Consider the following 72,089-nt stretch of genomic DNA (forward strand, 5'->3'; position numbering starts at 1 on the left):
ACCTGGAAAAGGTCACTTAATCCTTTAAATGTGTACCCTCTCCTGTGGAAGTAGTGGTGACAGTGAATTTCAGCATGTGCTGAGCTGACCGAGAGTGTCTTGGTGACATTCATTGCATGGTCACTTGCATACAGCAAATATCCTGAAAGCCCCACTTCTGCCATCAAAGCCAAGCCATGCACCTAAATTCTGGATTGGTCCACAGTGGGACATATGAAGAAAAGAGAGTAAAGTACTACTGAAAATAAGGCCAGAACATAGAGACACAACTTTCAGACAACTATTATATATATATATTTTTTAGATGCAATGAAACACAGAGCTCAACTCACTTCCAGATAGAGCAGGTAACTTATCTTAGGTGCTTGCCAATGTCTATTTCACCATTCCCTTTGATATTTTACTGTTTAATTTTCCCATTTTATATCATACTTAATTTTATATGACATCTTAAATCCCACTGAAAGTGGAAAAGCCATAATCCCTTCCCCCCGCCCCCAACACACTCACACCAATAAAAGTGGAAATAAGAAACTACGTCAAGCCAAAAGAGCCTGACTACTATCATCCCAGGGCCTTTGACAGTGATGGATCTGGTTCTGTCCTACAGGCCACAGAGGGCCTGGGGTCAGCGATCTTCTCTGCCGACTCCCCAGCCACTCCAGTTCTGAGCTGCCCCAAGCCATCTAGTGAGTGACTGGGACTGCCAGCCATTAACATTTTTCAGTCTTTCGCAGTGTACTGTAATTTATCCTTGTCATTTAGATCCAGGCAGTGGTCTTTAGCTTATTTCTGAGATCTTATTACATTTTTTATTCATAGAGAAGTAAGATTTAGGTATTAGAGATCAATAGCAGCCTGTACATTACTAATAAGAAAGATGTTGTATGAAGACGGAGTGGTGTCTTGGATTTGCTCGACAGCCGGGTGCATTTCAGACAGGCAAGACGGCCTGCTTGTATCTCACTCCGTCTGTCCAGTTCACGTGCACTCCTCACCCCTCCTGGGAGCGTGGGCTCCGGCACTGACATATCAGTGAACACCTTGGTTTGGTACAGCCAGACGTCAAAATGGGGAAGAAGTGTGATTATTGGAAGAGGTCTCGAGAAGCAAGAGGTCTGGACTTCCATTGGTTCCTTGGATTCCTGTTTTGGTGCAGGCTGTCTCGGCTCCGTCAACGTCAACACTATTGACAGGAATGACAACACTAGTGGAGTGCCTTTCCATTTGCAAAAATCTTTTTCACATACATTCAAGGTCAGGCTTTCCTTTCTCAAACTTCTGTTGTCGTCTAGCACCAACAGCTACGACTTGATATTCATGCTGCTCTCACACCCTAAGTCATCTTAGTGCATGAAGTGCTCCAGCGTTCTGCCCAACTCAAAACAAGATTTTGCTATATCTCTCCTAGCACTGGCCAGAGAAGGCAGAGGGAAATCACTGAGGCTGAGAGCAGTCGGTGCTCCTGGAGCAGGAAGCATCCTGACTTCTCTGCTCCCAAGTTTATTGTCAAGCGGGAGAGTACCCTCTGTTATTGTGCCATAACAACCTGACTCCACAGCTGAGTTAAATTGTCTGTGACTCTCTCATTGGCCTGGGACCAGACCAGGCCAAGGGACAACTTCCTCAGTCCTCCTGTTAAATTATTCATGAGGCATTTGACAAAACTGACCACATCCGTCTGGACACCAACTTCCCTCTCTAATGGCTTCTGAAATCCATTCTCAGCACTAGGTACATAGATGTTCAATAAATTACAGTTCCTAAATGTCATCTTTTTAGTTATTATCTTCCTCCTGCACCATACCTCCAAGGAAGATTCTATTTCTCTTATTATCCTTTTCTGACTTTCCAAGTATGAACTCAGAGTCCAAAAAACAGTAAGAATCCAAAGCTTAGTGGTTGCCAAAGGCCAACCCTGAGTAAGACTTTCTGTCCCAACACAACTTACTCTAACGACTGGACCACCCTCTTCTTCTCCTGGGTGGATGTTGGAAATAAGCAGAATGGAGGAAAACACAACTCCAGGATTTCTTAACAGCAATGAGACAGCAGTTCCCATTTGAATTGCCTGCATTTTTATTTCTTTCCCAACTCTTCTCACCTCCAAAATTATTTTCTCCAAAAATTCCTCACCATTAGATGCTGAAGTCTCTGTTTTTTGATCAATCTCCAAGGATTTATGAAGCATAATCTATGTTCTCAACATTGAGCAAAATTGGAGAGAAGAAACATCAGACATGAGTCTTGCTCACAATTTTGCTTGGAGATCATATAATTTCAACGATATAAAGATGAGAAAACAGGCTTGCAGAGTAACTTGTCTAAGGTCAAACAACTAGTAATCGCAGAACGGGGGCTTGAAGGTAGGTTTTACTAACTCTAAGTCCTTAACGAAGGTAGGCAACAGTAATAACAAAATTCAAAGTAGAGACAGATAGTTGGAATCGGAGTAGTCAGGGAAGGCTTCTTGGGGGAAGAGGGATCACCAGCGGGGCCCTAAAGTTCTCTGGGTTTTGAACTGGGGGAAGGACAGGAGGAGTGTTCCAGGGGGAGGGGACACCATGAACAAATGCACAGAGACAGGAATGGGCAGTGTCCACAGGGCAAAACGAGGGGAGAAGAGTCAACAGTGGGCAAAGGTTGGACGGGGGCGTAAGAGCAGCCCACGGCCAGTGACCTTCCTTCCTCCCGAGCCCAAGCAAGTGCAGCTCTCACCTCTGCACTCGCCCAGGCTGGACAGACAAAGCCCTGGCACCCCCTCGCATCCCCCAGCCTGCCTCCCCTTCCGAATACCACCCATAAGCAGCACAAAGTCTCATCAGCATCAACAATAGTTCAAGCTAATCGCCATAATTAATGGAGAGACAAGGCTGTGACTGGGAGAACCGCGAAACGGAATAATCGAATGTGATTGGGTCTGGAGCAGCCTCTATTCAGGAAAGCTGGAGGGGACAAGTCCACTCATCCTCTGTTCCTTTCATTCCTCCTCACTGGGCTCCGCCACCCCCAGCCCCCGTCAGGCAGCACAAATACGAGCAGGGACAGTCTCATCAAATCAGATTCCATCCGCAAAGCAGGCCGCGACCTCTCCCAGAGAATTACTGTTATTAGACTTAATTATATAATAATAGTCACACAACGGCCTGGACCCCTCCTCTCCTCTGGCAACACCCCCAGGCGGGCAGTGACAACATGCTTAGAATGGAACCATATTTTCCCTCCCCCCAAACCGCTTTCCTTTCTTTCCCCCTCCCTTGACCGTTCTTGATTTCCCCAATGTTTCTTGCCCTTCCCCCCACCTCTTTTTCTGCACCATGCTTTTTTTATCTTCCCTTTCCTCTCACCCCCTCTTTCTCTCTCCACTTCTTTTAGCTTCTCTCTCCTGCCTCCCCATGCTCCTCTCCGTCTTTTGCAACATTTGATATGAAGAACAGGCTTCGGGACAGCCTCAGATACCTGAGTCTTCTGCACCAATCTCTTTTCTGCAGAACAAATGCACAGAGATGAGAATGCGCAGTGTCTGGCCACCTTCTAGCATTTGTGCTGGAGAAAAATGTGCTCGTCTGTGGGGCTTCCTTTTTGGGGGGCAGCATTTTAGCAAACGTTTTACCATTTTTATTCTAACATGATGTCCCCAAGTCTTCATGAGATCATCTTTCCTTCCTTCTTTCCTTCCTTCCCTCCTTCTTCCTTCCTTCTTTTTTTTTACTTTCAACATTTACTGAATCCCCAGAGTGTACCAGACACATGTAAGTATGGAAATGGTAGACCACGGGGCTAATGCAGGTCTGCTCCACCTCTGAACTTACTATCTTTTTGCCAAAGTGGCTTCTTTTCCCCCCAGACACATCATTCAGATACGTGGTTCTGACACCCTAGTGGGCTTTACATGTTGAAGTCTTCTTTTTCTTCTTCCTTATTTCCTAGATAAAACTTGTCAACAAGCTGGACTACAATTTATATTTTCTACATTTAAAATCCCTAATATTCCCATCACCTCCAGCCCCACTTCTGCTAACCAAGCCTGTCTCATTCGCTTCAGACCTATGGTCTCCCAACAGCTTCCTGGAGACCAGGACCAAATCCCGGCCAGAGCTAAGGGCCGAGTTCTAAGAATCTCCTATGGTGAGACTTCTTGGTGCCCAATGCAAGTAAGCTGAATAATAGCTGTTGATTTTTTTCCCCTCACTCTGCAGAAAAATCAGGAAAAATATCGCTGTAATTATACAAAGCCAAGTGGCATACTTCGAAATGCAATCTGTTCCGATTGACCACGACAACAGAGACTGTGTGGATTAGACTCTACACCCATCTTTGGACCCACACCCAGACATGGCCTGAAGACCTGAGAGTCTCATTAGGCACATGAGGGTAACAATTGGTGGAGCAGAAAGGGGTTAAATAGAAATAGAAAAAAAAAAAAAATAGAGAGAAGGGGCCAGGCTTCACTTTTATGTAAAGCTAACAACTTTGTAGAACATGGAAGAAAGGAAGGAACAGAGAGAAAGAGGAGTAAAGTCAGGCCAAAATAAAGGTTGACCCACACGGCTGTGTTGGCACTTCATTAGGATGAGTAAACGTTTGGAGTTTGGAGCTTTTGTAGCAGGAAGGATGATTTATTTCCCCTTTCATTTATATATGCAACCCAGGGGTCAGCAAGATTTTTGGAATTCATATTACATACCTTTCTAGATATTTCAGCAATAATCTTCAAACACCATACCTCCGCCGGCTTCTGTTTGTAAGAGGCAGAATGGAATTGTGAAAAGAGCACGGGATTTAGAATCGGAAGACCTGGCTTCGTGGCATTACCAGTGAATGCGGCTCGTGGATTCCTTCCGTATGAGGAGGATTGTAATAATGAAGATGAAAGTAACACATAAGATTATATTCCTGCAAATACCTAGATTTTGCCTTACAGGTCTGTTGTGAAGATTGCATAATATGGAACAAAATGCTCCGTAAACTGTTCATTACTGTACATGGTTATCATGTTGCATTCCTTACAGCGTCAGCTCTGCAGGGGCTGGGCACATACAAAGTACACAGTAAATCCATGTGGACTGGCTAATACCTGCTTCTCTCACGTGGTGTAAAAGAGAATGATTATGGATTAAATAACTGTTTCTAGTCGCATGGAGGTCACATCCCATAGAGAATGATGAAGAGGTCTCCATCCCCCAGGAGGTGAGACCCCAGGAGAGTTGGTGCAAAGGGCAGCATGAGGATTAGGACCAGGCACACCTCTGCCTGCAGCCCTCCCACGTTGACCTGTCTCATTCAGCTGAAACACGCCCCTCCACTCCGAGGGAGGCACTAGAGTTTGTGCTTTTGCACCCCCGCATGCCGGCACACGCCTCACTCTGCAGTGAATCAGGCTCCTGCACGTTGTCTGAAATGTGCACTCTGCAAGACAGGGACAGGGGCTTGTGCACCTTGGCACAGACTCCTTGTCTGGTCTAGGGTCTGCCCAAGTGTTGCACGGAATTCCATAAACGGCATCTTGGCAATGAAATTTTTGCTAAACAGGCTATGAAGAGGGTGGAAACCTGTCCTCCTTCCCTTGGAACCTAGAGCGATATGCTGTCCCCACGATGTGTGACAGAGCACAGTGCACACGTTACCTCCTCTGGGAGCCAAAGGGCTGGCATCTCCTTCCTCGGCGTCATCACTACAGTTTGTCCTCCCTTCCAGTTTAGAGCCATCACGCTGTACTGCTTGCAGACCTAGCACTCCTACTAGACCGTGGCCCTGTGGGGGTTGGGGTGGGACTTTTCCATCCCAGAAGCCACCGAGTCTGGTCCCTTGCTTCCAGATGGGTTCAGACCTCCACATGCCTCCAGGATGGGGTGTACCTTCAAGGTTCAGGGGCTACTGAAGGTTGCCTTAGAGATGCTCTTCTCTCCAAGATCTCCCAGAATTCCCTAGCAGCCTGTTTTCCATGACTGATTCCTTTGGGAAAGGCATTGCCTCTCCATTTATTCCAGAAGGCAAGCATTTGATAGCAGAAAGGTAACAGGAAACAAATAAGCAGTTCCTGAGCTCCTATTATATATCAGACACTCAGCTAGCTACTATATGAAATCTCATCAGATTCTCACAGCAAATCTGAGGAGGCTGGTGTCGTGCCCATTCTACAGATGAGATAACTGAGCCCCATGTTGGTCCCAGGGTTACTGGAATCAGGACTGAGCAGCATCAGAGCTCCTGTTCTTTGTGCCATCCCCATTGACCATCTCACATGGAGGACGCCTTAGAGGGTGGGGGGAAAGCCGAAAGCATTAGCTGCTGCCCCCTGGCCTGGGAATTAAAGGTCAGGATGCAGGAAAAGTGTGCATCTCTGTCTTCCTGAGGCTTAGAGGCCCCCCCCCCAGGGCAAGGATGAGGTGCCCAGCGCTGGCCAGAGTGCACCAGCAAAGCACTGCTGCTCCATCTGGTTGGAAATCACCCAACATCCCCCTGGAACATTCTCCTGTAAGAACCCCATTAAGCTCTAATTGTCTCCCCAAATCTAAAATTGTTGAGGTATATATATATTTTTTTTTCCCTCCACTAGAAATAAACCGAGTTCCTGATGGGAATGAAATAGAAAATGGAGAGATGTTAACTACTTTGAAATATACTATTTATTATACCATGAATTATATTTCGTTGCTGAGATTCTTCTGTCATTATGTGATTTTTGGAGAGGGTTGGGCTCTTTTTTACACGTGTTTTTCCCCCTATTCTCCAGGGAGCTTGTAGTACTTAAAACTGTGTTTATAATAGACAGTATAATCACTGTAAATTAAATGTGCCTCTGCCGAGTTGTGTTTTATGTTAATTCCATTGTGTGGTGGCAGCTGCTTGGGAAGGAAGCTATAGATTGGCAGGGGACAGGGGTTTCCAGCTTAGCCAAGTACCCACAGCCACAGGGTCTGTGCTACAAGTGGTGTGTTATCCCAGGAAGGAGCCGGTGCTTCGGAAGAGGGCAGAGAGGTCAGGGGTGGCATAAGGGGACTGTGACCTGGGCTGGGAAAGACACCATTGATTCCCAGAACAATGGGCAAGGAGAACTTTCCTAGGGACCATCAGAAAATAGGGTTGGGGAGGGATCCAGGTCTAGCCAAGTCCAGGCCATGTCTATTTGTTGGTCAGCTTGGGCTGCCATGAAACAGCAGACATTGGGTGGCTCAATGGACAGACATTTATTTCTCACCATTCTAGAGGCTGGGAAGTCCCAGATCGTGGTGCCAGCCTATTCAGCTGCTGGTGAGGGCTCCCTTCCTGGCTTGTAGAGGCCACCTTCTCATTGTGTCCCCACATGGGGATGGGGAGAAGGAGTGACAGAGAGAGACAGAGAGAGATCTGGTGTCTCTTCCTATAAGGACACTAATACTATCAGATCCGGACCCCACCCTTATGACCTCATTTAACCTTAATTACCCCCATAAAGTCTCTATCTCCAAATATAGTCACATGAGGGCTGGGGTTCAACATAGAAATTTGGTTGGAGGGGAGCACACACACGTTCTGGCCATAGCAGTTTGATTTTATTTTTTATTAAAAGTGCATATGTCTATATACATTATATCTGTTTGCCCTTGGAGGGATAGACAACAAAACATGGGCAGTTATTCTTTTCTTCTTTTTGTTCCTTGGTATAATCTAACTCATCGGCAGTGAGTGTGTTTCAGTGGTTGATTAACAAACAAAGGTGAAAATCATTTTAGCCCTTTTGCCTCAGTGGCTCCAGAGCCCGGCAGAGGCTGTGGGCAAGATGGCCGTGCTTGTGCCCAACTCCACCGACGCCTGCTTCCTAGCTGTCCTTTAGTTGTGGGGCTGTCCCTTCTTCCCTGCTCTTTTCAGACTCCGATGCCACAAAGAGACGGGGGGGGGGGGGGGGGGAGGGGGGGGGCTGCTGCCTCCAGGGCAGGACTAAGATAAGCAACAGGCTGCCGAGCAATTGATATGCAAGAACGAGCTGCCGCAGCCTTTGTATCAGAACCTCGCAAAAGCAATTCTCTGCAGTTGATACAAAAAGGTGTCAGTTCTGGTTTAAGTACTGTATTACCAGCAAAGATTTATCTGCCTGGAAGCCGGGCCTCTCGCAACCAGGGGAATAAACAGCTCCTCTTCTTATCTGTCTCACGGAGCACAATATTTCTCCGGTTGTTTCTGCCTCCAAAAGGACTTTTTCTTTGCTTTTCCTGTTTGCCTCCAGCAATTTGCAAGCACCTTTACTCAAGCCCAGTGAAAATGGGAGATGCCCCGTCATGGCCACGCCCTTCTTCACCTGATCTTTGGACAGGCTGCACAGGGAGGACAAAGATAGCAAGGTCTTGCAAACTGGGAGCACGTGGGAGCATTGGGCTCCGATGCTGAGAAACCAAATGTAGATGCAGAGGGGGAAGGAAAATCCCTTTGCCCTAAAAGGTTGATGAGAGCTTGGCTGGTTTAGGGAGAAAAAATCCTTTGGAATTGGCTGACCACTGCACCTAGCAGTATTCTTATTGGGATATCAGAGGAGGGTAAGGCCAGACCCATATTTGTCACTTTGAGGATAGTATGGAGATGTGGGGACATTTACCATTTATTGGCCACAGGACTCTCTTCCCAACTCAGTCATCCTGCTCAAAGTCACAAAACTACAAAATGCCGAGGCTGGTATTGTAGGAGCCCTGTCTGGGTTCCCGCTGCGACTTAGATGAATCACGGAGCCCCTCTGAACCTCGGTTTCTTTTCTTGAAAAATGAAGATGCTAAGAATATCGCTTCCATCTCCTGTGGGTGTTGCAAGGATCAAAGGATATAAAACACCAGAGTTTAAATGTTGCTCCTGTGTGTGTGTGTACACACATGTGTGCATGTGTGTGTGTGCTTGTAGAGTACGTCTACTCACTGAAGTTTGAACCCGGAATAAGGAGCTGTGTCTTTCATCCTCTAAGTCGTAGCAGATTTAATTGGCACGTATTCCTGGGAGGTGTGATATGCAGAGAGGCTTCAACTCTGCTCAGGTGTAGTGACAAAATCAGGTCCTCTGCTGAAAGCCTTGTGCCAGGTGAGCGGCTGAGTGCCTGCAGGATGGGGAGGAGAGACGAGTTTCAGGAGAGATAAAGTGTACTGACCTGGCAGGTGTGGGGAGGGGGACTGAAGGCAAAATTCCCTGCCTGTAGACTTGTTCGGTGCCACCTGAGTGGTTCTCAGATTTTCTGCACCGCTTTAGCCAAACACAGTGTACCCGGAAGCTGGAGCGTGTGGCATTAGCCCTTAAGTGCCCACCATGGGGGCAGCAAACTTTAAAGGCAATGTGGTCCCCACAGTTCTTTCCCATACAGGCTGCTGCGGTGTGCGGTGTGCCGTTGGTACTGATGGCCCCGGGCCCTGTCACAGCAGGCGTGGCTGGCTGGCTGGCTGGCCGGCGGACAGTGTGCAAACTGCAGATAGCCACCAAGGGTGGGGGAGGGGGACCTCCCAGGTGCCTTCAGCCTAACCCGCAGGAACTCTCCTCAATGTGGCTGAATAAACACAGGCGGGCCACTCCCCAGGGTGGCTGCTGAGCTGCCAAGTGACTTCCACCCCTGCTTCGCAGTCCATCCCACCCCTGCCAGGAGCACAGGGCCCGTGTCCCAGCAGGGGCACAGCTCGGGGCCGTAAGGACGCACAGCGACATTGCACACCCTTCTCAGAAACTTGGGCAGGGGCCAGCCCTCCATCAAGGCACAGCCTCTTCTGAAGCACCCAAAATAGTATTGTTAATGCTACTTAGATTAAAACCCACTTACTCTCGTAGGTTTCCTTACGGCTAAAATACTCCATGGTTTACCCCAATTGACCACAGCAGTTGGAAGGGTTCCCCTAAGGATTCTGACCTCAAACAATATTGGTGAGTATGAACTTCACAGGGGATAAAAATAACCTTACTAAGCCACCTTCTGGCCCGTCTTTCACTTATAATCTTCATCCCAAGCAGATCTTGTTGTCCCATACTACCTTGTTCTTCCTGAGACAGGTTTGGAGGAGCTGGGCGTCTTCCTGGGCCCCAGTATCTGAATGGCCTTTGAATCCTCGGTGAAGGCTGCTTCTCTGGGTTGGGCATGGGGAGTGGGCTGACCTGCAACAGCGGGGCCATAACTAATCAGGCACAGCTGTCTATATTCAACCCGTGTGCTCATCCTCTGTCCCCCAGACGCTTACTGGAAACCGTTATGTGCTGATGCTGTGCTCAGCACTGGGCGTATAGAAGTTAATCAGCAATCTTCCTGCCCTCAGAGAAAACACAGTCCACAGAAGAATTGTGCAGAAAGAATGCAATGGAGCCGTGACAGAAGGATGCCCAGTGTAGAGGGGAGATTCCAAGGAGGTGGCCTGAGCCACGATGCCTGCCTGTCCCCACTCCCCGCAGGCTATATCTCTGATGAAATGTTGGCAGACAACAAAAGGAAGTACCAGTTTCCAGGTCTGGAGGGATGCGTAAGAACAGCAGCACAGTTCTGTGTGTTGAGATCAGGAAATGGGCGTAACCTTGAGTGGCTGGAACAGAGAAGGAAAAAGGGAGTAGGTGGGTGTGGGTGGGGTGGGGAGGTGTGGGCACCACCAGCAGGAATGGCAACCTGAGAGGGGTTGTGGTTTAAGGAGACGGCAAGGACGAGGGTGACCACTCCTCCACTTCTTTCTCACCAACATCATAGAGCAGCCAAGTGCTTGAGGGAGATTCGGCAATCACGGTTTTTCCATTCCTCTCGCCAATGAGTGGTTCCGACAGGGCATATAATGTGATTCTATCCAATGAGACATGCGTTATCCTGGAGGTCAACCGGAATGGATTTTCCTGGCTCTTTAAAAGAGCTGTTCAAAGAGGAACAGTCCCTTTTCCTGCCTTTTGATATTGCATCTTCGCACATCATCTGGAAAGGCTGTGGTTGTCTCAGATCCCAAAGGGAAACCAGTCAAAAAAATCAAGTCGATACCCTCAGGATGGAAAAATAAACAGATGGGAAGAACCTGGTTCCTTGATGCCACTAAATACACTAAACCCAGAACTACCTTGTTCCCACATGTATTGGTGAGTAAAATAATAAAATGTCACGACTGTGAAAGCTATTTTTAGTTTAGCCTTCCATTACCTGCAGCCAAAAGCATCCTAACTGTTACACAAAGGGAGGCAAGGGGGTGATAGCTCCAGCCAGGCATGTTGAGTGTGAGAGTGCCTCGTGGTAAATAAATGGATATATACAGTGAGCAGTTTTTAGTGAAAAATGGGAGCTCCACATAGAGACCTGACATCTGTGTAGAGGTGTCATTGGAAACCCCAGGTGGTGAAAGGTGACACAGCCAACACGCTGCACCGACTGCCATGAGAGGACAGCACAACGGTGTTGAACCCTGCAGAGGGGTTGAAGGAGACCTGTTGCTTGGCCAGTGGTTGATGGCCATCAGCTCCTTAGTGCGGAGTACAGACGTTGCCTTGCAATGATTAAGGAGGTGGGGTGAGGGCTGGAGAGAAAATGACGCAGAAAAAGAATCCTAGATTTTCACAAGTCTATCAGTAAAGGAAAGGGGAGAGCTTAAATGATGGCTCCCACTGATTCTGCATCGTGGTGAGTTGTATAATTATTTCATTATGTATTACGATGTAATAATCATACAAATAAATTGCACGATAAATGTAAGGCCTTGAATCATCCCGAAACCATCCCCCCACCACTATCCCGCCAGTTCGTGGAAAAATTGTCTTCGGTGAATCCGGTCCCTGGTGCCAAAAAGGTTGGGGACCACTGCTCCAAGGGAGAGGTGGCTCCACCTCCCAAGCACTCAACAAGTTGTAAGCTGGATGCCAGCAAGTTGAAAAGCCCAGACGTGGATCGACAAAGTGAAAAAAGAAGCATTTTTATAATGATTATTTCTCTACATCATCATCATCATCATCATCACCATCATTATTATTTCTCTTTACCTCCCGGCTTTCATCTGCCGTGGAAAGTCAACACAAGGGCTACATTCTCAGGTGTCATCATCCTTGTTCTCAACAAGAAAGAGAAGGAAAAAAGCTCTCCACGTTGCCGTCTGTCAGCCCCAAAAGCACAAGGAGCCAGGGGGCTGCACCTTCCTCCACCTCGTATGTCTGCCCGGCCCGTATATTTTACATGCCTGCACAGTGCGTTTTATGAGACATATAAAAGCCAGACGGGAATTATCTCCTTCCCTTGTACGGGCTGTCTCTTTTTGGGGGAGAGATAACAGAGACCTATTTCATTTTGCTGCTTGCTACTGGATGCGCTGCCATAAATTGAGAAAAGAAGCTCTTTTTGAAAAATGCTTTCTTTGACCCCATTGTCACTGGGAAGCCGCAGTGGGAGAAATACCATTCTCTGTAGGATCTCAGTTTAGAGCAGAGCAAGTGGGGGGGAGACGTGGTTCTTTTCTGCTTTTCTGTTCTCTCTTCCCCCTCCCTCCACATTTGCTCAGGAGTGAAGGTCTCTCGCTGCCAAGAGGACATGAGGAACGTGGGAAGCGCAGTCCTGGCTTATCTGAACACCCCCACCCCGCCCTCGCCCCTGCTCCCCGCAGATGGGCTGCACACCTCCGTGGGGATGCACTCACCCCTCCCAGCCGCGTGTCAGGCACACTCCGCACGTTAGCAAATAGGCACCACCCATATTTCATTATCGGGTCGTATGCAGCCCGGTCCACGCCTGGGTGAGCCTAGAAATTAAACTGTACTTTCACCTCTAAAGAATGTTGTCCCTGCCGGTGCTGAAGGGGAGAGATTGCCAGGCCACTGGGCCGTCGAGTGACGCGTGGAGACAGCTGTGTTTTCAGGATGCAGGAGCCTCCGTTGGCCCCGGCGGGGAGGTCTGTTCACACTCCACCTTGCTGGAGCGTCGCTCACGCTCGGGGGCAGAGGGCAAAGGCACCCTCACCACGCAAAAGGTAGACCTGCAGCCCCCTGTGGCGCTGGGAATTTCTCCTTGTAAGACACATTTCTTTGCATTCCTTGCTGTCCTTGCTAGGCAACCTGCATTAAAATCCAAATACTCAGTCCGTTCTACCCTGCACCTACCTAGTGGGTTATCCATGTTGTCTCTGATCACATAGTGTGCGTGAATTTATCAAGAGCTTCCCTTTCTAATAGAAATCATTCAAAACTGTTCAATGACCTTGTATATTTGAAGGGGATGGGTGAATGCTATCCAAAAAAAAAAAAAAATACAAACAAACAAAAAATGAGGTAGAAAACACACTGAGTTAGCATCATGGTTTTGCTGGGACTGACCGTATCCAGGGAGCATCGTTCGTCTGCCTGGTGGACCATGCATTGTGGGGGGAAGGATGTGAGGGTGGGCGTGGTGGGCGAAAGGGGCTGCTGCCCGCCTGCCCTCCAGTCCCCCTGAGCCAGCCAGAACCGAGAGGACCGGGAAGGAGCAAAGGGGACAGGACCTTAGAGTTCTTTTCAAAATCTAAATGTGATTGCATCACTCATCTGCTCAGAATCTTCCAGTGGCTTTCAAATACTTAGACTCCAAACCCAAGCCCACCATGGTTTGGTTCCTGGCAACTCCCTGCACTCCTCTTCCTCCATTCTCCCCCTCCACCCCGCCCCATTCCCTGCACTTCAGCCTCATGAGCCTTTTCAATGTGACTGCAACCCTCCATGCAAGAGCCTGTCTCAGGAACCACGGCAGAGATGCATCAGAGCAAACACATCAGTGCTAATCCCCGTCTTCCATGACGGCTTCTGGGCAGGAAGAATTCACACCAGGAAGTACCAGGGCTGTCTTGAGAACACCGGGACCTGGCTGATGGATTTTAGACATCTGACAGTCTGGGAAAGGCATCAGGATCCATCCCCACCAGCATGTGTTTCTGGAACCTTCATTCATTCCATCTATCTCCAGCTGGGGGACTCTGAGGTGGGTACACGTGACAAGGGATCTGCTCTCAGCTTTGCTGGAATATTAAGACTTCAGCATATGAAGCTTTAAGAGAAAAATAGATGCGTGTGACATGTTCTAGAACAGATCATGAGAGATACAAGTGCTTAAGAAGAGAAGGGTTTCATTTTCCCTGGGAAGTCAGGAAGGGATTAAGGGAAGATTAATAACTGAAGATGATCCATTAAATATGGGTAGGATTTAAAGAGGTAAAGAAATATCTAGAATGTTCTTATGAAACCAGGTGTATTTTGCTTGATTTGCTCCATTTCACAGATGGGAGAGAGGGCACCAAGCAGAAACGCAGACCTGAAGCTGTATCATGACCTGGAAATCTGAGGATTTATCCATCTTGTTTCCTGCAGGGGGTCTGGGCCTCTGTCTTGCTTATTCCCTGGGGAGGAACCTCTCACACCGACATTTTCACATAGCAGAGGACAGGATAAGTCTCCTCTTTCTCTAGCTCTGGGTAAGAAAATTTGCAGTTGATTTGCTAACTTTCTGGGCTAGAGAAGAAGAGACAGCAGCATGAATGACCCTAAGACATGAGCTACTGTGGCCAAGACGAGGTCCTGGGGTCAGCTCTCCTCTGCCCATACATCCCAGAAAGCAGGATCTTCCATCCCTCCCGGATGGGTCATGATTGTTTGATCAGACACTCAGGGTCATCAAGGCCACCTCTTGATCTTACCCACAAAAGCCTTAGTGCCATGAGTGGATCGTGGGGGAAAATGTTTTTAATTCTTTACTTTGGGAATGCTGATGGAAAGCTTTAGAAGGCTGATACCATGGTGAGCTTGCAGGGGTGTCTCAAGGGATGCCTGTGTATACAATATTCATCCCTGCTTTTATGAATGAACACTGCTGTGTCAGGCAGTTATAAGGAAGGAAGGAATCTAGTTAATCATAGTTTTCATTTGATCAGATTTTGGTCGTGGACTCTATATTTCTCTGTATGTTAATAGACAAATACAGAGGTAGACAATGGGTACTGGTATACAGATAATAGACAGATAGATAGATGGAAGATAGATGGCTCATAGCCATATTTATGCATTCAGCATCTCAACTCTGTTTAACAGAAACCGGTCTGTGCTTTCTGAGCAATTATACATGCAGACACAAACCACTGCAGTGGATGCCGAAAAGACATCGTGTCCCACCTGAATGCAGATAAGGTCTGTAGTCTACAGAAGCCCCAGTGGTCTGTGTCCTCAGAGGACAGACAGCTACTGTTGCATCCTTGGGTGCAGAGTTCTTGGCCAAAGATCTGAGCATGCTGAGCTTCTTAGAGGCCACAGCTGCTGGAGGCCAGGATCTCATTAAACAGGCCCCGCCAACATCTTAAAAGGCAGGACTCTGTGGCCTCCCGCCTCGGGGGATGCTGTGATTCTGAGTGTTTATTGACAGAAGCCAGGTATCTCTGCTCACACCTACTCTGGCTTCCTCAGATCTCCTAGCCAGTGTCCACCAGCCGGGAGGGAAACAGCTCAGTTTCTAAGCTCTGAAAAGCCGCATGGGGTAATGAAAACCCAAGGCTTTCTTAAAGCCGGCTGGGAGTGTGGCTCTCATCCCTCCCATCCCTGGTAAAGATCATGAAGGGGAGGGAAAGGGGGAGAAAGGCAGGAAGAACAACCTGCTAAGCCAGCTGAGGAATTTGGCCAGTGGCTAGCAAAGAGAAGAGAATGCTTTAGAAGATGGGGGATTTATTCACGGACACCTGTCAGAGACTGTCATTCCCCTGGCTGAACTATAGTCTGAATTTTACTATGACATAAATCAGTTCCTCCTGGACTTAATAACTCTTCTTTATAGTTTATTTCCACTCATAAATAAACCTCATTCCATATGTATATACAAAAAAAGGCCCACTTGATTTGCAGCACTGTTCGTTGGAAAAGGTAGGTGCCAGCACCATATTGTAAGGGGACTTTCCTGTGGTCACCCCCCCAGGGAGAGCACTGGGGCGATGTCAACCTCAAAGAAGAAGGTTCCTTTCTGAAATGTGCCCAGTGGAAGCATTGGGTAAGTTTGTCTGCCAAAGATAGAGAAGATGATGGAAAGATGATGTTTCCTCTTAAGGAGCCAGGAGCGGCTTTCAGGATACGGCCAAGTGCAGTAGAGTTGGAGGCCCAGATGCAAAGGCATTTACACCTCTCCTTGCTGGGGACAATGTCGAGCGTGGGCACCATGCGCCTGGCCCCTTTTGCTGGCAGATGTATGAGGTTGCAGATTCCAAGGAGGTGGGCCAGCTACCCACAGCCAGAGCCTCGGGGGTACCCTGGAACGCTGCTACCAACTAGGGGAGTTAAACTGGGAGAGCCACTTCCCTGTCCCATCACAGGGCTCTGCACGGGGCAGTGACCCTCAGCATTCCGACTTGCAACAACACATCTTGGTTGGATTTTGGGACGCCAGCTCCCATTCTCCCCCGATGTAGCAAGATAGCAAAATCCATATGCATTACAATATTCTCAGGGTTTTGTACTTTCTCATAAAGTCCTCCATAAATATTCAAATTCCAAAAATGTAGTTGGAAAGGACGTTAGCAACCATCTTGTCCAATATCCTACCCCAGGAAGCAAACACCTCCACATCAACCCTCGCAGATGGGCACCGGGGCCTTCCTCTCTCTCTCAGCGTGAGAATCGTACAGAGATTCAGATGTCATTTCAACTGTGATGCTTCAACTTTGAAATAAATTTCAACTACGTTTGTTTAAACTATATTTTGAAATTTTATTAAGATCTGTGAACACTCTGTGAGAATTCATACTTTTAGGAGAATATATATCAATAAAGCATTCAATGACATGGAGTGTGTCTTGAAATATGCCAAGTATTGTAATTACAAAAAAAAAATCAAGCAAGTGAAAAATGTAAGACAAATTCTGTTACCCCCTGAGATAAGAGCACTGAAATTCCAAACTCTGTGTTCACACACACACACACACACACACACACCAGATAATAATAAGTGTTGGCAAGGATGTGGAGAAATTGGAAACCACATACATTAAATGTAAAATGGTTCAGCCTCTGGGGAAAAGTTTGGCGGTTCCTCAAGAAGTTAAACATAGAATTACCATATGGTTCAACATTCCACCCGTTGGGTACAACCAAAAGAATTGAAAACAGGTACTCAGACAAATACATCTACACACACCTTCATAGCAGCACTATTCAAAATAGCAATAAAGGGTGGAAATAGCCCAAATGTTCATCAACAGATGAACGGATAAACAAACAGTGGTAGAAGCATATAGTGAGACGTTTTCAGCCATAAAAAGAATGAAGGACTAATATATGCTACAACGTGGATAGACATCAGAAACATTATGCTAAGTGAGAGAAGCCAGACACAAAACATTGTATATTATATAATTCCGTTTCTATAAGATATCCAGAATAGGCAAATCCATAGAATCAGAAAGCAGATTGGTGGTTTCCAGGGTTAGGGGAGAATGAGGAGCAAATGCGTAATGGGATGTGGCTTCCTTTGCGGGTGATAAAAATGTTTTTGAGCTAAGTAGAGATGGTGGTTGTACATGGTGAATGTACAACATGTCCCTAAATTGTTCACTTGATAATGCTTAATTTTATATTTTGTAAACGTCATCTCCATTTTAAAACATTTTTTAAAAAGATCTATATTCAAGTCCCAGCTCTAAGATTAATCTTCCATGTGTCTTTGGGCAAGTTGCTTCACCTCTCTGGGCCTAAGTTTTCCCACCTACGTGTAACCCAGGTAAAGCTGACATGCCCTGTGGACAGTCTCAGCACCACGTCATATCTGCAATCACCACCAGACTGACAGCCCACGAGAACTGATCAACACGTAAGTATTAACATAATATTTCTAAATTAAAACAATCACTAGAAACTGCATCTCAGAAATTCTATCTCCTACAATCCAACAAAATGACTGTTTAAAGAAAAATATCCTCGTTTCCCACCCCCGAACACAGAAAATGACTAGCAGACAACCAAACAAGGCTAAGACAGAAAAAAGATCCACCATCTGTTTTTGTAAATAAAGTTTTATTGGAACAGAGCCACACCCATTTGCTGATGTATCCTCTGCTGCTGCTTTCATGCTATAATGGCTGAGTTAAGGAGCTACAACTGTGGCCCATAAAGCCTAAAATATTGTAATATTTGGCCATTTACATAAAGAGTTTACCAACCCGTTATAGATTAAACTAATAAGAAATTGTCAGTAAAACAAGAACTCTCGGATAATATAATAAAACAAAAAAATGACATAGAAAGTGAGATTGAAGCCCTAAAGGAAGAAAAAAAAACTTGGAACAAAAACATTATTTGTAACCAATAAATACATTTGAAAAGTTAGGAACACAACAGGCCTCTCTGGAAACCAAATGACTGCCGTAGAAAAGTAGTTTAGATAATCATTGTGAATGCAGATGACCAAAAAATTAAATTGAATTAAATTTTAAAAAGAGAGACAGAAAGATTGAATGGGCAGATGTCACTTAAACTAACAACTCTCACCCCTTAATGGGTTTTAATCTCCCTTTTTCAACTTAGCAGAATCTTTTAGGACAAGCTCTCGCCTGTGGTGACAACAAAATTATTTGAAGTTCACAGATTCTTCCCGTTTAACATCAGAGATTCTTTTTCTTCCATTAAATTCTAGTAAAATCAAATTAAATTTATTTTAAAATAGTATCTGTTACATAACTCTGTTTCCCTAAAAGTACAGTTCAGCCTACCTCTTTATCTGAATATTTGTATAGAAAGTTGTCTGGAGTGATTTTCACCTAGTTATAATGATGATTATTGCTGGGTGATTTTTACTGTCATCTCTGTATTTTCCTATATTATGTAAACCTTAAATCATTCATTTTTTAACAAATAAAGGGTAATTTTTCTTTAAAAAGAAGACTCAAGGCAAATATGCTAAGATGTTATTTTTTTGGAAAGTGGTCCTTTGTATATTTTTAAATGTCTCTTAAAGCATACTTTAAATAATGTTTTTATTGATTTGTTTTCTTTGAAATTGTCCATAATACCTAGCATAAGCATGGCACATAATCCATGTTCATTAAAAATTTTATTGATTTTTTTTTTTCCTAAAATGTCCCAGGGATTGTTCACTGTTCTCAATGACAATGAAAGTTTAAAATATTCTTGACATAAAGTTGTTTGTAATTTATTTTATACTTTATTAATCACAGAAGAAATACAATGGAATCTCTTTGTAATAACAAAAGAAAAGGCAGTTTAGATAATGTGCAGGTGCCCCGAAGCTTTGCATGTGATGACAAACTGCAATATCTAAGTCATCTCAATCCGCTTTTTCACCTCGGTCCTGCTCGGCACGGAGAGCTGCTATGCCCAGCCTGGTCCCTTAAATTCTCAAAACCTCCGATCAAACTTAGCCCTGGCAGCTCTGGTTTCTCTCATCCCTTTCTCCAACTTTTCTGGAGCTGTTGACTTCTCACTCTGTCCTAAGCAAGCACTTTACCTGTTCTAATGAACACGTCTTGGGCTTTCTAGAACTTGTGATTCTTCTTTTTACCAATTACCTGGATCCACACAGCAGAAAGACGGTCCTGTTAGTGCAGAGGAAAGAGAACTGTGAACACTCAGAAATGAGAGCTGAGGGTCTCCAAGTGTTCTTCCAGCTCTAAATTTTAGCTATGACTATGATGTCCCTGAAGGAGATGGCAATTCATGAAAATCACTAAGAAATAATACACGAGATCTATAATGAAGTGTTCAAAGAGGGTGGTTTCTCGAGTGGGCTGGATTAGTTGGGGAAAGCAGCCCAAAAGATGGTAAGACTTACTTGGATGAGGGGAGAAAGGAGGAAGGGCTTCCCCAGTGACAAATGCCATTAACAAGGTGTAGAGATGGACTTGAACTTGTCAGGTTCAGGATCCGGAAATGGAAACCACATGACTGCGGGGAGAACAGAAAAGGTGTGTTCAACAGGTAAAGCAAGAGAAAATCATGAACTCGTGCACGCAGCCCCATGTGGGACTATGATTTTAGTAAGTATGCAGAAAAATGTACCCATGGATGGCGTCCTACCCGCACTGGGCCACAGGTCGTTTTCTGGAAGGGATCATCCTCTCCCCTTCTTCTCCTGCCCGAGGGCCTCTGCCCAGCTCGTGGCCACCGTGCCAGCCCCTGGCCTCCCAACATTATCCCACAAAGATGGGGGGTGGTGCTGGAGTGGACAGGGACAGCATGGGTGTATCTGGTCCCAGAAAGGAAGCCCTGCAGAGCGGAAAGAAAAGGAGAAGAAATAAGCTCTTCTCTTTTCTCCAACCTTTTCCCTGTAGCTTGGAGCCTCCAGCTGCTGACAGAAGACTGTGGCATCACCAGACAGTGCCGTGTGGGGACACAGCCATCCGTCCTGAAGCCCGGTGGCTCTCCGGGGCTCTAGCTTGCCTGTCAAACTGCCTGCACTCAGCTTCCCTGAATGTCTCACAGGATTCAGTGTCAAGCTCAGCGTGGACAAAGTGGAGTCCATCTTCCTCCTCGTCACCTGCTCCTGCTCTTGTGTACATCTTCCCACCACTGTCCCCCAGTCATCCAACATGGTCCACCGCTTCTCCCCCACATGCCACGTCCAAGTGGCTACCACTTATGGCAATTCCACCTCCAGAACCTCTCTCGATGCTGTTCCCTCCTATTCACCCCCATTGTCATTGCCCATTTCTGCCCCGTGTCACCTCCCTGGCAGCTGCCTTCTTACTGTTCTCTCTGCCGTCACCCTCTCCCCTAAGCCCCTCACCCCTTCCTTGGTGCTGTGGCTGGGGTTGCCCTTCTGATGCCACAGCCTGATCATGTCCCATCTCAGCTTTAAAACCCTACATGGATCCCCACGGCCTGAGGCCACATGCCCAGGTTTCTTAGTCTGCTCCCTCGAGTCCTCTGAATTCTGCCTCTATCCATAGTTTGTCCTCACCCCTCACTCCTCCCCGTCATTTTCCCTGTTTAAGGACAAACGCGCCACTTCATCTATTGCCTTTGCCTTTGCTGATGGTGTTCCGTCAGCCACCCTGTGTGCCCTGTAACTCTTCCATAGCTCTTCCTACCAAGATAGTTCTTTTCCTTCCAAGCTCGGTTCAAACATCACATCCTCCTCTTTGAAGCCACACTGGATCACCCCAGCCGGAATATACCTAAAACACAGTAAACCACGATGCATTTTGGCGAGGGAATGAATGATTCAACCAATCAATGAATAAAGAGATTAATAAAAGATGGGTTGCTGGCTTGTCTTTGAGGTATCCTCTTGCATTCCAAACCATCTCTTCTCGCCCGAGCTGAGCTTCCCCAGAGCCTGCCTGTTCTGATCGATCCACAACATCTACTAAAGTATGAATGATGCGCCAGTTAAATTTAGGATTGGACTAGTTTTTGTTGCAGGCACTTTGGCTCAGGGCATGTAAGATCAACTCTAGGTTGGGCTTCAACGCTGTGCTCTGAGGCCTCATCTTGACATTCCAGGTATGAGGCAACACTAGCAAGTTCAAAGGCAGACCAAGCCGGAATGCAATATTTAGAAGGCGTCTCCTGGACCAAAATGCTTAATGCACCTGGCAACTCCCTTGGCTCTCCGTAGTGGGCAGGTGCAGGGAGATGTTCCAGCACGGAGTGAGCTTCATGAATCCCTGGGCTACTTGTTCTCTCCCACCTAACATGGCCTGCAGGCTTGGAGGGCTCGAGGGACTCGAACCTTAGGCCCCCTGCCCCAAATCCCCACATTTAAAGCTCCATGCTTCATCAGAGCACACGCTATGAAATAGCACATACCCCAAGTGACAATTATGTCATTGTCATGACTGCCTTCCTTGGAAAGGACTCTTTACCCCGGTTGCAGGAGGACTCCACCAGCCCTAGGGAAATGCATAGAAGACAAAGTGTTTGAGCTGGGGCATGAGGACTGTGACAGAGGGCAGAGGACTCCTCCGTGGGCACCCTGGGAGCAAGCTGGGGGTGGCAAGGACATCCGAGGAAGGGTGGGGCAGAGAGGAAAGGACAAAAGAATGGGAGGAGATCCGTACAGACACTGATGGGACCCCATGTCTGTAAAAACCTTCCACAGCTTGTAAAGTAATTTTTAATGTATTATCAATCTTTTGATCCCCACAATAGTGCTATGGGTTAGAGAGAGGAGTTATAATGTTTCTTCATTTCACAGATGGAGAAACTGAGGCTTGGTGAGGTTTGGAGACTCACTCGGGGTTAAAGAGTCAGAGGCTAAGCTAGGGCTTCAACCCAGTCTTCTGACCTCTGGTTGAGTGGTCTTAGTACCTCTCTTCTGTGTGTCTGAAGCGTCTTTTCAGTGATAAGCCGCCTCCCAGGAAATGTATCCTCAAATCTAGCACACAACTGGCTTTTTACCATGATCCCCAAGTAGGGGGACCCACGGGAGATCCCTGGGGACCGAAGGACCTGGGGACCCACTTCCTGGTCCACTCGCTGGCCTCTCAATTGCCAAGATCTCAAACACACTCAAGATATGATTACTTTTACTAATCCTTGTGGACATCTGGCATCCAGGTTAAAAAAGAAAAAATTATCCTCTGGTATCTCTATGCCAGCAAGCACCCCATACCTAAATCAGCACAGGGTGATCATGACCATGGCCTTGGCTGGCGCCTGCCTGCTCCCCCTGCAGCCATATTGAACTATTCAAAATGATCCTCCCCCGTTGAGCAGCAGTAACTCGGAAGGAGCAGGTCCATCACTCACAGGGGATGGGCCCAGCCTCCAGGGTCTGTATGTCTCTTGCCAGAGCCAGCATTTCTTCCCCAAGCTCTCACTCATCCTCCGCACAATTTATTTCTCCAGAGCGCCCTTCATACACATCAGCACGGCCGCCTTTCCCCGGAGAGTCAATCACAGATGCCAGGAGGAAGGGAAGTTTCCTTAGGGGAGATTTAAAGAGCAGCTCAGACTTCAGGCTGGGGGCTGAGAACAGAAAGAAAAGGGGTAGAGCTGGAGCAAGGGGAGACCGGGGTTGGACCCCAAGAAGGGACCCGGTTGCCACGGGCAGAGAAAGAAGATGAAGTTGGGCATCCAGAGGAGAGAGCTGAGAGCTCCACCAGAGATACATGGTTTTCCCAGGGTGCAGGAAAGAGCTAAGTACGAGGATGGTCTTCCAGGGGGCTGCGTAGCCCTTTCAGTAGGCGTAGCATCCTGCATCTATCTTGTGTGTGACAGGCCAGTCGTGAGAGCAAGGCAAGGCTCAGCCCATGCTCAATGCAGAGGACTATTTGGGACAGGTCTTTAATGTCTTTTCAAACACTAATATTAATTACCCTTTTCAACACTTCCCAATTTGCCTGGAAATCTGACTCGGTCTTGATAATGGTCAGCGGTAGCTCCTGTTACTCTGGCATCTCGCACTGGTTGGGTTTCTTTCCCCCCCATAAGAGGTTTAATTTATGTCCAATAAATGCAGCCACTCTAAGAGTACCAATCAATGAACAGTTTTCTAGCATCAGTGTCTCATATAAATATCACGTGGAGTGAATCAGGCACGGATTTCCCTAAAGAGAGTCTCTCCCTAGACGCCCATTATAATTAGCCTCCTGCCTTTGCTATCAATTAATCAAAACCTGGTTATTATTTTATATTTAATTTCTTCAACACATTTATTGAGGTGTAATTGACACACAATAAACTGCACAACATACTTAAGTGAACAGTCTGATGAGATTGGTATGGGGTACACCTGCGAAACAGTCACCACCGTCGAGATAATGAACATAAACATCACACCCCCAGGTTTTTCTCATGCTACTTTTTCTCCTTCTTGCTCCTCCTCACTCCACCCCTCCCACCACCCCCAAGGAACACACGCTCTGCTTTCTACTGTCATAGATTAGATTCTACATCCCAATCTATATTTTATATAGATGGGATCATACCTTACATGCTCTTTTTTGGTCTGGTGTTTTCCTGAGCATGTGGCTGAGCAATATTCCACTATGTGACATGCTGCAATTGGATTATTCCTGCACCTGCTGATGGGAATGTAGACAGTTGTCATTTTCGGGGCTATTACAAATAGAGTTGCTATGAACGTTTGTGCGTAAGTCTTTGTATGGACATATATTTTCCTTTCTTAAGAGTAAATACCTAAGAGCAAAATGGCCAGATCATACGACATGTGTCTGGTTTTTTTGTTAAACTGCCCACTGTTTTCCAAAGAGATTTTGCCATTTTATATATTCCCAACAGCAATGTAGGAGAGCTCCAGTTGCCCCACCTGCTCCCCAACATTTGGCAAGAGTCGTCTGTTTAAGCTATTGTAATGGATGTGTAGTGGTATTTTATTTTGGTTTTAACTTGTAGTTAATATACAGTGTTGGTAGAAGTATAATGGATTTTCATTGTGTTTTTAATTTGCATTTCCCCAATGATTAAAATCATTCAGCAACTTGGCAGTTGCTTTTTCTTCCTATTTGTATATCTCTCTGGTAAAGTGTCTGTTCAAATCTCTTACCAATTTTTAAAAATTTGTCTATTTGCTTTCTTATTAAGTTTGGAGAGTACTTTATATATTTGGAATACAAGTCATTTATCAGATGTATACTTTGTAAATATTTTCTTCCAGTTGGTGGCTTGCCTCTGTATTCTCTTAATTGAGTCTTACAAATAACATAAGTTTTTAATTTTGAGGAAGTCCAATTTATTAATTTGTTATTTTATAGATCAGGCTTTTATGCCATACTTAAGATATTATTGCTTAACCCTAAGTCACAAAGGCTTTCCCAAGGTTTTCTCCCAGAAGTTTAACATTTTTAGGGTTTATATTTAGGTTTATGATCCATTTTGACTTAATTTGTTAATATGAAAAGAGGTATGGATACAAGTTTGTTTTCCTGCATATGAACATTCAAATGTTCCAGCACTATGTGCTGACAAGATTATTCTTTTACTACAGAATTGACTTTGTAACTTTCTTTTAAAAATCTCCAGTTCATATTTGTACAGGTCTATTCCTAGACTCTCTATTTTGTCCAGTTGAACTATTTTTCTAGCTTTACACCAACACCACATTGTTTAGATTACTGCAGCTTTATAATAAATCTTGAAGTCAGATAGTGTTAGTCTTTCAACTTTTCCAAAGTCATTTTCGCTACTCTAGATACTTTGCATCTCTAAATGAATTTTAGACTTGGATTTTCAATTTCTATCAAAAAACTTGCTGGGATTTTTATTGGAATTACATTGAATCTAAAGATCAATTTAGGGAGAGATGGCATCTTAGTGATATTGATCTGCCAATTTATAAACAATGTATGTCTCTCCACTTACTTAAAACTTACTTGTGGGTTAGGTGTGTTTCCTGAAGACAGCAGATACTTGGCTTGTGTGTATTTATCCACTTGGCCAGCCTGTGGGCCTGACTTCTCCGACCACCCGAGAAGAGAGAAGCAGTGTCTTTGAGCTTCCTTAATGTGGCCTCCCTGCTCCCTGGAGCAAGCAGTGCTTTGCTCACCTCCCCCCCACCCCTTCCCTTCCCCTTCTGTGCTCAGGGGGCTACATCTGCTCGTGAAGACTCACTAACAAAGGTTCCTGGGTGAGTTGAAATTCTCCCAGACCCACTTACCAAGCTGTGCTTTCTGGTACCAGAGTGTATGCACCTGGAGGAGAGAGAGCATCCTCTTTATATGCCAAAAGTTTCCTATGTGCTGGCAGTGGCTCTCCCTATTGCCCTGGCCCATTGCTTGACCAGGAAGTCCTTGAATTCCAGAAGCTGCTTTGCTCCTCTTTGTACCTTCATGGAGGATTCTCACTCAAGGCCTGGCTCATGGTCCATGATCCTTGTTGAATGGCCTCAGCAGCATCCTAGCTGGTGGGGGAGTCTGGTCGTTTTCCTCTTCCTTACCTCTGTGAATGAGCTGCTGTTAACTCATTCCTTGCCTTTCTGCCTCTAGGACCCTGACAGTTTTTATCATTCCCTGGTTTCCCTTTGCTTTAGCCTCCTTCCTCCCTCCCCAGAGGTGGGCGTGGGTGCATCAGTTTCCACCATCTCCCATCTCGGATGGCAATCGGTGTTCCGCCAGACGTGGCTTCCCATATCCTCGACTTTATCTCAATAAATAATCCACCATATTTAGCAGAAATCATTGCATCTTTGTTTAGGGATTAGGACTGGAGATATATTTAAACTGCACTGAGAGCTGGTAATCCTGAAAGGGCTGAAGCAATTCTGATAGCACAACGGGGCCACGGCAGTTAGTGCACTCGCTCAGCTGCAGATGTTATTAAAGCAGCTGTCTGTGAGCAGCACAGGGCAGATAAGCAGAGATCAGTATGCACGTGGACATGTGCACACAGGCTTGCTCTGGCATGCGTGGGTGCCTGCACACACATGTGCCCGCACACTCCAAATGCATGAACTCATGTGATTATGCTTTCAAGTCTATGCAAATTCATATAAGCCTGCACATGCACCGGCATATGGGAGACATGTCTGTTCATGCAAATGTAAGCATATATATCCATTTGTGTAATTTCGCAAATGAATATGGAGCCATGTCCATGTATATACACCCAAGTGACCACCTCCCTACAATTTTGGTGGCACAAACATGCAAACAAACAGCTGCTCTGCAGCCCTCTGGCAGAGCATACAGTGCTGAGGATGTCAGCCACTGGGCTCCACACGCACAGTCTGCAAGAAGCTCTGGGTGTCTTATGGATGCTTCTTCCTGCTTTTGCGGACAGTGGTCTCTATCTCCTGGGTGTTTTAACGGAGTCTTCCTTGACCACCTTATGATGCCAGGAATTACTTGAAAACCCTACTAGAGTCTGATCAATTCAGCTTCCCTTTGCCCCAGGAGCTAAGACACCACTAACAGCATTAAAGTGTCTGAACTGGCTGCCCACAGTCTGCTACATGGCCACTGCCCCAACCACTAGTGGCTTTGATGTTTCGTTCATTCATTCATTCATTCATTCTCTCAACAGGTATTTCTTGAGCTCCTGCTGGCCATCCAGACCTGGGCAATGAGTTGAATAGGATACAAGTGCCTTTAAGACTTATTTCTTTCCAGATCTTGTGGGAATACAAGGCCTACATACACAAATTGGTTATATAAGAGTAAAAGACAGTTATATGATGGTACAATGACGCTAGGGACCCAAATGAGAATGTGTGAGGGGTCCCTGAGACCATGTTTGGATATTCGCTAGGAGTGTGCATATAGTTGTGCTCATAGCTAATATTCATTATGACGATGTAGTAAGAATACACAGCTGGATCATAAGGGGAAAAGGCACAGGCGTATGGAAGAATCCACGTGTGGGCTTTCTTATGCTCTCGCCCGTCCTCAGCAACAAAACTGCAGCAACATGTGTGTGACGTTTCTGCCCAGGGCAGCCCCGTAGAGACTCAGTGCCAAGGCTGTTATTAGGGCTGGTCACGTAGGCCCAATCTGCCTAGCACGTCCCAAAGCTCCAGCCTCCCAGAAGGAGAGCAGGTGTTCCGCATAAACACAGCACAGGCACGGTGAGCCACCCTATCATTTAGGGGACGTAGTGTATCACTATAGGGTACTATTTACCGGCCGCCTTCCCAGCGGCCAGCTGAGAACCTTGCAAGCAGGCCTTTCTACCGAGAGCGGGGTCAGGCCTGCTCCGTTAGCTCTTCTCTCCACGGAGCAGGAAGGCAAGGTGAACAGTGCTAGAAAGAAACATGCCAGCATGAGCCGGGAAGCTCACTGGAGCAGGGGGCTCTTGGACTGGGTCTTGAAGGATGGTTGCCTTTGAGCAGGCAGAGAGGACTGGACGTGGAGAAGAATTCGGCAGCTCGGCTCGAAGGGAGAACAAGCAGGAAAACAAGGAGGGGGAGACTAGCAAGGACAGGCTTCTCCACCTGTGCATCAAAAATTAATGTGCTATCTGCTATGAGCTAGAAACTCTACTGGGTGCTGGGAATTTAGATCCAGTCCTTAAAAACTATTGTAAACCAAGAAGGGAAACAGACAAGTAGCCCAGCAATTTCAATAGCAGGATCAGAGGAGAAGAACCCAGGTGCATCTTGGGAAGTTCTTCAACGTTCAAAGCTAGCTGAGGCCTGCAGATTGAGTGAGGAGTTTGCCAGGTGAAGATGGATGCGAGGGAGAATATTGCTCTGAGATTGCATGTGCAGAGACCTAGAGGTGAAAGAGAATACGGTGAGCCCAAAGATCTGTACCAAATTATTGCTCCTGTGCTATAAATGTGTTTTTGTGTGTGTTTGTTTTGTTTTGTTGCTATAATAAAATTCCAACTAGCAGAGCAGGTTCACATTCATTTACGTAGCTGACTGTCGAATGTCCATCAGATACGTAACCATAGCAGGTCTTCGAGTAACATCATTTCGTTTGTCATTTTGTTATAATGTTTGTTGATGACAAAAAAAAATCAGTCTGTGTCTGGGTGAGTTTGCATATACTCCGCATGCCTGAATGGGTCCTTCTCTGGGCACTCCAGTTTCCTACCACCCCCCAAAGATGTGCACGGGAGACGAATTGGCGTGTCTACGTGGTCCCAGGCTGAGCGCATGTAGGAGTGTGTGTGCACGTGTGTCCCGCCATGGGATGGTGTCCTGTCCAGGGTCAGTTCCCTCCTAGCACCCTGAGCTGCTGGGATAGGCTCTCCCCTCAACCCTGAACTGGAATAAGCAGGTTGGAAAATGAAATGAATGCATGATTACAAATTGTTGACAAAATAAAAATGCATAGACTGTATGATGATCACACAAATGCACAGCAATAGACAATGCAGGATGAAAGCAGGCAGCAAGCCCACCAGATATGAGCCATGTGGTGGGAGGTTCCCCTTGCAGATTTCATTTGCAAACATTTATTCCTTGATTTGACCCATTACCACTACCACTGCCATCACTCACCAATTCTCCAACAACTGGGTGAATAATTACCTTACTTGTTTTTATTAATCTTTCTGAAATGTATGTATAGTTCACATTCATTTCAATGTTTCCTATTAGAAGTGTTTTGGGTCTTCATTTAGAAGTCTGGTGATGTTTTGGTGACTGGAAATATACCGGAGGAACTTAACTCCTGTTTACATCATTTAGCCTAGGGTAAAACTGATTTCATTATCTTTTGTTTCTCTTAAAGTCACAGTTTCTAAGAACCTATCAACAATGTTAAGTGGGGACTTACTGTAGTTTATAGAAAAGACACCAGAGTAAGAAAGGTTAAGAGACTTTAACCTTATCCTTGGTCTCATCCTTGGTTCTTCGTTTCTCAGGTCACATCTAAGATATCAGCAAATCCTGCTGTCTGCACTCCCCAACTTCCCCCAGTCAGGCCGTCTCTCGCCATCTTCACTGTTATCACTAGAGTCCAGGTCACCACCATCTCACTGCTTTCCCTGCAGCAGCAGGAGTGTTCCCTTTAAAATGTAAATCAGATCGTATTTCTGTCCTGCCTGAAAACTTGCAAATGCTTACCATTGCATTTGGTATAAAGTCCACGCTGCTCAGCAAGGTCTAATGCCCAGTGATCTGACCCCTGCCTACCCCTGCACCCTTGGGGATCACTCTCCCATCCATTCATTGGGCTACATTCACCCTGGCCTTCTGCCTGTCTCTGGAACACACCAAGCTCATTCTTGCCCCAGGGCCTTTGCACATGCTGTTCTCTCTGCCTGGAGCTCTCTTTTCCCAGGTCACCAGGCCCCTGGCTCCTTCTGATGCTGCAGGTCCCTGCTAAGAACCAGAGCTCTCCCAGCTTCTCTCTTTCAACCACCCCTCACCAACCCATCCACCTCTATGCCTTATTATTTGGCTATTCACTGCTATTTTCTTTTTTGTTTGTTTGTTTGTTTTTTGAGACAAGGTCTCTCTCTATTCCCCAGGCTAGAGTGCAGTGGTGTCATCATAGCTCACTGCAACTTCAAACTCCTGGGTCAAGCGATCCTCCTGCCTCAGCCTCCCGAGTAGCTGGGACTACAGGCATGTGCCACCATGCCCGGCTAATTTTTCTATTTATTTATAGAGATGGGGGGATCTTGCTCTTGCTTAGGCTGGTCTCAAACTCCTGGCCTCAAGTGATCCTCCCGCCTCAGCCTCCCAAAGCACTGGGATTTTTTTCGTTATTTGGATTTGGTTGTCTGTCTCCGCTCAACTGCAAAGTGAATTCCCTGATGCCAGAGTTCTTGTCTAGCTTGCTCAGCCAGCACTTAGAAATATGCTTGGGACTGTGCTCAACAAATATACGACTGAATGAATGGAGTTCTACTGGGCTAGTAAGTGGCTGGATTGGGGCATTAACAGAGAGTCCTAGATCCTCTCTTTTGTCTGTGTTGGGACACAGGACATTCAAATCCCTCCAGCAGGGGGTTGAATGGGAACTATGTGGGGGAAGTGTCACAGTGCAGAGACCTGGGCAGCAGTGGACAGAAGGACAGTGGACCCTGAGGAGGCCTTATGGCACGTTCACTGGGGCAGGACAGGGTTCTATGGCTGGTCCATACAGGAGAGCCCAGATGGGCAAACTGAGGCAAGAGCCTGAAGAGGAAGCAGACAGGTGGTAGGTGGAGTCCAGGCAGGCTACCAGGGCATTCTTATTGACAGGGGAGGAGCTAAGCAATGAGGGAAACAGAGGCAGGCAGACAATGTCAGGCACTAACTGCTAGTCTGGACTTGGAGGTCAGAACTCTCCTTCCTGGGAGGATTGGCAAGAGAGAGGCAGCTCTAATCCTGGAGGAACCGGGGCACCCACCAGAGTGGCAATTCAGAAACTCCCATCGTAGGGCGTGTAGTTGGTGGATTATGGGTGTGGCTGAAAATGGGGTGCTGGGGCGGGGGGCAGGGTGTGAGGAACGCAGATGGACTTGATAGGGACCTGCTGCTGTCATCCCCTGGGGAAGGCCAAGGTTGGGTGCAGAGGCCAGGACAGCAGCAGGAGCCGGTGCATTGCAGTCAAGTGGCCACAGCTGTGGCTGGGAGGAGGCGGAGCTGCAGGAACAGGGAGCCAGGAGGCCATTAAATCCCAGAGCTACACGCAGAGTCTGCCGCATTCACACTGCTGCTGGGGGCCGGGCCTGAATGGATTCCTCTGGAACCAGCAAGAACAGATGCTGGAATAGAACTCTGGAAGCAGATCTCTTTAGCAGGAGAGAGAGCCGTGCCAGCATCCCTTCCCACCGACACCCAGCCTCGCCGAAACCAGGAGGTCGGGAACCGCAGCAGCCTGAAACGCATTCCACTCCATCTCTGCTCCCGGAGGCTGCGGGAGCTAAGATGACGCTCTGTTACCGCAAACCATAAACACTCTCCAGCTCCAGAGGGTTAAATGGGGCGAAGGAGGGAGGAGAGAGAGGTCCCAGGGCCTGGGAACATGATGGAAAAGCCCTGCCTGTTGGCTTCTCTGGGGCCCGTGTGGGCATGCGTCCACCCCACTCCCTGATAGGGATTAGCACGGCTCTGTTTGCATAGATGCAACTCCCCAGCAGATGGTGAATCAGACCTTGATGTCTCTGTGTGCGCTTTGTACATTTTACTTGTTGGTAATGAATTTACAAATCCTTTAAGTACGGAAAACAGAGCCTTCCCACGAGCTGAACAGATGGGAGAAAAGGCTTTCTATAGGCTTTTCAAAGTGGCCCTTTTTTTCACCCCCTCCTGGCTTAATATCTCTCTCTACGTCTACAAATGCTTTATTAGCTGGGGGTGAGAGAACCCTCCCTGCCTTACTTTCGCAGGTTCCCTGGAAAATACGAGGCAGGCCTATCCCCGCCAGGAACCCACTAGCGAGATGGCATTGGGCCCCGGCCAAGAACCGTGGACATCCTACATCCCAGAGTGCAGCGTATCCCCTGGAGGGGAGGGAGGAAGGAGAACCTCTTGCAAAGCTGCTCCTGACTTCCCTGGCAGGGCAAGAGGCCCAGAGCTTCCTTCTGAGCAGCGGGAGTGGGGTGGATTGGATGGGTTCTGGTTGTGAGCCTATAGTGGACAGCATTTATGGCCCCGATGTTATACCTCTTCCTGATCCCACCCCTTTGCCATGTGACTTGGCAGTGCACACCCACCTCGGAAGGGGTCCCCCACCCTGCCCCTTGACTCTGGAGTCAGCCATGTGACTTGCTTTAGCCGAGGGAATATCAGCAGAACTGAAGCAAGCGAAGAATTAGTGATGGTTCATTTTATGTGTCAACTTGACTGGGCTAAGGGATGCCCAGATAGCTGGCAAAACATTATTCCTGGGTGGACTGGGAGGGTGTTTCTAGAGAGATTAACATTTGAACTGGCAGACTGAGTAAAGCAGATTGCCCTCCCTACTGCAGACAGGCATCACCCAATCCACTGAGGCCCAAAGTGGACAAAAAGGTACAAGAGGGATGTATTTTCTCTCTGCTTGAGCTGGCACACCCATCTCCCCCTGCCCTCAGACTTCAGTGCTCCTGGTTCTCAGGCCTCTGGACTCAGACTGGGACTTACGCCATTGGCTCCTTGGCTCTCAGGCCTTTGGGTTTGGACTGGAACTACACCACCAGTTTCCCTGGGTCTGCAGCTTGCAGAGTGCCGGCCATGGGACTTCTTGGCCTCCATAGTTACATGAGCCAATGCCTAAAAATAAGCCTGTTTCTGTAAATCTATATATATCCTACTGGTTTTGTTTCTCTGGAGAACCCTGACTCATACGGGCTTTTAATGGACTTGTCTGTTGAAGCGTGTTTTCTTGCTCCATGAGAAGGACATGCCTGGGCAAGCTTGCTGACCCCAGGAAGAGGAGGAGACACATGGAACTGAGCCAATCCCCTGGCAACTAGACACGTGGTCCCAACAGGCAAATTGGGTGGCCATGGCCAAGAATGTGGGTGATGGGCTTCCTCCCACATAACTTCTCCAGCTCACAGCACTCATCTAGAAGGAATAATGACATAAATGGCTATGACTTCCTGAATTTATACTAAACAAAGGGGTAAGGATTATACTAATCTCATAGAGCTGTTTCAAAGATTAAGTGAGATAATAAAGCATTTTAAGTTTATTGTCTCACTTAATCTTTGGCCCACAGTCTTTGACCTGTGACAAGCAGTAAATAAATGTCATTTATTGCATTATTTATATGCATTAATTTTAATCATTAAAACCACCCTCAAGTTCAATATTATTATCTCGTTTTACAGATAGGGATGTTGAAGCACAGAGTAGTTAGGTGATATGGCCAAAATCACACAGCTGGATAAGTAGAAGAGCTAGGATTGAAAATCACCTCCATTTAACCCCTGGAATATTATAATTAAAGAATAATACAAAACAAGTTCAGGATAAGCACATATCCAGACTTAGGGCACACAGTAAATGCTGAAAATACCACAAGGGAGAAAATACGTCGGTATGGAGCAGATTTTCTCAATCTTGGCATTATGACATTTTGCACTGGGTAGTTATTTGTCATGTGAGGACTGTCCTGTGCATTGCAGGATGTTTAGCAGCAGGGTTGGTTCTTTCTGAGCGCTCTGAAAGAGAATCTGTGTCACACCTCTGTCCTAGCTTCTGGCGGTTGCTGGTAATTCTCAGCATTCTTTGGCTTGTAATGCATCACTCCCATCCCTGCCTTTGTTGTCCCTGCTGTCTCTTCTCCTCTTCTGATAAGGACATCAATCATATTGGCTTAAGGGCCCACCCTATTCCATTATGACCTAATCTTAACTAATTCCATCTGCAATGACCCTTTTTCCAAATAAGGTCACCTTCTGAGGTACTGAGGGCTAGGACTTCAACATATTTTTTTGGAGGGACACCATTCAATGCCTAACAACAACCAATCTATGACATCTCATGGACCTCCCGGTGATCTCTCCACCCAATCTATCCTCTTCAGGGACATCACCCGCTGGTAATCCCTGGAGGAATGGGAAGAATGGGGCCAACAGAGATCGCAGCTCTGTAACCCTGGAACCTCATAATACCTCTTCCATCAATTTGTGCCCACGGAATTTAGCTGCAGCCCCGCCGTATGCATCGGAGTTGTTCTCCTGCCGCAGAAGGGCTGTTTTCCATGGCTCTATCCATCCACTGCTCCCCAGGTCCCCTGTTACCACCCATGACCTGCATCTCTAGAACGATGGCCAGAGAGCTCGGTTCCATCTGACCCCATGAAGGGGATTTTGCATGTCTGGATGGCAAGAGCCTACGAGAAGATGCAACCTTTGTTCTGGCAGCACAATGTGCCTTGCAGGAACCTCAGACCTACTTAAATTAAAAAGGCTTCCTCAATACCATGCATGCAAAAGTCAGGATATTATGTCAAACTTCTAACTGCCTTGAAGGGGACAATGGGTATATGGTGGGGAAAAGAAGGGAGAGGAAGGAATGAAGGAGATACCAGGAAGGCGGGTTGGGGTGGAAGGTGGGAGGGGGAAGGATGAACCATGCAAAGAAAGAAATAACAACCCTAGGTAAAATCAGTGGAAAAAATCCTCACAGGCTGACCTTGGGAGAAAGGGATGAGGGAGAGTCAATGACAGATGTCCACAACAGGGCGGGGGCTGGCACAATGACACCCACAATGATGACAGGGAGAAATACCACTAGCTTGCACACCTAGAGCTCCACTGTCTGAAACACAGCTTTTCTTCATGGTCTTTGCTGGGAAAGACCATGGTAAGAACAGCTAAGTAGTCAGTTCTAAAAATTTTGCACATTGTGGCATATCAAAATGGCCCTGTGGCCAGGGAACGCACAGTATTACCAACTGAGAGACACATCCAGGAGGAGTCAACTTTAACACATATTGAGGAGATTGCACTGGCTGGAGGCTGTACAATCCTGAGTCTACACCACCCGCGTGAGCCTCCCTGGCCTCATCCGTGAAATGGGAACATGCAATGACCTCAGAAGTCCTCTTCCAAACTCAGTGATCCTGCATTAGTCCCCAGGGATAGAAACTGAGAGGAATTTTCCTTCTAGTGCTTTTTGCAACCTACTATGTCTTTTGCTTCCTTCTATCAAACCTCCCACCTTGCTGAACCAACTGTGGCTTTCTCGTTAGAGCTCCAACCTCATAAATGCCTCCATGGCCAGCCATTGATTTCCTAAAAATGTAATGTGCACACAAATGCCACATGTAGAACCCCACAACGATTGAATTCTTCTCTGCCCAAAACCAATTGTAAAAGTGTACGTGAAATTACAATCGTGCTAAACTGCACATAATGAGGTGATTGTGCTAAGTGAGCATCTGATTTAAGAAGCGGCTCAGCGGTGCAGGGCTGCATCCCACCATCTAATCAGGCTGCGGCAGGAAATGTGCCGGCTTCCAAGTGAGCAGACGGTACCGGAGGGGAGGTGCCTGCCAGGCTGGGGGTGTGGGAAGGCGTGCACTGGGCTCCTTCTCCAACCTCTTCCCCCCGACCATGAAGAAAATGGGAATTGGTAGAGGACAGGGAGAGAGCAAGAAAGAGAAAGCACAAACAAAAAGGGAGGGCTGAAGGGGTAGACACAGAGGAAGGAAGGGCGTGCAGACAGGCAAGCGACTCTGAGACCCAAGCTTGTCCACAGGACTGACCTTAGCGAGAGGCACAGCACAGCCCTGGAGGGGCATCAGTTGGCTCAGTTTCTCCTTGCCTTCCATCTGGTTCCTGAAGGGAGTCCCAGCGGGAGATGGAGGAGGACACAGGGGCATGGGTAACATCTGCCATTGCTGCTGTCTGTAGCTCGGCAAGGACACCTTGGTGGGGTCTCCCTTGGCAGGTCAGAGCCCGCTGGTTGAGAGCACATCACATGCCCAGGGTGTCACCCCTGTCAAGCACAACCCAGTGCTCTCCAGACCCAAGTTAGCCATCTCTGGGGTGGGTGCCGTTGGCCCAGGGCAGAAAGACAGGTCTGAGAACTTTGGCAGTCGATCAGATTCTGATTAAACGATCCCTGCATTCTTGAGGAAGTCATTGCTACATCTTTAGCCCAAGGCGATATTGACCGTCATCGCTACACCCCAAGGCTGAATGCTTTTCCAGGAGGGTGTCTGGCAAAGATCAATTTCATTCGCCCTCCTTTTCCTGCTCCCCATTGCTGTGGGGGGCAGGGGGGTGGCAGTGTTTAATTTATCATTTAAATGGAGATAATCTTAAGAGTAAAAGGAGGTGCTGCCTGGACACGATGCCAGGCCAGCAGGCATACCGGTGAGGGAAACCAGCCAGGCAAGTCGGGACACAGGGTCCCCCAGCTAAGGAGCCTCCACATCCAACCCCAGTTCCCAGGCCTCTGGCTGAGCCCCTGTCTTGGTGGGGGAGGTCGTCCCTGTGCCCCGATGCCATCGCAGAGGAGCTGGCTCCAGACGAGGACAAGCAGGGCGAGAGACAAGGTCTCAGGGGAAACGGCTCCTTTTCTGCATAAATGTCCTTCTGGGAAGGAGAGAATCCAAGAAGCCACTTCAGAGATGGTGCTAGAGGGTGAAAGGAGGGAAGAACACAAAACACTCAGACTGATGCCTCCCCGCTGCTCTCCGAATAGATTCTGCCGTCCTTCCAAACCCAATTCACACTCCTCCTCCTCTGTGCTGCCCACCCAACGCAGCCAGGCGCCAGGCATCCTCCTCCTCCGTTCTCGGTAGCTTTTACTCTTTAGGCCAGGGGGCGTTATGATTTCCCCTTGCCTTATAATATGCCCCATCCAGCCCTCTCACCATCTATCCCCGAGTGTACCTTCTAGCCTCTCTCCCGGGGGGCAAGGCAGGTGTAAAGCTACATTTTTGTTATATGGAGAGTGTGGCTGTGTGTAAAATATATATATATGGTGTATTATATATTCCACTAAATTTATATATATCCTACTAAATATATACAATATAAGCATGTACATATATATACACATATATACATACACATTTATATAAAAATGACAGGAAGAACGGATGTTTAGATGGCAAGATAAACCTACTGAATATAAATGTATCTGAAAACAATCAAGGAGATATATTCCCGGAGAACAAGAAGTCATTTACCTCGTGGAGTCGTGGGACTTTCACCGTGGAAGTTTATAGGCTGGGGAGGGGCGGACGCCTGTGCATGTCGCATCCAGACCCTTTGTTTGGGGACTGCACTGTGAGGATCATAAAGCCTGTCCCACCTTGAGAGGTGGGTGGACACGGAGAGAAGGTAAGACCAGAGGAGGCAGGGTGTCCAGCAGTGGGCTCCTCGCTCTTTACCGGTGAGAGCAATGGCGTTGGCAGTGGGCCCGTTAGTACCCACTTCTGCAGCTTTCCCTTGTTGATTTCTACCGGCTCCAGCTCCTTTGCCAGTCAACTGCTTGGAGACAGAACTGGACCCGAGACCGGTGAACATTCCTTTTCAGATTTTTAACATTCCAGGGATGCTGTTCCAGGGATCTCCTGTTCATTTAGAGACTTTCTTTTTCAAGCTTCCTGCCTCACCCTGTCCATAAAAAGCAATGCCTATGCTTGCATTCCCCTCTTGAAAGCCTTCTTCCAGGGTTAAGTTACTAATTAGAAATTGTTTATACCCCAAAACATACGCGTGCATCCTGCTGCTCGGTGTGCTGTTCTCACGAGCACCCTGGTGCCTCTGCTGCTCGTTAAATGGCCCCATCACTCCAGCTCTCTGCACCAACTCCAACAGGCACCCACCCACCCCTCGAGTCCGCAGTCGGAGCTGCTCTCATAATCAGTGTGTGCTGCAACTCAGTTACCTTGGCTCCATCCATCTTCCCAAAGGCCCTTTGTCACTGGTCGGCGCTACGCTGGGGAAAATCATAATTGAGATGCCTTCCTCCACTCCTCCAGGGAGGGGAGAGCCGGGTCAGTGATCCCAGAAGGACGGAGCTGTCCGGGAACCATGCAAGGAGCCTCAGAAAGCTACAGAGACCTCAAGATAACACCTACCCCTTGACCCCCTACACAGCCTCATCAGCATAAGCCAACAGAATTTTTACAAATCTACTTGGTAATCTCCATGAATCAAGTGCCTGATGAGGATGTATCTGCATCCTAATGCCTGTGGCTCTAGCCCCAACTCTTGTCTCTTTGGTGTGACTTCTTCTCAATTACAAGAACAGCTTTAGTCAGGTGTAAAACAAGAGCCAAGGAGGTGGACCCAGAGATTGGGGAAAAGGAGAAGGTCTGACAGAGATTGCCGGAACAATTAAACCCATCGCTGCTCTTCCAGTGTACAGATTGGGATCACCTGCCCAGGGTGTGCCTGGCTCACTCCATCCCTCCCCCTGCAGGCTGATTAAGGATTCCAGGCGAATGACTGGTGTTCCCGGACGTGCATAAAGTAAACTCCCTCCTCTGCAAGCCGTTTCACATAACAGCTTCCTGAATAAAGCACGAGGCAGTGTTGCCCGTCACACCTGTTTTGTCATAGCTCTCCAGCTAATCCTGGGAAAACAGAGAAGCAGAGGTGACATTGGCCCCACATGTACCCATCACATTTCTGTGAAAGGGCTGGATGATTTAAGGCTTGGTCCCAACCGCTCAGCTGGATTTGGCTGCAGAATTAAGTATGAAGTGGTTTAGTTTATTTCTTGAGCAAACATTCACAGAGTGAATGTGCCAAGCATTGGGTTAGGCATCGGTTTGAAGGACCAGACAAGACCAGCCTGGGACTGTATAGGACGAGGTGAGACTCCAGACTGGACATAAGAATGAGTGGCTGTCATGGAAAGAGATCATCTGAATCGGAGACATCAGGTGAGACTTCCGTAGCCTGTTTGCTGATTGTCTGCAGAAGGGAATGAAGAAACCTGCAAGGAAGTAAGGATTTTCCTGAAATAGCAAAAGGAGTCGCTGTCTATCTGTAAATGACGGGATCTCAGAAAACCTGTCCAAGGTAATAGTCCTGATCTACCCCACAGCCTTCCTTTTACAATCATAAACTTTGCCATTCCCCATACCTCCCATTCTGACTTGTTTGCCTTTTGCACGAAACATCTCCCAGTTAATCATAGTAAAAATATTTCATGAGGTTATTTTTAAGAACAACCAACCAAACAGGTATAGAGGAAACTAAAAGAATCATGTCATTGTGTTCAATTATATGTGCATAGATTTGAAAACCTGAAAGAAATGGCTAATTTTCTATAAAAATGTAAATTACCAAAATTGACCATAGAGGAAATAAACAACTTGAACATTACTGAAGGAGAAATTTGGTTTTTTTTTTTTTTTTTAAATGTCAAGAAGTTCCTGCAAGGGAAAAAAATAAAGTGAAAGAGTTTCATGGAATAATGATGTGTAATGTGTAAGTAACACATGTCTCCAGTGCTATTTTAAACTGTTCCAGAATACAGAAACAAAGGATCACTTCCAAATTACTTTTATAAAGTTAGAATAGCATTGATTATAAAACCTGACATGTCAAGCACAAAATAAACTACAAACTACTTTCACTCATTACATACATCCTGAATGAAATATTAACAGAAAAAATCAGACAAAAGATTAAAAGAATAATCAATCATGATTAAGTGGTGTTTATTGCAAGAATGCAAGGATAGTCTTGATTCTATTAATATAATTGATTATAGTACTAGATCAAAGGAGAACCTCCATAAATGCTGAAGAGCCTTTTGAAAAAATTAAACATTCTTTCTTTTATTTTTTTTATTTTTTTTTTTTGAGACAGAGTCTCACTTTGTTGCCCGGGCTAGAGTGAGTGCCATGGCATCAGCCTAGCTCACAGCAACCTCAAACTCCTGGGCTTAAGCAATCCTACTGCCTCAACCTCCCGAGTAGCTGGGACTACAGGCATGCGCCACCATGCCCGGCTAATTTTTTTCTATATATATTTTTAGTTGTCCAGATAATTTATTTCTATTTTTAGTAGAGACGGGGTCTCGCTCAGGCTGGTCTCAAACTCCTGACCTCGAGCGATCCACCCGCCTCGGCCTCCCAGAGGGCTAGGATTACAGGCGTGAGCCACCGCGCCCGGCCTAAACATTCTTTCTTAAGTAAAAAAATAGTTTTATACATAAACACTTCCTCATTATGATAAAACTTCATATGTCTCATACCAAAAGCTTCATGCTAAATGGAAAAATATATTAGAAGCATGCCGATTAATATCAGGAACGAAATAATGAATGTTCAATATTGCTACTATCACTTAATATTTTTAAGGCATTATTCAATGGAACATAAACATAAAAAGTATGGGAGTGGGGAGGAGGGGATGGGTATATTCACACCTAATGGGTGCGGTGTGCACCATCTGGGGCATGGACACTCCTGGAGCTCTGACTCGGGGGCGGGGGGGCAAAGGCAATATACGTAACCTAAACATTTGTACCCCCATAATATGCTGAAATAAAAAATAATTTTAAAAAAAGATATACATTTTAGGAAGAAAAAAATAAAACTCACTGATCTCAGATGAAATGATTGTCTATGTAGAATATCAGAAAGAATCAACAGAAAAAACCCTGAAATTAATAAGTGGTTATAGCAAGATTGCAGGATACAAGGTTAATATATAGAAGTCAATTGCTTTCCTGTATACTATAGAGTCAATGCAATCCTAATCAAAATCCCAGCAAGCTATTTTGTGGATATCAAAGAACTGATTCTAAAGTTTATGTGGAGAGGCAAAAGACCCAGAATAGCCATCATGATATTAAGGGAGAAGAACAAAGTTTGAGAACTGACATCACTAGAGTTCAAGACTTACTATAAAACCACAGTTAATCAAGACAATATGGTATTGGTGAATTAGTAGGCAAATAGATTAATGCAACAGAATAGAGAGCCCGGAAATAGACCCACATAAATATAGTCAACTGATCTTTGACAAAGGAGCAAAAGTAATACAATGGGAAAGTATAGTCTTTTCAACAAATGGTGCTACAACAACAGAACATCCATCCACAGGCAAAAAATTGAATCTAGACACGATCTTAAAACATTCAGAAAAAAATTAACTCCAAATGGATCATAAGCCTAAGTGTTCAATGAAAACTATTAAACTCCTAGAAAGTAACAGGAGACCTTGGATATTGTTATGTTTTTTTAGATACAACACCAAAGGCATGGTCCATGAAAGAAATAATTAATAAGATAGACTTCACTAAAATTAAAAACTTCTTCTCTGCAAAAGACAATGTCAAGAGGATAAGAAGACAAACTACAGTTTGGGGGAAAATATTTGCAAGAGACATAAGTAATAAAGGACTTTTACCCAAAATGTACAAAGAACCCTTAAAACTCAGTAAGAAGAAAACAAATGACTCAATTAAAAATAAGCCCAAAACTTTAACAGACACCTGAACTCACCAAAGATGTACAGATGGAGGAGAATAAGCATATGAAAAGATAGTCCATATCATAGGTCATCAGGGAAATGGTAATTAAAACAATGAGCTGCCCCTTCACACTATTAGAATGGCCAAAATCCAGAAGGCTGACAACACCAAATGCTGATGAGGATGTGGAACAACAGGAACGTTCATTCACTGCTGGTCGTAATGCAAAATGGAACAGCCACTCTGGAAGACAGTTTACCAGTTTCTTCTAAAGCTATCCACACTTTTACCATACGATCAGTAATCGCACTCCTTCGTAGCTACCCAAAGGAGTCGAAAATTTATGTTCACACAAAAACCTGCACACAGATGTTGATAGCAGTTTTATTCATAATGGCCCGAACTTGGAAGCAACAAAGCTGTCCTTCGGTAGGTGAACGGATAAATAAACTGTGATACGTGCAGACAATGGAACTCAGTGCTAAAAAGAAATGAGCTATCAAGCCATGAAAAAAACATGAAGAAGCCTTAAGTGCGTATTATGAAGTGAAAGAAGCCAATCTGAAAAGGCTACATATTGTATGATTCCAACTTACGACAGTCTGGAAAAGGCAAAATTATGGAGACGGTAAAAAGATCAGTGGTTGCCGGGGGTTGTGGGTGGGGAGAGGATGAATGGGGGGAGGACAGAGGATTTTTAGGGCAGTGGAAACACTCTGTGTGACAATGCATGACAATACTAAGGATAACGAAATGGAGAATGCATTTGTCCAAACCCATAAAATGTACAACACCAAGAGTGAACCCTACTGTAAACTCCGGACTTTTAGTGATAAGGGTGTGTTGGTGTAGGTTCCTCGGTTGTACCAAATGCACCACTCTGGGGGGAGGGGACCTTGATAGTGGTGGAGCCTGTGCATGTGTGGGGACAGGGGTATATGGGAACTCTCTGTACCTTCCTCTCAATTTAGAGGCAAACCTAAAATTGCTCTGAAAAAATTATTTGGAATTATATATATATATAAAAAAAGGATGGTGCAGGGCAGTTTGTTTAATATGTTACCTATTTATTTACAAAAAAATCCAATAAATGTTCCTAAGTTCTTGTACGTGCACAGAATGGCTCTGAGACCTGCAGAAGTGTAGAGCAGGTGACCGCCAGAGAGGAGTGCTGGGCATTTGGGACAAGGGGACACAGGAGACTCACTGTCCCCCACACACCATTTCCTACTCTTGGAATGTCATACCGTGTACGTGTATTTTCTGTGCAAAATAGTAAATGCCCAGAGACTCCCCACACCCAGACTGACACTAACTTGTGGGACACTCTGTTGTTTGTGCCAGATCAGCCTCGTTGTCCCAGGAGCTCTCTACTCACTGCCTCTTACATCCTTTATCTTCTCCCCAATGCTTTCCTTTCTGAGGCTCCCTGCCAAGCCTGAACAACACCCACCCACAAGCCTGCAAGTCCTGCCAGGCCCTCAACACCACGTGCCATCATGCCTCTCCCAGGGCTTTCCCTGCCCACGACTCCCAGGGTCCCTCCCTCTTCTGGATCCACAGTCCCTTCCCGGCTTGTTTCCTGGTGGCAGCTTCCCCTCCGCAGCTAGAGCAGAAATGCCCGAGAGCACAGACCCGTTGCTGTGCTCTGAGTGTTGACATGCCCCCAAAATTCATGTGTCAAATTTAATCCCCAATGGGGTAGTGTTAAGAGGTGGGTCTCCTGGGAGGTGACCGGGTCATGAGGGCTCATGGGTGGGATCACGGCCTTAAAAAAGAGGTTTGAGGGAGCCCCCTGGCCCTTCTGCCTTGTGAGACACACAGAAGTCACCATCTTTGAAGGACAGACTCTCGCCAGACACCAGATCTGCCAGCGTCTTGATCTTGAACTTCTTAGCCTCCAGAACTGTGAGCAATAAATCTCTGTTGTTTGTAAGTTCCCCAGGCTAAGGTGTTTTTTTATTAGCAGCTGGAGCATACTGGCAATACACATCTCTGTAACTCCACAGCGCCTTAAACGTAGTAGGTCTTCAACGAAAGAGAGGAGATTAACGGTTTGCCTCTACTGGCCTCATTGGTCAGCTCACTCACCCACCAGGCTCTGGGGGACTGGTGTAAATCCAGACCCTATGGGGGTCTTGCATGCTGGCTGGTTGGGTGGGGCTAGGTGCCGTTGCGCCTGCCCCATGCCCTGACCCCAAAGCCCCACTGCCGGGGCCCATCTCACCTGCACTCTGCAGTCAGGAATCCCAAGGTCTACATCCTACGCAGGTTGGAAATCACTCTTTCCGCTGAATTCACTCTGCAGCCCAGACACACCACACTTGCAGCCTTCCAGACACCAGGGGATTCAGAGGGAAGACAAGAGAAAAGAATACAGGCCCAGCAATGTAACCAGACCTGACAGGCTAGTTTAAAAAACAAAATGCAATTCTGATCAGAGAGTGTGAAGACGGCAGGGTTTGGAGGCTGGGGCCCGGCCTGGCGGAGCCCAGTTAGGTGAGATGCCTGTTCCTGCCTTGATCACCTCCCCGCACCCCCAAACAGGGCAGCCAAAACAGCCAGGCAAGAATCAGGCATCAGACGCAGTCAGAAGGTGTCAGTTAAACAGCAGCGGACAACGTCAGGATGCTGAGAGACCCTCCCTGGCTCACCCAGGCCACTGGGCAGGGAGGCCCCAGGGGTGCCCAGCGATGGTGCCAGCAGCTGTGCTCTACACAAGACCCCTGTCCTGGGTCGGGGAGGGTTCCATTATTCATTTTGGGAGTGGACTCCCTTTTTATTTTTTTTCCCAGCCCCTCTTTTGATCTCTTTGGTGCAGTGCCGCTGTTAACAAAAAATACAAAGTGTGTGCAATTCCTGCTCCAGAAAGGAGGCCTTTGAAGAGCAGGCAGTGATCAGAATAGGGAGAGAGGAACAGCGCGGGCAGGGGCTGGCCGGGCGACATGGGAGGGGTGCCCAGGCGGGGAGGGCAGGCTTTGATCTCGCAGGCAGGGCCTTCTGGGGTTTCTTTACCTCATTGTTGATGAGGGAGAGTTTTGCAAGGTGTGAAGTGCTTGAGGGAAGGATGTGAAGAGAGTCCTTAAAATTATAGACTCTGATGCCAGTGACCTCCCCTGCCCCTGTCTCCAAGGGGCATTACCTGGAGCAGGTGGCCAAGGATGTGAGAGGGACCTTCCTGTACCCACCCTTCCTTCCCCAAACAACCACACACTGGCACCCCTGCTCACCTGCCTTCACGTGTTCTCACGCGCTCGGCCACATACACACTCTGTCTCACACCTGTTTGCACACACACAGACACACTCACTCACACATTGGGCTCAGCCCTGACCAGATTGTTTTGGCAACACCATAACAGCAGCTCCTGCACTCCTTTGCCGGGGTCTCTGTCCCGTCCTTCCTCCCAGCCCCCCAGGGCCCTGCCCTCAGCGCCTCCACCTGCCCACCCCTGCTTCCTTCCCAGGCCTCCCACCCCACCCCGTGCTTGCTCCCGAATTCTCTACCCCTCTCCTCACAACCTGCGCTCAGCTGGCCACACTAATCCCTTAAGCCGAGGCAATAGCGACTAATCACAGCTCATTACGCAGTGGCTCCTGGTGAGATCCAAACTCTTGAATGTGAGACAGGCCCTAGCGCCCAGGATCGCAGCTGCAATGGGGCAGAGTGCCGGGAACAGCTGGCGCAGAGACGGCTGCAGGAAGTGAGGTGTCGGGGGCGGGGGGGGGGTTACTCTCTTTCAGATCACAGCAAGTGTCCCATAGATCATGACCTCAGCCATCGAGGAGGTGACCCCACTGTACCTCCCCTTAGAATTTATGGACTTCTGAAGAGGGATCCCAACTGCCAGGCCAAGGAGGGCATCTCAGCCATCCTGGTGCCACCGGAGGAGATCACTGGGTGTGCTCGGAAAGTCTCCCAGCTCCAGAGGCTCCACCCATCAGAAAGGCACCCCCCACCCCCACCACTCCATGGAACAAGCGTTTTCTGACACAATGCATGTCTCAGGGACAGCCAGCATGTGAGAGTACCCTGACCTCCCACTGGGTCTAAACTAGGTGTGTATGTTCTCAGCACGTGGGTCATGAGTGACACTGAAAAATGCTACCCCCCTTGCTGGACCCTTCAGCCCCATCCAAACTCAAACCAGCAGGGCTCTGTGCTCCGATTCAGTTAGCGCTGCTGGAGTGTTCTTAGGGCGGTGCATTGTCCTTGGCCTGCCAAGTTCTAGGTCCGCCTCTCTCCCTGCTCTCAGCCTGCAACCACTGCCTCTGAGTCACATGTGTCCACTGCCTCTGAGTCACATGTGTCCTTTCCTCCCATCCTTAGGAAGAGGACTCAGCCCTTATCCTCGGGCTGTCACAGGGTGGGAAATAGAGCAGAATGGAGGAAGGCACAAGCTTCATCCACCCCACCCCCACTGCCATTTACTAGCCTTTGTCTGGTTAAGACCCTTGGCAAGTCGCTTAACTGCTCTACCTCTCAGTTTTGTCTGTTGTAAAGTGGGTTTGTGACTCTCAGATTTAGAACTCTAGGGCAGAGCGCTATGTCAAGTGGACACACTACATGGCATCTCTACTTGGATGTCACACAGCAGGTCAAAAGCTCCACTTCTGATCTTCCACTCCAAGCCAGGTCCTCTCCTGGCCTCCCAGTTCAGTGAGCACCAGCTGCGTCTTCCCCTCTGCTCAAGCCAGAACTGTCAGACTTGCCTTCCCCACCCCACAATCCAGTCTCCCAGGAGGACCCTCAAAACATAGCCACAAAACCACCACTGCCCGCCTGAGTGGCCACCACCTTGCACCAAGCCACCAGCCCATCTACTGGACCAGCCCCTGCCAGTACAGCCACAGGAAGGCAGCGGAGTGAACCCATGAGAATGTAGGTCATTGGTGCCCCTCAAATCCTGCAGAGTAAGAACCAAAACCTTCCCGGTGGCCCCAAGACTCTGCCTTCACAGCCCGGCCGCCATTCCAGCCTCACCTCCGACTGCTTTCTCACTGGTCCGTGCCATTCCAGCCACATCAGCTGAACCTTATTGTTCCTTGAACTTACCAAGCGCTCTGCATCTTCAAGCCCTTTGCACGTGTGGTAGTGTCTGCCTGGAAAGCCCTCGTCCCCGATAAACACATGGAGACACATCCTTCACCTGCCCCACGACTGTGCTCAGATGTCACCTTGCCAGTCAGCCCTTCCTGGACCCCAGCCCTGGCAGTCCCACTCTGCCCTCCCCACTTCTGTATTCTCCACCATCCCTACCACCATCTAGCCCAGTGTCTTTCTTTTACTTGTTTATTTTACTTATGGGCTGTCTCCCTTGCTTGCACCGATCCCTATGAGGGCACAGTCTGGGGTTTGTTTTGGTCACAGACATATCCCCAGAGATTGGAACAGTGTCTGGCACACAGTTGGAACATAATAAGCCTCTGTTGAATGAATGAAGGAATGAATGAATGAATGAGTGGGTGGTATTCACTGAACACATCCTAGGTATCAGGCACTCTGGAAGCACCTTCGATGCATTAACCCTGAATCCTTGATGTGGAGACTTTTGCAGTCCCCATGCTAGGAGAGCCTGTCACGACTTGCTGGGAAAATCAAAGAGATCATGTATGCAAAGTGCAAGGCTCCTAGTAAATAATAAATGGTGACAATTGCTATTATGATCAACATCAACCACGTCGAGTCATCTGCACCCGTGTACTGGTACTGAGCCCTTCCCCGGTGGCCAGCCCTGTGCTGGGCTTGTGGGGCTGACGCAGGGGCTTGGTGGGGGAGAAGGAGGGGTCTGCCTAGAAAGGGTCCCCAATCAGCCCAGCTGGGGGCCCTTGACCAGGTGAGGAGCACAGCCCATTAGCAGCTCAGGTGCTCGGGGCCATTCCTCCGTGCCCGGCTGGGCGAGGGTCTCGGCTAAGTCCCCAGTGGGATGGGAAAACCCTCTGGCACGAGGCTAGGGGAGGAGTCACTGCCAGGCTGTTGAGATGGGGGGCAGTTAGCACCTGCCATGCTACTCCCTCCCCAGTCCTCCCTCCTTGTGTGACTCTGCAGGAGGAGCCCCTTGTCCTGCCTCGGGCTCAGCTCCTCACCAGCCAAGGTGAGACGGACGGCACCCCGGCATCCGAACCGTCTCCCTCAGCTCCTGGTGGCTGCCTCTCTGCCCCAGAGGGACCAGAGCAGGCAAAATACCCCACGTGGCTGCCCGCCCAGTGGGTGGGACGAAGGAGAGGCTGCAGACCACCCTCTCCATCCCCCCTGCACCTCTGCGGGCCGGCAGGGGCCAGCTGGTGCTTCCCTGGAGGCCGCCCGCGTGCCAGACTCCCCCAAAGTGCTGACTCTTCCATGTCTCCCTGCTCATTTTCTATGCATTGAACTTCAAACGCCAGAGAGGCGCTCAGGCAGCAAGACGGGCGGATTTGGCCGTTGTATTCTCTCTCGCTCCTTTCTCCCTCCGTCTCCCCCAAGACAGGATTATGGGTTGCACCTATTAATTCTTGTCTGGAAGCAACATGCCAACCTTTTCTCTTTGCGGAGTTTTATGACCTGCTGGGCTGCAGTGAAGGAGGCAGGAAGCCATTCCGCTCACCCAGGCAGCGTGGGGACAAAGGCGAGTCCTCTGAGTTAACTAGCTCAGAAGGGACCTGCTGTACGAGGCCCAGGACTTCTCCCCAAGGGCCGCAGGAGGGGAAGGTGTGTGTGCCTGGCACGCAGGAGCCTCCTAGGGGGTGACACCTGGAAATCTTCCTCTCCTAATCTGTTTCCCCAAGGACAAACAAAGCAACCAAAATAAAACTGTGCTCAGTGAACTCCTTTATTCATCCATCTGCTTTTGACTAAGTGCCTCCCAAGTCCCGGGCAGGGTGCAAGGCCCCAGGGTGCGGAGACGAACAGCTCAGCCTGGAAGTGGACGACCGGGCACCAGCCAGTGAAATTAGTGCTTTAAGTGCTCTGATTGTAGGAAGCACATGAGGCCTCAAACTCTGCCGGACAGTCAAGGCAGGCTGCCCTCTGGAAGCCATGCCTGAGTGGACTGTTGGAAGCTTTTAAGTAAGAAACATAAGAGAGAATAAAATATACACAGGTTAGGCAACTTATCATAAAACACAGATTACCTTTCTCCAATCACATGTACTCCCATATGGCTGAAAAGAGCAGTCCCTAATATGGGCAAGAAACAGGGGAAGATTAATAAGAGGCGTGGGGACCTTGGACATCACCAAAAAAGTTGTGGCCCCATTGGGAGGAGGGGCCCAAGGTCACCCGGGCGGTGAACAGAAGGGCCAGTGCTTGCTTCCAAAGCCCCCCCTGGCTGAACGACCTCCCAAAGGAAGGAAAGCAGACAGCCATTCATCATCGAGCATCAGGCCCTGCACAGGAGTTTGAACCGGGAGTGCATCTCAGTTCATCTTCACGATGAGTCTACAAAGTCCAAACACCCATTTCACAGGTGAGGAAAGAACATGAATAGAGATAAGGATGCGAGACATGGGGGTGGGGCTGTGTGTGGAACAGCCAATAGGAGCAGTAAATAGTGAGCATGTCGGGTGGCTCACCCTGGCGCTTGGGAAAATGCCCCTCCCCCTCCTCTCCCTCTTCTGTCCTTGGCTTTCCTTGGCTTTCTCATCTGAGCACCAGAGAGTTGGACTAAGTGATCTCTGAGTTCAATTGTTCAATTCCAGCTCTGTTTTCACTCTCAACATAATGCATGGTCCCTGGCAAAGCCACCTGCAGCTGGAGGAGGATGCCCGAAACATTCCTGTGGGACCACAGCTCTCCCTGGAGTCGCACCCTGGGCTCCATGGCCCCAGGGCTCCCCAGACATCTCACCCACAATGTGGCCCGCACAGAGATTTTAAGACAGACCCTATAGGAACTTGTAACGTCATTATCACATGCCGGATGGGCGGCATAGACCGTCCACCTCCTAGGAAATGCTCCTGGGCCGTGTGCTCAAGGCTTGGGGCCTGGGGCTGAGGGAGGAGAGTTTGGGAGGAGGAGGAGGAGTCAAACTGCAAAGAAAACCAAGACAACCTGAAGAGTATTTTTTCCGGGGCTGTTCTCTGTGGTCGGGGAGTGCAGGCAGTTCTTCTGGCATCTTCCCAAGAGAGAACATGCTTGTCATGCCCCTTTCAAGAAAGCATGGGAGCCTATGATCAGAATGCCACAGATTTTGCTGTCTTTTTAGCCTCCCAAGAGAAGGCAGGGTGAGCTGCTGCTGCGGTTTCCAGCTGTTTGTCCATTTTGGTTAGTGCTGAGCCAATTGTTAAATATTGTCAATATAATCCCTGGATCTGCACCCAGGGCTCACAAGATGATGGATGCATAAAAGGAGCCCTCTTGTATATGTAGAACATTGCTACACCCTTATTTAGAGTCTGGGAAGTCCAAGATCAAGGCACCAGCAAATTCAGCTGCTGGTGGGGGCTTGTTTCTCGTAGACGGCGCCTTCTGGCTGCTTCCTCACATGACGGAGGGGCAGACAGGCTCCCTCGGGCCTCTTTTATAAGTGCAAAGCCCCCCCTAGCTCATTTCCATTTTTAAAAAATAAATACACAGAAAATAAAAGCCTTTTTTCCCCCCTGAGGATCTGCCCTGGACTAGGTGTTTTTATGTCTCTTATCTCATTTAGTCCTGGTGATATCAACTCAGCACAGATTAATAACGTGGAAGAATGAGAGAACTGGGAAAAGCCCAGGGTGCGGTTTTTGCTGTCAAAGCAAACACAGCTGTAAAGATTCAGAACCGGATGTGTCCTGCAGAAGCAAGAAAAGGCCTGGTATTAGAATCCTGCAGACCCGAGCTAGAATCTTGGCCTTGGCACTCACACTATCAGTGTGGGCAAGGCACGGCTTCTTTGCACAACTATCCCATCTATACAAAAAAAGAAAAAAATATTACAATATCTCCCTTGGAGGATGTGTGAGGGTTCCATAAGCTAAGAGGTGCTGAAGTGCCCAGCACAGCTCTTCAAACACCGAGGATGTCCATGATCCATGGCTGGGTTGGATTTTTTTTTTCCTTTTTTTTTCCCCATAAGCATTTCTTCCATTCGGTGGTACTTTTATTCCATCCATGGTAACAACTGTTTTCTTCTTCAATAGCCCTTTACTGTATGTTTTTTACAATAAACTTTAAAATTTTAGACCACTTTTAGATGTACAAAAATGTCGGAAAGATGCCACGGAGCTTCTGTCTACCCTACACCTGGGTTTCCCTGTTATTAAAATCTTACCGTACATTAGTCATCACTAATGAACCAATATCGAAACATGATTAACCAAAGTCCACAGTTTACTCAGATTTTATTAGTTTTTACCTAATATCCTGTTTTTTCTGGTTTTATCGCCTCCAGGATAACACCTTATAATTAGTTATCTTGTCTTCTTAGGCTCCTCTGGGCTGTGACAATTTCTCAGACTTGCCTCGTCTTTGATGACTTTGACAGTTTTGAGGAATAACAGGTATTTTGTAGCAGCTTCCTCCACTGGGATTTGTCTGGTGTTTTTCTCATGATCAGACTAAGGATATGGGTCTGGGGGCGGAAGATCACAGAGCCTAAGAGCCACCGTCATCTCATCACATCAAGGCTACTCGCAATAACGTGACTCATCCCTGCTGATGTGGACCTTGGTCACCAGGGTGGGGCCCGGTTTCTCCACTGTCAAATTATGTTTTCCCTCCTTTCTCATTAGCTGTTCTTTAAAGAATCTTCCCCGTTTGCAGGAAGCAGGATGTCCCCCAGTGAAACAAACAGCAAATACTATAATACATTTGGATGTCTAAAGTGAACAATAGGAAGCTAATAAATTCAAGGCGATAGAGCTGGTGGGGGCAGGTCACACAAAACCCTATGGGGAATGACGCCTTAAACTAGGGTCTTCAGGGCGAGGTCACTAGCGTGTGGGCTGGAGGCGAGGAGCAGGGGACGAGCTCTGGGTGTAGGAAATGGCACGTGCCAAGGCAGGGAGCACGAATGAGCATGGGTGTCCTGGGTCAGGATGTAGCCCATTCAGTCCCCCTGGGGGTGCACAATCAGGGAACAGCCAGGGCTGAGTGAAGGCGCTTCGTGCTTTAGAAATATAGTGGGAGCATCTTCTTACATATTTTTTGAGCCTTGTCATTCCATAAGGGAGCAGAGCTAAAATACGGATTCGATAAGCAGGGGAACAAAGGAAGCTCCAGAACTGAGCCCCTGTGCCCACTTCCAGGAGACATTTTAGCCCAGACCCTCTGCCCGGACCCCAGCCCAACCTCAAAGCTGCAGGAGGCTCCGTGTCCCAGGATCTTGCAGCAGCAAAGACAGGTGAAGAAGGCACGTCCTCACGCGCCCAGCTACGTGGCTCCTGGGCATGTGCATGTTTGTGGTTACAGAGGTCTGGGCCCACGCCCAGTGTGCCCCATGGGTTTACACACATGTTCACACATGGGTGCAAGCTGAACGCCATTTGTCAGCACACACATGCGCGTGAGCATATGCCCGTGGCTACATGCATGTTGCACAAAGCTGCAGCTATTCAAGCTGATAACCCAACCCTGAAGACCCCATCAAACTGCCGTGGGGATTCTTGGCGCCCACCTGCCTCACCAGCTCAGCGCCCACTGCTGGAGCAGGGGAGGCTATTCATCCTCCTTCCCTGCGTCTCCACCTCCATCATCTGCTTCGCTACCCCCAGGTGGGCCAGGCTTGGGGACTGGCCCACGGTACAAGCTTTCTCGAGAGAAGTTGCAGAAGAGAACACCAGTAAATACTTAATCTCTGACTGGCTGAAGGTGCTGATAATCAGTTTATGGGGGAAATGTGCTGCTTGTAGACTCTGGGAACTGAGTTTCTAGTTCATTTCCATCTGCTTAGGAGGGGGACAAGGGGACTGCCACAGGCTGGACGATGTTGGTTTAAAAAACAAGTGAAAGCCCTTTCTTCTTTCCTCTGTCCTGTGGTCCAGAAAGGCAGAGTCTTGCATTCTCCAAGGAGAGGGGTGTGGATGGCCCTGCCAGGCCCTACGCTGTGTGCAGGGCAGAGAGAAGCCAGAGGCCTGGACTGAAGTCCCCACTGTGCCCCAGGATGGACGCAGCCCATGCTGGCAGGGACCAGCTTCAGCCAGGCACAGCCAAGCTTTGGAGTCACAGATGGCTGAATTCAAATCCAAGCTCTACCACTCGTTGCCTGGGAGATCACCGGGCATCTTAAATAATCTCTCTGAACCTCAGGGTCTTTAGTGCACGGTGGGTGGAACAGAACAGTCACAAGCATCAGTGTAAGAGCCACCTGCCTCGTTTGATCACAAGCCCTTTCTCCAGTCTGGGGAAGACGCCCTTTCTGTGCTACAGTTTTGTCATCTGGAAATTGCCTGGTCCATCATAATTGCTCAATAAATTCTACCTATTTATTATGTATAAAATAATTAATTGCACACCTCGCAATGAACACAACTTTAACAAGAAAAGGTTGGTAATTATTTAGCCTCAGAACGTGAGTACTCCAGGGATCACCTTCCTTTCGGAAAGCAGGGTCTGCAATAGGATGCTTGGCTACATGCCCTCCAAAATGGCATCTTTTGTCCGTGTGTATAAATAATGGCCACCACTGACTGAAGGAATTGCTCTAGACACTTTCTTTAATCCACACAACCATCCTGCCAGGCTAGCATGTATTGAGCTTTGAGAGAGACTGACGCCCACCTCTGGACTCCGACCAGTTGGGGAAGAGAGTGACGGCACATCAGACTATCGGCTCTATGAATGGTCAGGCTGTGTTGGATTTGGACCAACACAGGGTCCACATGGGGCCAAAATGGGGCCTTTTGTTAGTTCCTCCTACCCAGAGAAGTGATTCTTCCCAGCAGACTGTTGTTAGCCAGTCCCTGGAGCCCCACAGCGGCAGGAAGAGGTCCCCAGGCCCGTGCAAAGGGACCACATGGCTCATTGCATGGGAGCAGGGCTCAGAAAAGAGAATGGGCTCCTCTTCTGAGAAAGATGAACTCCAAGGTCACACGTGAGGAGGAATCTTTGTCCTAATCTCTCTCTAGCCGGGAGAATGGTGAAAGTAAACAGAAAAATCAAGGGTGCATTTCCAATCTTGTATCCTCCCGGGAAAACATGCAAGTTGGCAGGAGACGTCTGCCCGAAAAGCCTGGCTGCTCCGCACTGAAGGTGTGCAAAACGGTATTCAGGGAGGCCAAGCGACTTGCCTAGGACTATACACAAGCAGAGCCAACTCAGATACCCAGCTGCCTGGCCACCAGCACCCTGCTGATCCTGCACCCCACACTGCACATCCTGGGTCATGCAGCATGGTCTACGAGCTGGCCCAGGCTCTTTTCCTCTGTCCTAAGCCGCTGGTCAGAGTGACTTGGGTCTCTCTGGCCCAGGCCTGCTGGCTGCTTGGCCTCTTCATTTGACTGCAGCGCTTCTCTGCACACCGCTCTGTCGGGAGGTGACACTTTTAGACAGTGATGATTAGCCGCCCTAACAAGTGCTATGGGCTTTTAAAAATAGCCCCAAAAGCCCTGGGCACACGCGGAAAGGGCAGAGTGACACTCTGAGTATCTCAAAGACAGACTCACAAGGAAGGCAGAAGCTGTGACCCTTCCCCGCCCCACAAGGCTGCAGGAACGTCGGGGGCCACAGTGTGGAGCGTGAGGCCACAGAAGGGTCCTCTGCCTACATTTGTCAGACAAGTGGCCATCGGCAGGGAGTGCTGCCCAGGTGGGGGCCTGCATGGATGAACATGCACAGCCCCTGAAGGAAACCCGGCTGCCGTGACAACGGGGCACTACAATGGGGAGAGAATGAGGAAGGACAGAGCCAGAGCAGCCAACCAGGGAAACAAAGCTGAGGACAGATGAGGAGAGAATTTAGCCTTCTTTTCAATCCCCTCCCTAGGCAGGGGCTCACGGGGCCATTGTGAATCCCAGGCACCCCCCAGCCAACAGTGGGGTTCTCCCTCAGGGCTGTGGGCACCCTAGAATTCAGGTGTGCAAAGTCAATACTTGAGAGCTGAGGACAGGGTCCAAGCATGACAGAACAAGAGGACCCCAAAACAAGCAGGCACCTGTAAGGCTGGTACTGGAAACTGGGGCAAAAGCTAGGGGTGGAAGAGCCAGGAGAGGGGATTGGAAAGCGCTTGTCTGGGAAAGTAGCTACAGCAGCCAAGTTTTCATTGTGTAGGATGGTCCCAGCCCTGCAGCCTGGAGACTCACGTTGAGGTCGCCAAACTCCCCTCACACACATTAAAACTATTCCTGGGGGAACGTTAGTCTTTCCATTGAGGGTGAATAGTCTAATCCATGGGAATTCTGGTGACGCAATCTCCACACTCCACTGCAACAGAGTAGCCACCCCTCCTCCCGTAGATATGGAAGGGAAATATTGAGAGTGGGGAATACCTATCAAAGGGAATGGCCTGCAAATAAAAAAAGGCAGAAATATTTTCTGTCTCTTTAACACATCCTGCACTCCTTTTTGAGAATGAAAGCCTGTATCCCTGCCTTAGGCCGGTGGTTGGGAGGGGCAGGGTAAATCTTTTGTTATTTGTGCTAAAGGAGATGGCCTAGCCAATAAAGGACCGGATGAAGGGAGGTTCTGGGCAGAGGTCAGGAGATTGACTTCCCCAGAGATGGGACCATCAGAATCATCAACTGTAGTTGAACAGTAATTGCCTAAAGCTGAGAATCCATCCTTTAAAAGCTCTGTATTTCTGCTTATTATTAGGACAATGGCGTTTCAGACACGAGTCTCCATCCTCCTCCTTTGCTGGCAAAATAATACAATTTCTTTTCTTCTCGCCGAAATACTTGTTCTTGCTCTTCTGATGCAGCCTCAAGGACAAGTGGCTGAGCTTTCAGTAATACAAACCACAGTGGCGTCAACACCGCTGTCAAAACTGGAGCCCTGGAGCTGGCGCTTGTCCTGGGAGCACAGCCCCGTGCACGGGGACCGTGCGGGCGTCAGCTACTTGTGCTTTCATCCTAGCGGGATCTCCATGCTCATACCTGTTTCCCGCCTTCCAGCCTTCCCTGTCCCTCCTGACCTTGAACACATAAACGCTCGCAGGGGGAAACACCCCTCTGGCTTTTCCTGCGACTAAGGGTCTTCGCTGCCGCTGCCACTCACCATGCTAGGGACACCTGCCCGGCTCCTCCTCACCCCTGCCTCTTGGATCCTTGTGATTTCACAGGTGGGAAATTTTCTCGAGTCCTCTGTGAACAGACTTCTGATTAAACTGGAGAAGTTCAGCGATGGACACCAATACAAAGATTTTCATAGTTTTATTATAAATAGCCCAAATATTGGGTCCCATTTCCAGTGTAAATGGGTAAGCCATAATATTGATGGTTTGCAACAGATGCAAGATGAATGGAGCTTCTCTACCAGCTAGCAGAACCACTTTTAATGGGGAATATATCGAAGCTATAAATTCCTGCAGACAGGATTGCTATGCAATAGCATAATATATCTTCTATTCAATCTTTTATACATTATGTTTTGTCCTGCATTCCAGTGGATATATTTATGGATCTGAAGCTTTGCTGTGAAGAAGCACCAAGCACCCCCTCTTTCCCTTCTCTAACATTTCTGCAGCCTCCAGAGACAGCCCTCGCTTGTTCTTGTTATGTATAAAAGAGCTGGAGTATGAACACTTTGTCCTCGTGGGTGAGCTTCCTCTCTGGGAATGAGGCCCTGTGGCCCCAAACCTTTCTGGGATCTCAGTGTGCACTGGGAGCCAGAGATGCCGGGGAAATGAATGAATGGATGCTCCTAAGTAGAGAAGCCGACCACTTGCACTCTCTCTTGGCACAGCAGTTGGTGGCCCCTGGCTCCAGGCACAATTTTATATCATAGAGAAAGGAAGCAAACATGCTCCTGCCAGTCTACTTTTATGCCAGTGGTGGTGGTTTCTCCCAACAGAAAGATCAAGACTCAGCATAGCTCCTGTAAACTAAGTCTCTGGCTCACCACCTGCACCCATGGGAGCCATGTGGGACCAACATGTGGCCGACAGCATAGCCAGAGGGCAGAGCGGCTACTGCAGGCCAGCATCTTTGAGGTAGCTCGACCCTGCCTCTGGGTTTGCCACTCCCAGCTGGGCATTATTTAAAACCCAGGCTCCTTTATCTGTAAAAATGAGGATAATGGTACTTCCAGTGGTGTGCCGGTAAATATTTAATGACCCCGTTGTGTTTATTACCTTTGTTGTTAATGTAATCTGCTTAATTGTTAAGTTTATATAATTTTATTTTTAGTAACAGCTTTGTTTAACAACTAGCTCCCCGGACTTCTGAATATTTAATGGTCAGCCCTCCCCAGCCAGCCCCGGCAACCCCCCCGCACCCCACAGAGCGTGGTGATGAAGGCTCAAACTTGGAGGGCCACCACCCATGCAACTAGCTAAGGCCTGGCGTGGAGGAATCTTTTACTTGGTGACAGTTGTCAACCACAGTAATAATGACAATGACAGAAGAAGAGGGTGAAGTGAATACAGAGAGGTGATTCAGACTCCCTTCAGCACGGAGATCTGATGGAGAAAGACCAGTGACACCTTTTAGGGACAGAGCTTCACCAGGCGTCCTCCTCACTTGGTTTCCAGTGACTGCATCAGGAATTCTCCAGACATCGCATGCAGCTCTTTTCAATGTGGGGGTGGGGGATCCGTTCCAAAGCTCAGCTGAAGGGATCCTTCCAGAACTCACCTTCTCTGAGCCACAGCTCCCCTCTCTCTGCGTAAAACAACGGAAGCCAACCGTGAGCGGATCTGCACAGTGAGCTTGGGTTCCACCGAGGGAGACCTGGAGTGATTACAGCTGGATGACAAGGATAAATGAATGGAGCTTTTGCTCCTCTGCTAAAGTGTGGCTCATATGAACACCTACCTCACAGGGTTGTCGTGAGGATTAATTGAGATAATCCACCTAAAGTGATTAGCCCAAGGAGTGTTTGCTGTTGCTCTTGTTGTTCTGTTAGGCCTGAGGAAACCTAATCTAATGGGGTAGGTGTTTGGCAGCTGCTTAGAAACAGTGATTAAGTGCCTGACAAGCTTTTATCTTCCCTGCATTGTGAACCCAAGAGATTCCACCCTCCCCTCTTTCTAGACTTCCTGGTGTTTTTTTTTTTTTTTCCACTGTATTTATAAATAGAAATAAAAGCTCCTTGACCTAGAGATCCACAGTCATGAATTTTCGATGTGGCATTCATTCATGAAAGTGGCATTCCAAGGATAGTTAGCTCACCCTACTGTGGCAGTCAACCAATTCTAGAAGATTCCAGCTCACCACAAAATCAGAGATGATATTGTCTGCTCCATCCTTCCCTGCTCCCCCTTCTCCTCCCTCTCCCCCTCTTCTTCCTCCTCCCTTCCCCGCTCCTGTGACTGCACAGGACCTGCAGTCAGAAGTCCTGGTCTGACAACAGCTCAGCCACTTGTTGACCAGAGGAGCTGAAGAAGCCACCTCAGCCGTCTGGACCTCAGCACCTCAGTTGTAAAATGGGAACAGCAATCTCTAACTCAGCTCATCTACAAAACCAGGCACTTCCTCATTTTTTCCATGGGGACACGCTATACTTTGTCTTGGACTATTATTTCTGTTTTACTTAAGGGCATTTTATGCCGTTTCTTATCCTATACAAAGGTCTGTTCATTCTTATCCTAATAGCGGTTTTCATTTTAGCATCTACTCATACCCATGCGCTTTCATTTTCCTTTCCTTTTTGTGCAAAATTCCCTCTGGTCAGTTCTTAAATCCAAATTTATTCATTCTCAGTAGAAGTAAACATCTGACTACTTCATGAGGATATATAGCATGGTCATTGCCAGGCACTTATGCAGAGAAGTAAGTACCATTTTATACACATTTTTAAAATTCCAAAGGTACAAAATGTGAAAGTGAGTGTCTCTCCTGTCCCAGGTCCACAGTGTCCCTCCCCCAGAGCACCTACTGTTAGCTGTTTCTTGTGTGTCTTTCTAGAGACATCCTATGCATTTCTAAGCAGGCAGAGGGATAGAGGGATGGATAGACAGATAAATAGATGAGAGAGAGAGATAAGTGAATAGATCAATAGATAGATCAATAGGTAGATAAATTCTTCACTTTTTTCTCGCATAAATGGTTGCATCCCACCATACCCACTGTGTTGCACTCTTTCATGGAAACACTCCCACGTCAGTACTCGAAAGCTGCTACATTCCTCTGAGTGGAGACAGATCCTTCCACTGTATGGTGATCCTGATTGTTTATAAGCAACATTTGTTATCCACAATGTTTCCTTATTACATGCAACAACATGTTAAATAACCTGATGCAGACAATATCGTGCACATGCACAAATGCAGGTGCAGGATAAACTCCTAGAAGCTGAATCAGTGAGCGAAGGGGTATGTGCATTTAATTTTGATAAAGGGTGTATTCTCACCAGCGATACTTAGGAATCCCTATTACTCACAACCTGCCCCATACATTGCATCATCAAACTTTTTGATTTTTCTCAATATAACAGGTATTATAGCTTTAATTTGGTTTTCTCTTGTCATATGTAAGATTGAACATATTTTAATATTTAGGGATCGTTTGTATAATATTTCCTTTTGTATGAATTCTTCATGTATCTTCTTCTCTTATTTGCCTTGAACTAGGATTTTGCTTTTGCTTTAGGTGTTTAGGCACATATTATACATGTGATATGGTGATGTGTTATCAATACATCCTTCTCTTTATTTTTACTTTATTTATTATATTTATTCCATGAAGAAATTTGTTTTAATTGTATAGCCCAATTTTCCACCCTTTTTCTCTTCTAGTCTTTTTCTTTGAATTTAGTGTTAAGCTCTGAAAGACCTTCCCCACTCTGAGATGATTAACAACAACCACAGAAAATTCTCAGGAATTTTTTTGATATCTTTTTGGTACCTCTTGGTTCATTGCAATTTACTTCAAAGTAAGGAGTAATTTAGAAATCAGACTTGTTTTCAGGATAACTACATAGTCGTTCCAACACTATTTGTTGAAGAGTTTAATGCCATTTATTTCAAATGTACCTATAGCAAAAAAGAGCAGCAGCATAGCACAGTGGTTAAGAACATAAACTCTGGCACCTGACTGCAGGGGTTCAAACGTCAGGTCAGAGCACATAGCAAAGTCCCTGTGTGCCTGCTGTCATTGCTGCTACTGCACCCTGTCTCCCCCAATGCATTTGGTGCCAGTGTTGGACCTTCTACTCTGGTCCATTGATCTTTCCAGTCACATGTCAGTGCCACACTCTTCTAATGATTGCAGCTTTTCAATGTCTTCATGCTTTGTGTTATAATTTTGGTTAATATTAGAACCAGTACCTTTCTCCCATTATAAAATTATCTGTGGCCATTATATGCTCTAACTGGTTATTTGCATATATATACATATGAAGACTTCCGAAATATGAATGGTGTTTTCTCCCAGCCTCCTTACCAAATTCTCTTACAGTTTATAACTGTTTTAAGTTGATTCACTTGGCTTTACAGGTATAAATTCATGCAATCTGTGATTACTAATAACGTTACCTCTTTCTTTCCAGTATTTATACCACTTCTTTCCTTCTCTTATTTAATTACATTGGCAAATACCTCCAATAGTGGACTTCTTTTCTATCTTGATCCTGACTTTAGTATGAATGTTTAGAAGTGACACACCATTATGCATAATCCTGGCTTGAGGATAAAGATAGATACATTCCATCACATTAAGTAAACTTCTGTCTAGTCTACTATATTAACACTTTTATCATGAAGTTTGCATTTTATACTAAATGCTTTTTCATAGCGTTTTTATTTCTATCTGTAAATGCTTTGAGTTATATTCATGACTGCACTCTGCAGCTGGGTATTGAGTGTCTGTTGTATACAAGGCATTCTTCTAAGCTTTAGGAATTCAACTGTAAATACATAAAATTTGTCTGTGCCCTCATGGAGCTTCCTTTGTACTTAGGGAGACTTTCAATGCTCGAACAAAGAGATGTGTGATGTGTTCTCAAGTATTATGTCAGTGCAATTACAGTATTAGACTACTTAATATTGCATTACCCTTGCATTCTGGGATGGACTAGGTTTTCGTGACTGAAAATATCCAGAAAGCTTTTGGATCTTCCTAAAATTTTGTCGAGGAACCAGAAAGGGAATTTCACCAAACATCCTTGCAGGCAGTGATTGAAAAAAAAAAAATCATTTGTGTGCCCTGTAGGTCAGAAAATTCAATAAACTGATTATATAGATTTTTTTTCACCACATTCCATTAGAAATAACGAAAAAACAATCATAATTAGAGAATGGCTAAAAGGTTGTTTCCAAAAGCGTAATTTATATGCAAACAAGGAGAACATGGAGTCACTTGGAGGGAAAGGCTAGAAAAGACAGGATGAGAAACAGCTTCCCAGTCCCTTACCCCTTCCCTTTTACATGGAACATCCACACACTCGGTGCCCTGCCTCCCAATCCCTCCATGGCAAATTCTTTGTCATCCACCAGACAGAGAGTCACCACTGCTGAGCAGCCTGTCCTAATTTCCCGTGTTGTCTTTCTAACCTTTTTGGTCCCCGTAGTCCCATGCTTCCATCTCTCTTTACCGTCGCCACTAATGCTTTAGTTCGGACACCCTTGGTGATTAAAGCACATGCCACACTGTGTGTTCCCCACTCCCTGTATCCACGTCCTCGTGCAGCCCTCTCCTCTCCTGACTGGGGGCTCAGCCATAGGACTTGCTTTGGCAAATGCGTAGAACACGGATGTTATGCAAGTAGAGACTTAAAAAGTGTTTGTGCATCGGGGCTGGCATTGTCTTTTGTTCTGTAGAACCCTGAGATGACCACATGAAGAGTCCCACCTGCTGGAGGCTGAGACAACCATGTGGCTCAGAGACCAGCCACCCAGCTGAGACTCCTGCAGCAAAAAGCCTGCCGCTGCCTGTCCCGGGGTGGGGGCAGGCCACGCTCGACCCCTCAGGCCCTGCCCAGCTGCCCGCAGAGACCAGCCAAGCCAACCTAGACTAGACGGGAAGAAGCACCTAGCTGCCCCACAGAATTGTGAGAAATAACAAATGTCTGTTGTTTTAAGCTACAAAGTTTTGAGGTGGTTTCTTGCACAACAAAAGATGACTGCTAGGATACCTGCCCGTGTTACTCCGTTGCCACCCACTTTGTAGGTCAAGAGTGTGCCTTAGTCACTGAGCACAGGGTCTGGCACAGTGCCGAGCACCCGTGTCTGGCTGATGGATACTTCTTAAATCAAAATTCTGGTCTCAGAAGGAGAGACTCTGCACCCTGCCCTGTGCCATATCTGCCAACCTACTTCCACCAGCCACATTCTGTCCCTGTGGCTGCTACCTTTTTGTGGCTGCTTTGTTTACATGCCGTCCCCATCAGACCGTAAACTCTGTGAAAGCAGGGACCTCCTTTGTGTTTGCTCACTGCTGTGTCATTCAGCCCCTACCACAGTGATGTGACAGGCTTTGGCAAGTATCTGTTGAATAGATGAACCAAGGCAGCTTGGCATGTGCTTTAGCCAATAATGTGGCCTGGTGTGGGGGTAGGAATCATCTCTCTCCGCCACACACAATCTCTCAGTCCCCGTGTTCTCTACGGCATTGCCAATGGGCGTGTGTCCCCACCCCCCACAAAGGGGACATGTGTGTGGAGCAGAGAACCAGGTCTGAGGGGACCTGGGGAAATTCTTAGAGGTCATTCAACAGGTCATCTGCTGAACTGGGCAGGTAGTCGGGTGCACAATGCCCAGACGTCCCCAGTGGGTGCTAATTTAGAAAGTCTCCTGGTTGAGGGAACAGCAGTGGCCTAAGAACCTGGACACTGGAGACCTGGCCCTTGATCTGACACGTGACATATTTCTACTGACCCAACCTCTCTGGGCCACAGGGTCCCCCCGTGCCAGCCTAACTATTTACTACGTTCAAAGGAACATAGTAAATAATATGAAATTGCTTTCAGAAAATAAAAGCTACAGAGACCACCTTCAATGCATAAACAGGCTGCGTTCCACACGGTTATGTTTCAGAAGGTTGTTGGGAAGCGAGTAGTACATTTTCCCACAGAAACCATATTGAAAATGATGGTTAGGCTCCCTGGCTCCCACTCAAAAGCCTATTTAAACCATAATGCAGCTGAAATAACATATATTTGCAAAGAAAAACGGCAGGAAAAATACTGTTGCGATACTAGTAATTAAAACAGAAAAAAAAAATAATACCACGGAATAAGGAGCAGTGTGTCTGATTCATTTTAAATGCCGGTGCTTGAAGAAAAGTGGATTTAATTAGAAAAGGAGAAGGTGGTAGGAGGTTTTTTGGAGACCTAAAGGCATCTTTCTGTTAGAACTTCCAATGCCCAAATGTGGCCACTGTTTTCCCCTAAACTGTAGAGTTGTCCCATTCTCAGTGCTGCATCCTAGGTGTGCACCTTCTGCTATCATCTGGCCCATATTTGGAGTCACAGTGGAAATGGGAAAAAAAAGAGAGAGAAGATTCATCTGGCCGAGAGCTGAAAGAGAAGAAAGGCAGACTAAGGAAGAGATGACTAAGCCTGGGAACAGCTAAGAAACATTTTTGAGACTTACTGTGCACATCTCTAGGTGATTTTTCTATGTTTACTCACTTTTTTCCCCTACCACAACCTGCCAAAAAAAAAGTGCTTCCCCATTCTATAACTGAAACACCGAGATTGGACAGGAAGGTGATTTTGCAAACAGATTTGGTGATGGAGCCAGAGGTTGGTCTTAGGGCTGCTTGACTATAAAGCCATGTTGTTTGCTCTTCACCTGGCTGTGGGGACAGGGGACAGAGGGGAAGGGAAGTGCTGTTTCTATGAGGATGGTGAGGAGGCCACCAAAGCCTCCTACAAGGTTTCAGGGCCACCATCCCACAGGACACCTGGTTGTCAACCAGGGCAAGGGGTCAAGGAGGCTGCAGCCTTGGGTGAGGACGAAAAACGTGGAGATGACCATCTGAGACATATCAGGTGTTGAAAGCAGGGCTCATGACTCCAAGACGAGCTGATACAAATGCAAAGTGCTTATCTTAGTCCATTAGAGCTGCCCTAACAAGATGCACTGGGCATCTTCTAAACAACAGAACTATACTGCTTACAGTTCTGGAGGCTGGGAAGTCCAAGGTCAAGGCACCGTAGATTTGGTATCTGCTAAGAACTTGCTCTTCCAGTTCACAGATGGTGCCTTCTCACTGTGTCCTCAACATGGGAAGGGGCAAACAAGCTCCCAGGGGCCTCTCTTATAAGGGCACTAGTCCCATTCATGAGGGATCTGTACCCACAACCTGGGCACCTCCCAAAGGCCCTGCCTCTTAATACCATCCCCTTGGGGGGCAGGATTTCAACATATGAATTTTGGGAAACACACAAACATTCAGCCATAGCAGCACTATTAGCCAAATGGATACAGTCTCTACCCTTAAGAAACTGAAGCCCAAAATGAATGACCCACAATGAGATTAAATTCCTAAAGGGATGGGGAAGAGAACGATCTCAAAACAAAGCACGAAACGCTAAGGGAGAGAAGTTAATAAATAAATAAAGCGAAATTAATCACAGAATATGTGCTGAGTGGAAAATGTACCTTGCAAGGAAGACACTTTCTCCTTGGGTAAACAACGGGGCAGAGTGTGCAGGGAAGAAGAGAAACTTTGCAAATTATCATTTTCTTTCATGTTGATCAACCCAGGGGTTCTCGCTCATAAAATTAAAGGAAATAAAATTAAACTGTAACCAGCTCCCTTGGGCTCCTCGGAAGCGCTCACACGACACAGAGGGGGCCATGGGGACGGAAGCATATTAAGCTCCTTCCATTTTATTGCTGCACTTCCACATCTAGATTTTGATGCCTGACTTACAGGATCAGCAAGAATAGCAACGTCTCCCAGACACAAGGGTGCCCATTGCCTCAGAACCACCCACCTTGACCCCGGGCACAGCCTCCGAGATGAAGGCAGCTCTCCCTTCCTTCCCTGGCCACATCCCTTCCATGCAGCCCGTCAAGCATGCACATTGCCTATTTGCTCTGTGTCAGTGGCACAAAAGTGCCAATGGGCATGCAGATGTCCCAGGCATGGTGTCTACCCTCAAGGAATCTGTGACCCAGTTGCAGAGAAAAGGCCAACATGGGGAACAACCAGAGAACAAATTTAAGACGAATTCTGAGTGCTTGCCACTGAACTCTACAACCTGCATCACTCTCCTCCTCCTCTTTCCCCACTTTCCTTGGATTTTCATGGAGAGCCCCATATTTCCAAGGCATTGTGTCAACCTCTGACCTGTGGATTTCCTATCTGGAATCGATGTCAAAAATGGAGATCACAATTAAACCTAGCTCTTAACTTGGCAAGTTAATTGTGTTGAGTAGATCATTTATTTGTTTTAAAAAGTGATTTATCAAATGTAAATGTCATCTGTTATCATTGCTGGGCCAAAGGTGATGCGAAAAGTGGAGCAGAAATGGGGCTGTTTGGCCATTTCTGGCATTTGCGCTTAACACCAAGTTAGGTGTACACTCTGAGGGAGAAACCTTTGACCTAACAACTAGAAAATGAGCATGAGCCTCTGACAAGTCAGCATCACTCTTCTCTCTTAAATAGCACCGGCTCTTCTAGGTCTGGAATGGAAGGTAATACTTGCTTTCTTTTGCTACTTCTCTTCCTTATTCTTTTATCACTCTTTGTCTCTCTCTTTCTCTCTCCGCCCCCCCATAAGTGTGAGTGTGTGATCCACTGAGAAATACAAACCAGAGAAAAAGGAGGAAGCTTGGTTTTAGAGGAGCAAATAGAGATTGATTACCCAGGACAAACTAACTGCCAAGTACTGAAGGAAGCATTTTACAGGCATCATCCAACTGAGTCTCCTAACTACTCTGCTCATTTGACATTATTTCCCCCCATGTATGGAAGAAGAAACCAAGTCTCTAAAACCCCAAGTGACCTGCCTGCCCTGCACCACACAACTGGTAGGTGGCAGGAATGAGATCGGAAGCAAGTCTATTTGCCTTCAAAGCCATGTTCTTGTTCAACCCAAACTTCCCTCCGAGCCCTTGCTTTGGTTGGCAGGTCAGAGCTCTCTGCATAAGAGTCTCTGGCTATGCTACTTGAGTGTCTCCTCTCTCACTCAGAGAGAATAGGCGTGTGTGTTGGGGGGAGAGATTTATTATGGGAATTGGCTCACGTGATTATGGAGACTGAGAAGTCTTTCAAACAGTCCCTAAGCTGGAGAACCAGGAAAGCCAGTGGTGTAACTTAGTCCAAGTCCAAAGGCGTGAGAACCAGGAGTTCCAATGTCCACATCTGAGAGCAGAAGGTAAACATCCCAACTCAACTAGAGAGAGGGGATTTGCCCTCCCCCTGCTTTTAGTTCTATTCGGGACCTCAGCTGATTGGACAATTCCCACCCATATGGGTGAGGAGGGGGATCTTCTTGACTCAGTTTACCAATCCAAATGCTCATCTCTTCCTGAAACTCCCTCACTGACACACCCAGAAATAATGTTTTACCAGCTAGCTGGGAATCCCTTAGACCAGTCAAGTTGACACAAAAAATTAATCATGACAAGTCCCAAGCTCAGAATCTCTCACCAAAACAATATTCATGGGTATCAGCAGCTCCACACAGAAAGAAATCAAATTTAGGTTTCTGTGGTCCTGGGGCTGAGTGGCAGAGAGGGATGGTTCTCTCTCCCACATCTGTCTCAGCCTGTCTGCACACCAAAGCACAGCTGGAAGTCCTCTGGGGCCCCATGGACATCCTTCTTCCCAACCTGTGACTCTCAGGTCTCCAAGACAGCTCCCATGCAAGAATGCCTCCTCCCCTCCCGGGTACCTGATTCTTAAGGACATCGATCATTAAAGATGATGGCTCTTGGAGACCCCCTAGTCCAGAGGGTCTTAGACATGGCCAAGCATGCCCGGTCCCTGGGGAGTTCTTAAAATAGGTAGAGTCTACATAGGGCTCCATCTCTCGTTGTTCTTAGACAGTAGATTTGAAGTTTAGAAAATTTTATTTTCAAAGCCTCCTGAGTAATTCTGATGATCAACCCAATGCAGGCACTGTTATGGCTCAATTATGTCCCCCCAAAATTCATATGTTGAAGTCCTAATCCCCAGGACGTCAAAATGCGACTATATTTACAGATAGGGTCCTTAAAGAGGTAATTAAGTTAAATTGAGGTTATTCTGGTGGGCCCTAATCCAATATGACTCATCCTTACAAGAAGAGGAAATTAGGACACACACAGGTAGAGAGGAAAGACCACGTGAAAACGGCCAGCTACCAGCCAAGGAGAGGGGCCTGGGGAGGAACTAACCTTGCTGACACCTTGAATTTGGACTTCCAGAACTCCAGAACTCCAGAAACAAATTTCTGTTGTTTAAGGCACCAGACCTGTGGTATTTTGCTACAGCAGCCCTAATGAACTAACACAGGAACTTCAAAGATAATCCAACCTTCTCGTGGTAAAGATGACGAAACTGAGGTCTAAAGAGGTCTGGTGATTTACCTAAGGCCACGGAGCGAGTTAGGGTTGGGGCTGAGGCTCATGACGGGGTGTGCTGACATTCTGGGACCCTGTACTGATGCTAGAGCCCAGAAGCCTTCCCTGAGGACTGGGGGTGTCATATTGTGACCTCACTCCTGGGAGCTTCCATAGTGCTAACCTTAGGCGGCCTCTGTTCTGCACAAGCCAGGGTCATCTTTGCATTGATAATCATCCGGCCTTCCCTTGAGCGATGCCACTAAGGTATTTGGAAGAGTGCTGGACTCAAGGTACAAGTGTTTTAAAACGTAACACATGGATCGGTCTGAAAATGGTAGGTTGGAGGGATAAGGGGATGGAGAATCTGTCTTCTTCCACAGGGACTTCGAAAGCGAGTGTGAGAGGCACTGAGTCCCGTGGTCTAACCCGGTATTCACTGTAGAATTGGTGTTCACTGTACTCAGAAGGGGCTACTTTCCATATCCTCCCTTTGGAAAGGTAATTCTCTAATCAGAGGACACAGTCCCAATTCTGTCACTAATTTTCCCTGTGATCTCGAGCTCATCACTTAGATTACTCAGGCACTCATTTCCTCATATGTAGAATGGGGGAGAAAAATAAATGCCTGCCTTACCTATTTCATAGACATACAGTGAATATCAAATGAGATAATGTACAGGAAAGCACTTGGAAAAATATAAAAATGTTATTGAAATATGAAATGTGACAAATCCTTCATCCTCAAAAATTATGCGTGGATCAGAATGAATCTCTTTCTGGAGGAGGCAGCAGCAATCACAATAGAAATGTGAGATCTGATTGATAGGCAGGCTACATGAGTGGCTTTCAAATTTGGGGAGGGAGTTTTGGTGCACAATGTAAAGAACATAGGACTAGAAGGCTGAGGATGAGGTTCCGTGCCCAGCCCCATCAGGAACAACCTGTGCGATCTTATTATACAAGGCTCAAACTTCTCCAAGGCTATGTCTCCTTGTGCCAAAGATGAAAATAGTAATGCCCACGTCATCTTCCAAAGAAGCTTATTGTAAAAGTCCAGTGAGATTACATATAAATCAGAGTGCTATGCAAACAGATAACATACCTAACTTTAAAAGACTAACATGTGAAATAAACCAGATACAAACTGAGTAGGACAGAACAGAGATGTTAGGGAGAAATGGCAGATGAGAAAGATTCTAGCTGGAGGAGCTTCAAGTTTAGCCAAGAGGTGTTCTGACTAGAAAGTCAGTTAGAGAGTGTCAGAAAGAACTTGAAAGTAGGGAATTACCCAGGTAAGCGGAAGTAGACCAACCAATGGAGAAAATATAAATTCAGAGAAGTGTCTGCAAGGAACGATTGTGTGACTTTAAGAATTATATTACCAGGAGGTTGAGTGGAGCAAAGCTAAGCCTTTTTATAAGTGTAATTCCTGAAGAAAACATGCAGTAAGGTCTATATTTCCTTAGTAAACAGAGCAACTGTGAAAAAGAGCTGTAGCTTACACCATGGATAGACGCTGAAAACCTTGACGTGAGACAGAAACTAAAAGTCTCATCAGTTCTTTCCGTTATGTCAAATTGAATTGAGTAATGAGCCTCTGTACTTGTAAATTGGCCACCTATCCATATAGTTCATCTCTTGATGGCTCCAAACATTCTTGTCACGTGGTTTTCATAACCAGCTATTTAAACGTGTGGCACTCTGAAAATATTAAAGGGGAGAAATTAGCAGGAACAGGGATATGCTTTGCATCTAGTAGGCACTTATTAAATGCTCAACTCTCAGAACAGCTCCGAAAATCTTAAAAGTAGAAACCTGTAAGTTTCATCAATAAGGAAACTGAAGCTCAGATTGATAAAAGACAATGTTTAAACCGAGGATCAGGCTCAGCTTAGATTTAAAAAGCCCTGGAAAATGGTAGCATCTCATGATAGAGTTTTATTTCTCTCTTAAGTATAAGAAATTCAGAGGTAGCAGTCAGGTGTATCAGGAGAGATCTATAGTCATCAGAGACCGAGCTCCTTCTAGCTTTCTTCCACTATCTCTAAGATGTGGTCCTCATCTTCATGGTTCTAGAAAACTGCCAGAGCTCCAGTCATCACCTTTATGATCCAAGTGGCAAAGAGGAAGAAGAGAGACCCTGCCCCTCTTTTTAAGAGGCTCTTTGGAAGCCCCATTCCAGACTTCTCCCCTTACAGCTCATTGGCTAGAACTGAAACACACAGGGCCTTACTTAGTCACATGGGATTCTGGGAATTGTGGTCTTGTATCTGGGAAACAATGTCTCCAGTTGAAAACTGGGCTCTGTTACTCTACAAGGGAAAGTATGACTATTAAGAAGCAACCAGGATTTCTACCACGCCACAGCTTACTAATTCCAAAATCTATGTTCTTTGTCAGTAGCAGAAAATCCCTAAAAGTCATCTGTTTGAGGACTTCCCACACATATTTGAACACATGTGGTGTCAGCTCAATCTAGTCCTGCTGCTAAATGGGAAAATAAAAGCAACATATTGTGGTCGCTGTTCCTATTGCTGTTATTCAGGCAACAATTGGGCTCCGTGGAACAAAGGGTGTAGTGAACATTGAAGAGAAACCCAGGAAGTTTTCCTATGTCTGCTCTGCTAAGAGATGAATTTTATGTGTTGTCATGAAAATTATGGACAGAGCATTTCCGATATAAATGTAATTTGCATGGAGAAATACCAAGACTGGAAAAAGAATGGCTGAAATCTGAGTTAAATTGTATTCCATCCGTTGGCCTTTGATCTTGCTGAACTGAACATTTCAAAAAGGAAACAGCAGAGACAAATTTTACAGCGCTGTGAAAACAGCTCTAGCTATATTTTACAACTGTAAATGATCATGAGGAAGTACCACAATTGCAACAAAGCACCTTATAATCACATATGCAGCTGACATTCTGGAAACCGGGGTGAACAAACCAAATGTCTGTTGTGTTCACGCACTGCATCATTTGCAAAGCTGTGGCAGCCAGTGAGGTCTGGGCTGGCTGTGTCCTTCTCCAGCTCAGAGCCCACGGCATCCCTTAGCATGGTTCCAGAAGCTTCTCTTGGCCTAGTTCTGTGCCATTCTAAGCCAGCTTAGATGAAATCTTCCTGGAGTGTAGACAAGGAACCAGAAAACTGGGGAGGGCTCCAACCTTAGCACTGTCCCAAACCCAGTCACCCCGTGCATGTCACTTCCCTTGCCTGGACCTCAATGTCCTCATGCATAAAATAAGCTCACAGACCAGTTAACCAGAGGCCCTTTCAGCTTCATATTTCATGAACACTGAAGCGATGACAGTGGAAAGTTTTGAGGAATGGAAACAGAGGAATGGGAGAAGCAGGAAGTGACTAAATCTTCCTAGTTCTTTTTTTAAAAGACATTCCCATCAAACAGGTGAATTTGTTTGAGAATTCTCCTCCAATATTCCATTTAATCCCACAAGAACAGCCAAGCATCAACTGCTGTTTGAATCAGCCATCCCCGGAGCCCTGGGTGGGAAGACTTATGCCACCTGGGAAGATGCAGAAGGTATCAAAACACAGGCATAGTGTTGTGAGCCTGTTAAAAGCCTGAAATCTTGACTCAGACAGACCTGAGTTCAAGTTCAAGATCAGCTGCTTCCTGTCTGTGGTCCCTGGACAGGTTTCCTAAGCTTTCCACCTCTTAATTTCCAGGTCTCTAAAGGGGAAACATTTAATAATAATAGTCCCTATCACAGAGTTGTTAGAGTGAATAACAAAATACATATAAAGCTCCTAACATAGTGTCTGACACATGCTAGACATTGAAAAAATATTAGCTATTATTAGAAACCTTTACAAATGTAGCAACAGAACAAATCCTGTTCCCTGGGAATTTGGGGTTAGTGAGCCTGTTTAAGTCTATGCCTTAAACCTCAGGTGATCCAAATGCACTAAAATGTTTTGTCCCCAGTCGAGTAGGAAGTTGTCCACTGTTCCACCAAATAATCAAAAACCCGGAACAGAAGCAGTGTGTGGGGGTGGGGGGGAGGGGACTGGGTGTGTGTAATTCAGTGAAAGAGGCAGAAGAAAGGAATACTGTTCTCTAAAAAAAAAGGAAGAGAGGGCAGCTTTCCAACCACAATAGGTATGACTTCTTGTCTCCTATCTTTCCAGGATTTTCTGTTTCCTTGCACTTAAAACTACATCCTGGAGGAACCAGCTACCTACAGACGTTACCTGGACACATAACATGAAGCTCATCTTAATCAATGGGAGTGACACTGCTGAAAATCTGGTGATTTTCATCTGGAACTGACAACACGGTAATTTATATTCCACACAGCGTAACCAAAGAGCTTGTTATGCAAACACAGGCCACTGATTTGACAAATCTCCTGGAAACAGAATTAATGTCTGTATTCTGTGCAAAGATGTAATTTATTTTAATATTTTAAAGAGATAATATATATCTATCTATCTCTATATATTCAGAGAGTGAGATATACACACACAGAGAGATGCGTATATTTAAATAGAGCCGAGCCAGGGGGCTGGGGCTGGCGTGTTGCTGCATTCAGAGGTCTAAGAACTACAATAGAAACGGCATTTCTGATTACTGCCAGCATCTTTCATTGGGTGTATTTCTTTTCCTATTCCTGGTGATAATATAAATATTATTCTTTTGTGAAAATGCGTTATTTATGGTGCCAGAGCGAGAAATGCATTCCGTGGTAATTGAGGTTTTTTTGACGAAGAGCAAGTTGAGCTCTACCCAACTAGAGGAAAAGTTTTAATTGGGTGGAAGTCTCCGCTGGGTATTTCCTGGCCATCTTATTTTCTTTTCTTAAAGGGAAAGGTGTTGTTCCAGGAAAGATCAGTGCTGGCTGGTTACAAAAGATCAGCTCTGAGGGTTGGGGGTGAGTATGATCCTGATACTTCACTAAAGCATGAGACCAACAGAGTCTGGGGAGCAGTTCAAGAGGGAAGCATTTTAATAATTGCCCTTGGAAAAAGTTATCACCCCTTTTTGGGGCATGGGGCGCTCTAGATGCTGGCGTCCTAAGCTTGGACGGGTAATTGACTTTGGAAGAGATGGAATGCACTGTTCTTCTGCAACGGGGAAAGAGAAAAAAAACACCTTCCCACTCAATCCTTGCAGCACTGTCCTCTCCTTGTACTCGCCTCCCACTTCCATTTCAAAACCTGGATTTAAGGAATTCAGACCACTCTACCCTTTGTCCTGATCACTCCCTCCTCCCTAGCCTGAACCCCCTTGTGGAGCAACCTAATCAAACCTGCTGCATCTGGTGTGGATGCTTGGCTAAGGGGCCTAAGCAAGAAATCAATGTTCCATGGCCCAAGGGATGCATTTTGCTCTTTCTCCATTAATGTCATGTCAGCAATGTCACCAGGAAGCCAGGCCGCTTAAGAGAGTGTCAGTTCACATTTGGAGAAGCTCCTGACAACACCCAGGTAGGAGCTTGGAGGACAG

This window comes from Lemur catta, chromosome 22, assembly GCF_020740605.2.
Source record: "Lemur catta isolate mLemCat1 chromosome 22, mLemCat1.pri, whole genome shotgun sequence".
NCBI classification, from domain to species: domain Eukaryota; kingdom Metazoa; phylum Chordata; class Mammalia; order Primates; family Lemuridae; genus Lemur; species Lemur catta.